The following is a 63063-nucleotide window of genomic DNA, read 5'->3' on the forward strand; positions in this document are numbered from 1 at the left end:
TTTTAAAATTGTACTTATTTATTTGAGACAGAAAGAGAGAGAGAGAGATTACTAGATTACTAGATTACTAGATTACTTCCCAAATGCCTACAATGGCCCAGATTGGCCTGTAGCCAAGAATTCAGTTCATGTCTTCCATGTGGGAGGCATGTGTCCAATTACTTGAGACAGCACTTTCTGTTTTCTAGGGTGAACAGCTGCAGGAAGATAGCATCAGTAGGTGGAGCTAGGTATTGAACCCGAGTACTATGATATGGGATGTGTGCAATTTTCATTATTTATTTATTTATTTATTTGGTAGGCAGAGATAGGGACAGAGGGAAGGAAAGACAGAAAGAGAGTGGTCTTCTATCTGCTGGTTCATTCTTCCAAATGGCCACAATAGCCAGAGATAGGGGATGCTGAAACCAGGAGTCTGGAGCTTCATCCTGGTCTCCTACATGGCTGCAGTGGTGCAAGCACTTGGGTCATCTTCCTCTGCTTTCCCAGGTGCACTACCAAGGAGCTGGATCAGAAATGGATCAACCAGAACTTGAACTGGTGCCCATATGGGTTGCTGGTATCACAGGCAGTGGCATTAACCACCACACCACAATGCCTGCCCCCCTCCCCCCCGGCTAAAAACTGATATTTTAACCACTAGGTTAAATTCCCACCATAATATCTATTTTTGTCACTCCTATTCAATTGTATAATAAATGTCTTGCTGAGTACAATATGGCCAGAAAAATAGGGTAAATAGTAAAGGAAGAAATAAAATTCCCTGTATTCATGGATAAATTATTGTCAACATAGAAAATAGCAAAGAATTTACTAAAATAAGTACTAGAAGCAATAAGTGAATTTAGTTAGGTTGCTGGACAACAGGTCAACATACAAAAATCAATTGTACTTCCAAGTACTAACAATGAAAACAAATGGAGACAGAATATTAAATGGCGCTTATAATATTTCTAAAATATGAAATATTTAGATATTTATGTATGATCTAATATTGATAAAAGAAATTTTTATACTCCTTTTTTTATTTAGTAAATATAAATTTCCAAAGTACAGTTTATGGATTACAATGGCTTCCCCTCCTCATAATTTCCCTCCCACTTGCACCCCTCCCATCTCCTGCTCCCTCTCCCATTCCATTCACATCAAGATTCATTTTCAATTATCTTTATATACAGAAGATCGATTTAGTATATATTAAGTAAAGATTTCAACAGTTTGCACCCACACAGAAACACAAAGTGTAAAATACTGTTTCAGTACTAGTTATAGCATTAATTCATATTGGACAACACATTAAGGACAGATCCCACATGAGATGTAAGTACACAGTGACTCCTGTTGTTGACTTAACAATTTGACACTCTTGTTTATGGCATCAGGAATCTCCCTAGGCTCTAGTCATGAGTTGCCAAGGCTATGGAAGCCTTTAGAGTTTGCCGACTTCAATCTTATTCCGACAGGGTCATAGTCAAAGTGGAAGTTCTCTCCTCCCTTCAGAGAAAGGTATCTCCATCTTTGATGACCCCGTTCTTTCCACTGGGATCTCACTTGCAGAGATCTTTCATTTAGGTCTTCTTTTTCTTTTCTTTTTTTTTTTTTTTTCCCGGAGTGTCTTGGCTTTCCATGTCTAAAATACTCTCATGGGCTCTTCAGCCAGATCCGAATGACTTAAGGGCTGATTTTGAGGCCAGAGTGTTGTTTAGGACATCTGCCATTCTATGAGTCTGCTGTGTATCCCGCTTCCCGTGTTGGATCGTTCTCTCCCTTTTTGATTCTATCAGTTAGTATTAGCAGACACTAGTCTTCTTTATGTGATCCCTTTGACTCTTAGACCTATCAGAGTCATCAATTGTCAACTGAAATTGATCACTTGGACTAGTGAGATGGCATTGGTACATGCCACCTTGATAGGATTGTATTGGAATCCCCTGGTATGTTTCTAACTCCACCATTTGGGGCAAGTCCGATTGAGCATGTCCCAAATTGTACATCTCCTCCCTCTCTTATTCCCACTCTTATATTTAACAGGGATCACTTTTCAGATAAATTTAAACACCTAAGAATAATTGTGTGTTAATTACAGAGTTCAACCAATAGTATTAAGTAGAACAAAAAAAAATACTAAAAGGGATAAAGTATTAAATTGTACATCAACAGTCAGGACAAGAGCTGATCAAGTCACTGTTTCTCATAGTGTCCATTTCACTTCAACAGGTTTCCCCTTTGGTGCTCAGTTAGTTGTCACTGATCAGGGAGAACATATGATATTTGTCCCTTTGGGACTGGCTTAATTCACTCAGCATAATGTTTTCCAGATTCCTCCATTTTGTTGCAAATGACCGGGTTTCGTTGTTTGTTACTGCTGTATAGTATTCTATGGAGTACATGTCCCATAATTTCTTTATCTAGTCTACTGTTGATGGGCATTTGGGTTGGTTCCAGGTCTTAGCTATTGTGAATTGAGCTGCAATAAACATTTTTAAAAAACTAACTAAATGGTCAAATATGCCTTATTCATGAATTGGAATGATTTTTTTTAAGATTTTTTAAAATTTCTTTGAGAGGTAGAGTTACAGACAGTGAGAGGGAAAGACAGAGAGAAAGGTATTCTACCCATTTGTTCAGTCCCCAGATGGCTGCAACTGCCAGAGCTGAGCTGATCCAAAGCCAGGAACCAGGAGCTTCTTCTTGGTCTCTCAAGTGGGTGCAGGGGCCCAAGTGCTTGGGCCATCAATTCTACTGCTTTTGCAGATCATAGCAGAGAGCCAGATCAGAAGAGCAGAAGCTGGGACTAGAACCAGCACCCATATAGGATACCTGCACCACCAGCAGAGGATTAACCTACTGTGCTTGGGGCCGACACTGTGGCATAGCAGGTAATACCACCGCCTGCAGTGCCAGCACCCCATATGGGTACAGGTTCGAAACCCAGCTGCTCCACTTCCGATCCAGTTCTCCGCTATGGCCTGAGAAAGGAGTAGAGGATGGCCCAAGCCCTTGGGCCCCTGCACCTGCTTGGGAGACCTGGAAGAATCTCCTGGCTCCTGGTTTTGGATCAGTGCAGCTCTGGTTGTTGTGGCCATTTGAAGAGTGAACCATCAGATGGAAGACCTCTCTCTCTCTCCCTCCCTCTCTCTCTCTCTCTCTCTCTCTCTGCCTCTCCTCTCTCTGTGTAACTCTGACTTTCAAGTAAAATAAATAAATCTTTAAAAAAAAATAACCTACTGCGTAACAGCAATGGCCCCTGGAATGTTTAATATTGTTATCAGTTCTTCCCAAACTGAATTTTGTGAATGTCAATCAGAAGCCCAACAAGATTTTTTAGAAATAAAAATTATAATTCTAAAAAGGTATATTAAAAAAAAAGCAGAGGAACTGGAATAGTCAAAACAATTTGTACAAAGTAGAACCATTTTGGAGGTCCTTCACACCTAATTGTATATTTCATATAAAAATGCATTAGTGAAGACAGTAGAATATTGGGAAAAGGATGGACAAATGGATCAATTGAACAAAATGAAGAATCCAGAATTAGACACCATATGTTATCAGTTGATTTTTACAATGATATAATGACATTTTCTTGAAAGATTTAGAGTCTTTTTTACAAATAGTGTTAGAACAAATACTTAACATCCAGTAAAATATATATATATATATATATATATATATAAATCTTTTCTTCCAATCACAAAAATGTTTATCAATTAGATTTCACTTGCACTTTGTACAATAAAATGACAATTCATTGACTGAGAGAAAATATTTTCAAATCATATAGCTAATAAAGGTCTTCTGTAGGAACAGGCCATCAAGAAGAGAGGTGCCTTTCTCTGAAGGGAGGAAGGAACCTCCACTGTGACATGGCCTTGACTAAACAAGTTCAGAGTCGGTGAACTCAAGGGACTTCTATAGCCTAGACAGCTCATAGCAAGAGTCTCGGGTGATTGCTGACGTCATAAATAAGAGTGACAATTATTAAATCAACAATGGGAGTCACTGGGTACATGCTCCCCACATAGGATCTCTGTCCTTAATGTGTTTTACTATGAAACTTAAAAACACTACTAGTCGAATAATACCCTATACCTTGTGCAGTTGTGTGAGTGCAGCCTGTTGAAATCCTTGCTTAGTATATACTAAGTTGATCTTCAGTATATGAAGGTAATTAAAAATGAAACTCGGTAAAGGGTGGGATGGGAGAGGGAGAGGGGAAGGCCATGGAAGGGAGGGAGGTTGGGGGGGAAGCCACAACAATACAAAAGTTGCACTTTGTAAATTCACATTTATGAAATAAAAAAAAAGGTCATCTGTACAGTGTACATAAAGAACTTTCAGGGGGGCTGCACTGTGGCGCAGTAGGTTAACGCCCTGGCCTGAAGCGCCTGAAGCACCTGAAGCGCCAGCATCCCACATGGGCGCCAGTTCAAGACCAGGCTGCTCCACTTCCTGTCCAGCTCTCTGCGATGGCCTGGGAAACCAGTAGAAGATGGCCCAAGTCCTTGGGTCCCTGCACCCACGTGGGAGACCAGGAAGAAGCTCCTGGCTCCTGGCTTTGGATTGGCACAGTTCCGGCCGTTGCGGCCATCTGGGGAGTGAACCATCGGATGGAAGACCTCCCTCTCTCTCTCTCTGCCTATCCTCTCTCTGTGTAACTCTGACTTTCAAATAAATAAAAATAAATCTTAAAAAAAAAGAACTTTCTGAACTCAAAAATATGAAAACAAATAAGCCAGGTTTTCAAATAACCAAATATGCACTTCACCATAGAAAACATGAATGATAAAGTAGCTTAGAGAGAAGTTGTTCACCATTGTTAGTTTATCAGAAAACAAAATTAAAACCTACAACAAGATTCCATTAGGCATCCATTAGAATGCTTTTTTTTCTTAGATTCTGAAAATGTCATGTTCTATTGATGAGGCAGTATCACTATAACATGTATATTTTGTTGATGGAATGCAAGATGCTAGATATCTTGGACAATGGGTGTGCATATTATAAAGTTAAACACAAATTTATCATAAAGCACAATTCTGCTCCTCTTTGTGACACATAGACTTGTTTTTGTGTGACACCTGTGCATTCTTGTTTAGACTGACTGTACTCACAACGCCCCTTAAGACTTAATGAACAAATAGAGGTGGTATCTCAGCAGAGAAATGGAATCTACACAACAAAACCACATGAGAATTCTAGAATTGAAATGAACAATATCTGAATTGAACAATTCTCGTTGGGTTTACCAGCAGTTTTTATTTTTTTCTTCATACAATTTGTTGAACTCTTTACTTAGTATAGGGTTAATCTTACGAGGAAAAAGTTAACTGAAATTTGGTCTTTGAAGAAAAAAAACAAAAAAGAATGGGAATAGGAGAGGGAGGAAGAAGAAGGGTAGGTGGAAGGGTAGGGTGGGAAGAATCACGATCTTCCTAAATTTGAATATATGAAATGCATGAAGTTTGTATTCCTTAAATAAAATGGAAACAAAAATAGAATATTGGAAGTAAAAGAAGGAAATAATGAATTCAAATTGGTAGAAGCTCCCTAGTATTTTTTAAAGAGGGAAGCAAAGGCTGAACAAAAATGAAAAAAACCTTAAGGACAGTGAAACAGCATCAAGTAGCCAAATATACATAACAAGAATTTGTAATGGAGGGAAGACTAGAACAGAAAAGTCAGTGATGAAGTAATGACTTTTTTAAGTTCCAACTCAACTTATAAAACCAGTAAATGCAGTGAATGCCAAGAATGTAAACAAATCCATATATGGCAGAAAGTTAAAGAGAAAATGTTCAGTCCAAGAAAAAAAGATGCACATGGAGACAGTGACAGATATCAAGACTGACTTTAGCTCAGAAGTAAATGGACACCACAGATAACGGCATGAGCACTTTAGAGCTGGGCCATATACAGTCATGCAAATACCCAAAGGTCATGTAAAGTCATGTAAATGTCCAAAGATCAAAACCTTATGGAATAAGTTCCCTAACCATAAAACACAATATTACACATGAAAAAAGATTGAACACTTAGAAAATAAGCAAAAATACAAATACTTCATAAATCAAAGAAAAATAGAAAAAATATCTCAAAATTGTTGTTTAAAACACAATCAGGTGCCGGCGCTGTGGCATAGTGGGTAAGGCCACCACCTGCAGTGCTGGCATCCCATATGGGCAATGATTTGAGTCCCAGCTGGATCAGAAGTGAGGCAGCTGGGACTCAAACCGGCACCCATATGGGATGGCGACACTGCTGGCGGCAGCTTTAACCACTAAGCCACAGTGTTGGCCTCTAAAAAAGAAAAATTTAATGTCCATCATCTAGATTCCTTCATATAAGCTAGTGGGGAAAAAAAAATCAAAGTGACCTCAGATTAAGTAAATGGAAGGAAATAATAAAAAAAATCAGAAAACACTGAAATAGAAAATAAGGAAGCATTAGGAAAAATTAACATAATCAAAAGAAGATTCATTGGCCAGTGCTGCGACTCACTAGGCTAATCCTCCACCTTGTGGCGCCAGCACACCAGGTTCTAGTCCCAGTTGGGGCGCCGGATTCTGTCCCAGTTGCTCCTCTTCCAATCTAGTTCTCTGCTGTGGCCCGGGAAGGCAGTGGAGGATGGCCCAAGTGCTTGGGCCCTGCACCCACATGGGAGACCAGGAGGAAGCATCTGGCTCCTGGCTTCAGATCGGTGCAGTGCACAGGCTGCAGTGCACCGGCCGTAGTGGCCATTTGGGGCAGGTGACCCAATGGAATGAAGACCTTTCTCTCTGTCTCTCTCTCTCTCACTGTCTAACTCTGCCTGTCAAAAAAACAAAAAAAAGAAGATGCATTAAAATAGTTAATAAAATTCATAAACTCCTTATGAGAATTTTTCAGAAAAAACATGAAGAAATAAAGTATAAGTTAAAAATTTCATCAATAAAAGAAGGGAGTCACTAAATATCCTAAATATTTCATAAACATGATAAAGGAATACTGTACTCAATTCTATTTCAGTAATTCTGACACTTTTTGAAAAGCACAGCTTACCTTGAAAAAGAAGATACAACACATCTGGGCATAGAAGAATCAGCAAAAACTAAAATCGGTGCATTTAGAAAAGGCACAAGGTTAAGGATCAGTGTAAAGATCTACACTGTGCTTCTGCCTGCACTCACTAAACAAGATGTGGTGGCTTCCCACTGTGTGAAATTACTCAGCTGATCAGGATGGACACAAGAGCATTCTGCATTTTGAAGATGGAAGTGAGAACATGCCACCTTAACACCCCGAAACAGCTGGGCTGTCAGAGCTTGCACTATCCCCTACCGTGCATCTGCTGGTCCATCTGTCCGAGGAACAAACAGCTGGGCCTGGAGCTTCTCCAGCTGTCCAGGGTCTGCATCCAGCCTCTGCAAGTGCTGAGCAGGTAGCTCAGGTAGGACATCAGCCATCCTGCAAATCACTTCGATCATGAAGGTTACAGGTTGCCTTCTCCTGCTCAGACTATCATATCAAAATATCATAGAATAGGGGAATTAAACAACAGACTCTTATTTCTCACAGCTCTGGAAACTGGAGATCAGGATTCCAGCATGATCAGGCTCTAGCAAGGAGGCTCTGTGCTTGCGCGCGCGTGTGTGTGTGTGCATGCACACACACATGGGGCGGGGGGTGTCAAGTCTCTTCCTGGTTTGCAGATGGCTGCCTTCTTGCCATGTCTTCATATAGCAGAGAAAAAGTTCTCTCTTTCCCTTTCTCTCTCTCTCTCTCTCTCTCTCTCTCGCTCTCTCTCTCTCTCTCTCCCTTTCACTCTCTCTCTCTCTGTCTCTCCTCTCTCCCCCACCCACCCCACAGGGCCATCAATCCTGAAACCCCTCCCTTATGACCTCATTTAGCTATAATCGCTTCCTAAAAGCCGTGTGTGCAAATGCAGTTACATTGGGAGTTAGGTCTACAATGTGAACTCTGCAGGGACATATTTCAGTGATTAGCAATGATGATGAGAGACAGACACCCATTCCATTTGGTCATTACCGGCTCTGGTTTGTCCTTGGATTCTCCCACTCCCTGTCCATTCTCCTTCCCCAGCCACCAGCACTCCTCACCTGGGGCCCTGCACCAGGCACAGAGACAGCAGTCCAACAGACTGCTCGGTGACCTCCCATAACTGCATAAAATCTAATAACTGAAATTAATCTCTCATTATACATTACCTTCTACATAGCAGCTCTGTTGCCCTGATTGAACCCTGACTGTTACATATTGGAAAATGAAATTTTAACATCTATTATTTACAATTGCATCAAAATCATAAAATTCTCAGGAATGAGTTTCATAGAAGAAGTATAGAAGCTCTGCACTGGAACATGCACAATGTTGGTAAGGAATATTAAAGACCTAAACAAATGAAGAAACATGCATGGCCATGGATTAGGAGATTGGATATTGCTAAAATGTCAATCCCCCACAAACTGATATAGACTCGAGGCAATTCCAGCCGAAATCTTTATAGGTTGTTAAGTAGAAATTGATAACTTGACTCTAAAATTTATATAAAAGTAAAATACTTAGAGAGAAAACAATTTTGAAAAAGGACAAAGTTGTAAAACACATTTATTGAATTCAAAACTTCCTATAAAGTCACAGCAATATAACAATGTGCTATGAATGTAAGGAGAAACAATCTCATCAATGGAATGAAGGAGAGTCCAAGATAAAATCACACAGATGTGACCAATCAATATTCAACAGAAGTGCCAAGGTACTCAAATAGCTCTATATTCATATCAAAACAAATATGAAGCCCTACCTCACAATGCACACATTTATTCAAGAAGCATCATAGACCATAATGTGTATGTTGAAAATCTGGAACATTTGAAAGGAAATAGCAGAAGGTATCTTCACAACCTTGGAGTAAACAAGGATTGCTTAGATAAGGCACAAAGTCACTAACCATAAAAAAATAACAAATGCCTTGGACTTCATCAAAGTCAACACTTTTGCTCTTCCAAAGACTGCTAGGAAAATGAAAAGGAAGTCAGTCTGGGAGAAAGTATTCAGAATAGACATAATGGACAAAGAGTTTGTATGTGGAATATGAGATGAGAAACAGCACTATAAAAATAAGCAATGAGTTCAACAGATGCTTCATAAAATAAGGTATCTTAGGAGCAATATATCATTAGTCGTCAGGGAAATGCATAATAAAACCACAAAGAGATAGCAAGCAAAATAGTAAACATGAAACTTGGCAATGTTACATGTTTGTAAAGCTGTGAAGAAACTAACACATATTCTTGGTATAATTTTTATTTTCTAATTAACTTTTTAATATAAGAAGCAAAGGTGGATGGACAGAGAGAGAAAACTCCCATCCACTGGTTCACTCTTCAAATGCCCGAAACCAGGAGTTTGGAGCGTAATCTGGGTCCCTCACATGGGTGGCAGAAACTCAGCTACTGGGACCATGCCTGCTGCCTCCCAGGGTCTGCATTAACAGGAAACTGGAGGCAGGATCCAGAGCCAGGACTCAACCCCAATTACCCTGATGTCGGAGGTAGCTGTCTTAACTGCCAGGCCACGTTACCACCTCCCCAGGGCAATATTTTAAGCTGCACAACAAAGTTGAAGGCAATTCAGCCATGAGTTACAAAGATGAATTTAGGCATGCACAGAGTAACAACCAGGCTACATCCTTCAAGTTACAGGGGCTGGCACTGTGATGTAGTAAGATAAGTCTCCACCTGCAGTGCTGGCATCCCATACAGGCGCTGGTTCACTTTGTGTCTTGGCTACCCCTCTTCTGATCCAGCATTCCACTAATGGCCTGGGAAAGCAATGGAAGATGGTCCAAGTACTTGGGACCCTGTGATTATGTAGGAGACCTGGAAGAAGCCCCTGGCTCTTGACTATGGATTGGCCCAGCTCCGGCTGTTGCAGGTTTTTGAGGAGTGAACCAGTGGATGGAAAATTCTCTCTCTCTCTCTCTCTCTCTCTCTCTCTCTCCTCTCTCTAACTATGCCTCTTAAACAAATAAACAAAAGTCTTTAAAAACGCATTGCTGGGGCCGGCGCCGTGGCTCAATAGGCTAATCCTCCACCTTGTGGCACCGGCACACAGGGTTCTAGTCCCAGTAAGGGCACCGGATTCTGTCCCGGTTGCCCCTCTTCCAGGCCAGCTCTCTGCTGTGGCCCGGGAGTGCAGTGGAGGATGGTCCAAGTGCTTGGGCCCTGCACCCCATGGGAGACCAGGAGAAGCACCCGGCTCCTGGCTTCGGATCAGCGCGGTATGCCGGCCGCGGCGGCCATTGGAGGGTGAACCAACGGCAAAGGGAGACCTTTCTCTCTGTCTCTCTCTCTCACTATCCACTCTGCCTATCAAAAAAAAAAAATGCATTGCTGGGCTATTTCATCATTGGGCTAATACCATAGAGTACTCACACATAAACCAAGATAGAGTTGCCTTCTGGACAGGTGTCCTGTGTGGTATAGACTATTATGCCCCACTTACAAACCTGCACAGCATATTACTGAATTGAATATTACAGACAATCTTAATACAGTGATAAGTATTTATGTATCTAAACAATGAAAGTGCACAATAAAAATATGGTACAAAAGATTAAAAATGTTGCATCTCTATGAGACACTTACCATAGATCTAGCTTGCAGGACAGAAATTGCTCTAAGCGAGTCACTGAGGGATTGGGAGGTGAATATGAATCTCTAAGACATTACTGTATACCACTGTACACTTAGGCTGCACTAACTTCTCCTTCTTCAATGATAAATTGACTTCAGGTCATTGTGACATTTTTTTACTTTATGCATGTTGCTTTTGCTTTTACTTTTTGACTATTCACTAATAACTCTTAGCCTACGACTCAAGCATAAGTGTAAAACTATTGTTAGGAGCCGGTGCTGTGGTATAGTAGGCTAAACCTCTGCCTACAGCACTGGCATCGCATATGGGTGCTGGTTCATGTCCCGGCTGCTCCTCTTCCTATCCTGTTTGCTGCTAATGTCCTGGAAAGCAGTGGAAGATGGCCTATGTTTGGGCCCCTGCCCCTACATGGGCGAACCAGAAGAAGCTCCTAAATCTTGGCTTCGGATCAGCCTGGCTCCAGTCAATGTGGGAGTGAACCAGATGGTGGAAGACCTCTCTCTATGTCTCTTGCTCTGTCTATAACTCTGCCTCTCAAATAAATAAATTAATCTTTAAATATATATTTCTGTATATATATAGTCACTGTTCTACACACTTTTCTCTATTTCTAAAATTTTTAATTTTTTTAACTCTTTAAACTTTTCTATTAAAAAAATGACAGAAATAGGAGTCAGCATTTGGCACAGTAGTTAGGATGCCACTTGGGATGCCCACATCTCATTTTATAGTGCCGACATTCCAGTCTCAGCTGTGCTCCTTATTCTAGTCTTGCAAATGCTCACCCAAGGAGGCAGCAGGTGATGGCTCAAGTACTTGTGTCTTACACCCACATGGGAGACCTAGATAGTGTTACAGACTCTTGACTCCTGACTTTGGCCTGACCCAGCTCTGGCTGTTAAGGGTATTTGGGAAGAATATCTTTCTTGCTCTTCTGTCTGTCTTTCTCTCAAATAAAAATACATTTTTCTTTTTTGGAAAATGACACAAGTACACACATTTACCTAGGCTTACACAAGGTCCAGTTCATCAACTTCACCATCTTCCAACTCCAGATCTTGTTCCACTGGAAGGTCTTCTGGGTCATGACATATACAGAGCTGTTGTCTCCTGTGATAACAATGACTTCTTTTGGACATGTCCTGAAGGACCTGCCTGAGGCTGTTTTACAGTTACCTTGCTTTTTTGTAACTAGAAGAAGTACATTCATCTACAGTAAAAAACAGAGCATAGGAAACACACAACCAGTAACTTAGTCACTTACTGGCATTAATAGCTTTTATGTATGCACTATACATAAACACAAGTTAGACTTTTATATGACTAGCAACACAGTGGGTTTTTTGCTACATGAGTATCACCACAGTAAATTATGCATTACACAACGATATTACAACATCACTGGGCAATAGGAATTTTTCATCTCCCTTATAATCCTATGGGACCACTGCTGTGTACAAGTTTGTTATCATTCATGAACTTAAATGTCATCTGTGGTGCATCACTGTATATAGTTACTATGCCTGAGTATCTAATCAAAGAGAAATGAAAGCATGTGTCCATGCAAAGACTTATGTAAAAAATAGTCAAAAATAGTGCCCAAGCAGAAATACCCCTCACTAAGTGAATCAATAAGCTATTTCTGTTATTTATACAATGTATATTGTATATATTATATAAATATATATTATACATATTATATTATATGTTGAAAGGCTGTTGACCAATGCCATACGCTGCCTTTTTATAGCCACACCCACACTGTCCACCATTCCTCACCTCCTCCTGGCAGCCTGCAGACTAAACCCTGCTTGTTGGATAAGGACTATCATCATCTGAAGGGTACTATCAATAGAATCACAAAGTGTGGAAACTTCCAGGTTGGCTTTTCTTTACTTAGTCTAATTCCCCGTATGGAATGCACTGCTGGCAATTGTGAATTTTTCGACTTTACTCAAGCTCTATGTTCTTCCCCAGCTCTATTTTTTGATTCCTACTGAGTCAGAAATAATGTTATTCTCATACTATCATAGAATCAAAAAATTTACATGGGACATTGAAATTATTGATTTACCCTTGGATGCAAATTGACTTTTTCAAGCCACAATCAAGATTCCTTTTAAAGAAACAGTTTAGAAAATGCCTAAATAGTTGAGTAAAATGGCATACTAGGAAGCTAAGCCCTTGCTTTTCTACAGAAATCTCAAAATAAAAAATAAAAACTGACTGAACAACCTTTATAGGAGCTCTAAAAAAAAACAACCAAAGGTCTACAGTGATCAATTAAATATGCAATCAAGAAAAAGCCTCCTTCACAAGGGTAGGAGTTTCATGGTGTTTCTACTCACCCTTGCCCCACTCCCTAATTGGCAGGATGTTCCTGTACTGGGTGAAGAAGCAGACTAATTGCCAGCCCCATCCCTCAAATCAAAGGATGCAGAGAAGATCTTTATTTGCAATGAGCTAACCTGTCTGGGTGCTACCTGAGGGATTTACCTCTGCCATACCTAATCAACCTCAGGCAGGGAAAAGCAAGCGCAGCTCATAACAGCAGTGCACCCTGACAGACCCTCAGCACACAGATGTCTAGAGCAGCAGATTCAACGTAAGCCCTCTAGGGCCCTACAGAGAGGCCGGAGTGAGAACCCTTTGGGAGATTAAAACATTCAAAAGTAGCTGTGGATAAATAGCAATTGAGAGACACACGTGAGGGCAGAAGCATGGTGCAGGCTCCAAAGCCTGAGAAGACTCTGTGCTTTCGTCTTGGACTGATCCTCTGGGTTGGAGCAAGCCCAGATGATCAGGGAAGGACTGCAGCAGTACAGAGCCAGCTGGCAGAGGCTGGCTTTGCAAATGCCCAATTTTCAAGTGAAAAACAAGAAGAGAGAAAAACATGGCCCCTTACACAAAACAAAACTAGCTGGCAGACACCATCCCTGAGGACAGATTGCAACTACTAGACAAAGACCCAATAACAACTGTCTTAAATAAGCTCAAAAGCAAAGGGAAAACACAAACAAATGACTAAACAAAATCAGGAAAATGGTAAATGAAGAAAATGAGAAGACCAGCAGAGATATTGAAATTATCAAAGGGAAACAACCAGAAATCTGGGGGTTGAAAAAATATAATAACTGAATTGAAAAATTCACTAAATGGATTAAGTCAACCCTGAACTATGAGAAAAAAATTACAGAACTTATGCTATTAGCTTTCAACACTTATTCTGAAGCTGCAGTAATTAAGATAATGTGTAAGTATATAATCCTGATTTATGAAGCAAAATAAAAGTCCAAAAATAGACTTACACATAAGATAATACACTGTTAATGACAAAGCCCACGCTACAATTGAGGGTATAGAAAGAAATGATCTCTATAAATTGTTTCTATAAATATCCACATGGGAAAAAATTAATCTGGCTTCATAGGATATATAAACATTAATCAAAGATACAATGTAGACCTAAATATAAAAGATTTCTTAAAGGTACTAGAAGAAAACATAATATTTTAATTAAGTCAGATGAGGCAAAAACTTCTCAAACATAAGCCAAAAAGCACTACATATCAAGGTAAAATAGTAAATTGTTAATATACCGAAAACGGACTTCATCAGTTAAGAATTTTTATTCATCAAAAGCCAGCATAAAAAGAGTGAAAAGGAGAAGGTACAAATTAGAAGATATTTAAAATGCATGTATTCTGCCAAAGTTTGTAGTGAATATAATTTTACCCTTTTCTGTATTTATTTATTTTATTTACTTGAAAAGCAGAGTGACAGAGAGAAAGAGATCTTCCATCTGCTGATTCACTTCCCAAAGGCTACAATGGCTGGGGCTGGACCAGGCTGAAACCAGGAGCTAGGAAATCCACCAAGGTTTGTCACAAGAGTGGCAGGGGCCTACGTACTTGGGCTATCATCCCCTGCTCTTCCAAGTGCAATACTGGGTAGCTGGATAGGAAATGGAGCAGCCGGGACTTGAATGCACACATTGACGTGGGATGCCAGTGTCTCAAGCAGCAGCTTAACCCACTGCAGCACAACATTGGCCCCAGTTTATAGTCCTTTAGTTACCTTTTGCCTCTGACTCCATGTTCAGCCCTGTAATTTGCTTTGACGGATAGGTATTAGCAAAAGCAATCCAAGGGGCTCACGTTGTGGTGCAGTAGGTTAATCCTCCGCCTGCGGCACCGGTGTCCCATATGGGCGCCGGTTCTAGTCCTGGCCGCTCCTCTTCCAATCCAGCTCTCTGCTATGGCCTGGGAGAGCATTAGAATTGATGGCCCAAGCACTTGGGCCTCTGCACCCACATGGGAGATCCAGAGATCTCCTGACTTTGGATCAGCTCAGCTCCAGCCTTTGCAGCCATTTGGGGAGTGAACCAGTGGATGAACGACCTTTCTCTCTGTCTCTCCCTCTCACTGTCTGTAACTTTACCTCTCAAATAAATAAATAAAATCTTAAAAAAAAAAAAGTGATGTAAACAGGGACACAATTGGACTCCCTCATCCGTATCTACTCATGTACTATTGCAGCTCAGAGACCAACTTTCTGCAGCGCTCTGGAAAATAAGTTGCTTTAGTAAGTGTCCTAGTATTCCTTACCAGCTAAGGCTGAAAGAGTGCCTGGAGAATGCCCCCCAGTTGGCCCTGGAGAACAACCCCCCATCTGTTTCCTGGTGGCTTCCAGTTCTCGTGTGAAAACTGAATAATATTGAAGGTAAACAAACAAAGAGGAGCCAGTGTAGTTTCTCTTGTCTTCTCAGCCTCTGGAAAGAGCAATCTTTCTTTGGGATTCACATCCTCATTTTCCACAAATAAATACATGAGCAAATGAGGAGGTGGGCTCTCACTTGCTGGGGTTGCGGGAGACAGTGTGGCTGCTGGAAGGACTTCATGGCAAACCCCTCACCTTGGCACCACTTCGAAAGACATGAGCTCCGGTGAAAGCCGTCTCATGTTTGCAGGGACCCATCAGGAGGCTGTTCCTGCACTTCTGAGGAACACATTCATCAATCAGGACAGCCTCAAATAAAAAGGGCCAATGAAAGTGATTAGTTCTCTATTTAATAGAGTCGATTTTCAGTCGTGCCTCTCACCCTCCCTACCTCTTGCCCTCCAAGGACGATGTTCTAAAAGGTAAACAACCATATTTCAATCGGTGCCCACACAGTGCCAAGAAAAACTGCATTTCGAAAGCAGAGGAAAGAGCAATTCTTTAGCAGTTCTGGGCAGTTCTTCTACATTAAAAGGGGGAAAATAACTCAATAATACCTCCTCACAAGCAAGGCAGACCGACGAGTCTTCCAGTGCTAAGTTTGGTCTGCATGTCCTTTGGCAGGCAGGCAAGGCAGTCATGTGTGCAAAGGTAAGGGCTTGGGCCCAGGGAGATCCCACCCTAGTCAGCTGTGCACAGGGAACCACCTCTCTTTGTCACCTTCTCAAATCCTCTATCTGCCCAGTGGGGACAGTAGTGACAACACCTCCCAGGGATGCAGCACAGATCAAGTGGAACACACAGCTGACAAGAATCAAGTGCTCCCTGCCACTCCTTCCCCTTAGGGAGGAGGGAATGTGGCCTGCATGGTATATGTGGTCCTTTCTGTCATTTTCTAGTGGGACAAATGGAATTCACTCCCTGAATGTCCACTCTCAGAATGATCTTACAGAAAGTTTGCCAGTTGCAGGGCATACTTCACTCCAACTCCACTTCCTTGATTCAGTCCCATCTCTACTCTCTTACCCAGTTCCAGAGACAAACGACTTGAATTGTGCATCCTGTTACCATCTGAGAGAACAGTCCACATAGCAGGTCCCAGAACCAACATCCCTCCCCGGCAGGTTTCCCAACATCTCCTGCCATCAGATCCTGAGAATACAGAGGAAGAGTCAGAGGGGTTCACGGCTCTTGCACACCTGAGCTGCACACCTGAATGTGTGCACTCACTGTGAATGGGCTCTATCAGATGGAGACATACCAGGGACAAGATTCTTCCCTATCCTGTTGTCTTTTTGGGCTGCTTTAACATCAAGGGCATCTTAACCCACAGTAATTTTTTCTCACAGTTCTAGAGGCAGGAAGTCCGAGATCAAAGCAGACTTGGTGTCTGGTGAGGGCTTCCTGGTTCACAGCAATGCCTCCTCGCTGTGTCCGCAGATGGTTGATGGGGCAGTCAGCTCCCTGAGATTGCTTTTAGAAGGGCACTGACCAAGATCTTTAAGGCTCCACCTCTACGATCACCATCATTTGAACAGGATTTGGCTCTCCAAACTCATGCAGATGCATAATCCCCAAAGCCTTATGTTAACTCTGCTGAGCGTAGAAACTTAATCTAATTTCAGAGCCTGAAGGTAGACCCTTTGGGAAGTGACTGGATTGGAGTGGGTTGCTAGGGTGAAGCCCACGATGGACTCATGATGGCTTTATAAGGACAGACCACACGAGTGGATGTGTTTTCTGTCTCTCTGCTGCCTGCTTTCCCCTCAATCAACATGCATTCCACGTTTCACCTCTCCCATCAGATGCCACACCAATGGATCCATCAGATCTTGGACTGTGAACCTCCTAAACCATGGAACACAATATGCCTTCTTCCTTGCTAAGTTACAGTGATGAAACTCTGACAACACAATTACCTGGTCACCTCTGAAAGGCTTTAGGTCCTCACATTGGGGGTTAGAATTTCAAGACACAGGCCACAGATTTTGGGGACATACAGATATTCAGTCTACAGCATCCCCTTCTGCTGGGGAGCTACCACATGAATTCACCAGCCACTGTCCCTTCTGTGTTGCCTTCAAGGACAGACGTAATTCTTGCATGGGTCTGAGCAGCCACATCTAAGAGATTGCACATGATCCTTCCACTGCATTGTTTCCAGTGTTTCATCTTCTGATTCTCATTTTTTGCAAATGAGTGAAGGCAACTGTGTCACACAGATTTATCCTAGAAGGTCTTTCAAGATATGATCTTTAGATCCAGATACTTTTGTGGTACATTAAACAAATAGCAGTGTTAGCCTTGGTGAGGAAATTGTAGTTCTGTCCCACTTTCCCTGAAGTACTCAACCCTCTGAGCCTGCCTTTCATCTTCACATTTTATTAGAGATATGCAAATAAGAAATATTTTATAATTCCATGTTCAATATAAGAACAAGAGCCGTGGAAATACCATGGAACTAATATTTGCCTGATAATAAGGAGAGTGTAGTCCAGGAAGGCTAAGACAGCACTTGATTCATTTCAAGGGGCCAGTCTTCCTCTATCCATCCAGGCACTGCCCACAAGAATGCAAACCCTGGTCCAATTACACAAGAGGAAGTGGTATCTGGAATTTAAAATAAAAGATTTATTTATTTATTTGAAAGGCATATATATATATATATATATATATATATAGAGAGAGAGAGAGAGAGAGAGAGAGAATCTGTCTGCTGGAAAGATCTCCCAAATGACTACAACATCCAGGTCCAGGCCAGGCCATAAGCCAGGAGCCTGGAACTCCATTTGCATCTTCCATACAGATGACAGGGGCCCAAGCACTTGGGTCATCTTCAGTTGTTTCTCACATGCATTAGCATGGGGCTGATCAGCAATAGAGCAGCAGGGAGTTGAACCAGCACTCACGTGGGATGTCAGAGTCTCAGGTAGTAGCTTAGCCTGCCGCACCAAGCCAGCCCTGGCATCTGGATTTTCATCAAGAAATCTGCTGATGGTTAAATATATGTTATCCAGTTTTCAGATCCCTGCTTGGACCAGTATATGGACCAACAGATACAAGACAACTGCTGGCTCAGTGTGCCCAGTAAACCACGGGAGTGTGCTCTGGGTTCTATCCTTGGTTTTCTATTCCAAATCTCCTACCAGGAGGCATCAAGACTTTTCAATCCTGACACCAACTGTATTTACAACCCTGCTCTGGCCTCATAAGTTACATCCAAGATTTACCTCTGGCTGTTATCTCCAGCAGTTACTACTGAACCAGTCGTTACTATAGCCAGGCTCTCATCAGTTTTGTCTCCAAATGCTTCCCGTATGGCCACTGCCTCTCCTCTTGCCATTCTGTCTATGCAGATCCCCATCCTGCTTCAAACTCACTTCCTCCAGGTTGTTCTCTGGAGAAGACTCTGGCCTTTCCCCAAAACCTCTGAAGCCACTTGCACAGATCTCAGAAATCAATTTCAGCCTTGCTAATTTTGTTCTCTATCTGCATTCAGTGTATTTTGTATTGCTTATCAGCCACACTGAGAGCTTACTGAAGTCAGGTATCAGATCTTTGGTTTCACTCATGATTTTCATAGTGCCTTGTATATAATAAGGGTTTGCTTAATCCTATGTTAAGACTTGTATTCAGTTGCTGTGATAGAATGGAAGCACTAACTATCCCTTCTGAAAATGCTAGGAGATTTGAAAGTTGATTTCTGGCATAAACGTAAGAACATTGCAAACCCAGATGAAACCTGGAACCTGGGGAGTGAAGCCAAACCAAACATTCTCCTAAGGGACATCATGCATCCATTTGTGGTGGTGTGGGAGGCTGCGATCAAGACGCACATCCTAGGGCCTGCCAAGAGGAGAGGTCTTAAATTATTGAAGCTGGATTCACAGTCTGCGGCACCTTCCGGGTGAGACTGAGCTAGAAATAAACTTGCATTCCACAGTAAGCCCCTGGCACACACCAACATCCGTATACTGAATTATGAAATATTTGTGCCTTGCATATCACTCGAGAGAAGGCAACTGAAGTGAAATGTGCCTGTGTGGATTGTGGTCCTGAGGGCAGGGGAAGACAACCTATCCTGAGAATTGTTAGGAAAAACCTGCCCTGCATCGAACTGCAACATGGATTCACACCGCCTGGGAGTGTATAAAACAACTCAAGGTGAACCTCAGTGTCAACCCCAGATAACCAGGAGGAGTAAATGTTCAACAAAGACTTCAAAGAACCCAGCAGCTTCACTTCTAGGCACTCTGATTTCAAGTCAGAAATCAAAGATACGCACGCAGGCATCTTGACTGAGAACCTGCAGTAAGAACAGAAGGTAATGAATTATCGCATATTTTATGCTCATAATTATTCAGAATCTTAAACTACATGTTGAGTTTAAAGAAACAGGGCAACGAGAAGATAAAAAATAAAGAACTATGAAAAGGTCCAAATCACTTTCCAAAAAAAATATAGGGACCCCAGCGTCAAAATTGTGAGGAGCTAGTTAAGGCACCACTTGCAATGCCAGCATCCCATATCAGAGCACCAAGTGGTTGGTCCACTTCCAAGCCAGCTCCCTACTAATGCACCTGGGAAGGCAATAGAAGATGGCCCAGGTACCTGGACTCCTTCCACCCATGTAGGAGACCCCCATTGTGGCTGTTTGGGGAGTAAACCAGTAGATGCATCTCTTACCTTCTCTCTCTATTGCTCTGCCTTTCAGAATAAATAAATAAACATTTTAAAATAGAGTGCCACTGTTTTACACCTATAACAAGTAAAATAAAGAACCCAATGGGTAGCTTTAAGAGAAAACATTTCTAAAGATAATGAGATATTTTACTAAAATGAAAGCTACTTTTAGCTACATAGCCTGTCATGCTGAACAGAAACAGACCCAAGCAACAACAGAGGAGGTTAGAAGACAGGGAGGGTTGACTGAGAATGTCTCATCACTGTCTAATTGGAGGCCCAGAGAGTGAAGCAAGACATGAAGAGAGGTGAGATTTGGAGAAACAATGACTAAGACATTTTAGACTGGTAAATGATATGAACACTTATATTACAAAAGCAGGTGCACCTCAAGCAGAATAAAAATATAAAAATATAAAGTCAACATTGAGAAACATCATTACAAAATTGCATAACACTGCTATGGGCATAAATGTCTTAATTTTTTTCTAAGTTCTTGCCCCTACCTTCCCAGTGCCACCCAAAGATAAAGATTCAAAGCAAAAGCATAACTACAGAGCACAGTGAGAGCAGGATCTAATCTCCCTGCCTAGTTCTCCCACATCAATACCAGCTAGTTTTCATGGCATTCTCATGGTGCCAACTGTGCAGAATCTCAGAGTGCTAGAGCTGTGGGAGCCATGGCTCCCTCACTTGGATTTCGAAGACTGCTGCCACGAGCCTAGGGTGGTTCCCAGAAAAACCGTGGGGTCAGAGCCATCACAGAGTCCCCTCCAGAGCAATGCCTAATAGAAAAGAACTATCACTTGGAAGCAGGACCAGCACCAAGTCCCCAGAAATGTAGAGCCATCAGCATGCAGTACCAGTGTGGGAAAACTGCAGGTGTACAATTACATTGCATGGGAGTTGAAGCATGCAACTGAAGGCTACAACCATCCAAGTCATGGGTGTAGGGCTGCCTTAAGACTTCTGACAGGTGTAGATTGAGCAAGATCCACACTGGATGATGATACCTTGATCTTGGACTTCCCAGATCCAGAACTGTGAGAAATAAATTTCTGTTCTTTATAAATTAAATGGTCTGTGATATTCTGTTCTAACAGCACAAAACAGGCTGACACTATGCATATCTAAGATAAGAACAGTGTAGCTAGCAAACTGAATTAAACACACAAAGCTAGTGCATTAATCCAGCCAGTGGAGCCTCTGCCTTTTTAGGTATATGTATAAATTTATAGATATAAGGATCCTTCCAAAAGGACTAGAACCCAGTGTGCCGGTGCCACTAGGCAGAGGATTAGCCTATTGAGCCGCGGCGCTGGCACTAAGCATGAATTTCAAAGCTTACCAAAATCAGCTTATATTTAATTCAGTTTTCCATGAACTTTTTGAAGTACTTTATATTGAGCAACTGGGTCATAATACAAATATTAAATGTCTTGATTAATAAATTAGATATCCCTACCTAAAAGATAGAATTCTTGATATTTCTGGAAATTAGAATTTCTCATATAGTCTAATGTTCTTATAAATTAGAAATCAGTAACAAAAGATAAACAGATATTATTTCTTTTAAAATAATTTTTAAATAATTTAAATAATTTGTGGCTCAAATAAGTCATAATTACATTAAACTGCTAAAAGATGAGCAATAATGAAGGTATAGTATTAAAAAAGTGTGGGATTCAGCAAAAGCAGCATTTTGAGGAAAATGCATAACCTCATAATAATATCAGAATAGAAAAAAGATGAACTTGAATGAGCAAAGAATCTAACTTGAGAGGTCACAGAATAAAGGTAGGAAGAAAATATAAAGCAGAGAGTAATTCAATGAAAGTTGACACATTTTGTATACGACTAAGCAATATTAAAATTAATAATAAATGATATACTGCACAAAGCAAATATGTAACAGAATTTAAGCGATGACTTTAGATTAGTACATTTTAAAACTTAGAGGAAATGAACAAGTTAAATTGTAGCATTAAAACCAATACCAAAATACATGGAAAATATAAATAATCCTATAAATTCTTCAACCAATTATATCAGCAATTTAGAATCATTCAATAAAGGAGAAAGTCTCAGATGATTTTTCTCTGCTAGTTACATAATTCCAAGTACTCCAGATGATAAAACTGTAGCACTACACCACAGCTCCTGGGAGAAAACCAATGCAGAAGCCCATCTCATCATGGTTTTAAATAAGCATATTTTTAAATTATGCTAACAAACTGAACTCAGAATATGAGGGAAAGATAATATGCTATATCAAACATGAATGCAGTGTTAATTTAACATTAGCAATCAGGTCATAGAAGTTCTATGCTAAGCTTAAGGTAGAATAATCCTAGGAAATTTTCATTTTAAAAAATCAATTCCTGAGGCAGCAGGTAAACTTGCTGCCTGTAATGCACCATATGGGTGCCAGTTCATGTCCTGGCCACTCCACTTCTGATCCAGTTGCCTGCAAATGGCGTGGGATAGCAGCGGAGATTGGTCCAAGTGATTGGGCCCTTGCCATCCATGTGGGAGGCCTGGATGAAACTGCTGGCTTTGGCCTGGCACAGTCCTGGCCCTTGCAGCCACCTGGGGGAACGAGCCAGCAGATGGAAGGTACCCCACTCTATCTATCCCTCTCTCTATATAACTATTCCAAATAGATAAATAAATTTGTTAAAAATATATAAATAAATAAGCCGGCGCCGCAGCTCAATAGGCTAATCCTCTGCCTAGTGGCGCCGGCACACCGGGTTCTAGTCCCGGTTGGGGCGCCGGATTCTGTCCCGGTTGCCCCCTCTTCCAGGCCAGCTCTCTGCTATGGCCCGGGAGTGCAGTGGAGGATGGCCCAAGTGCTTGGGCCCTGCACCCCAGGATAAGTACGTGGCTCCTGGCTTTGGATCAGCACGGTGCTCTGGCCACAGCACGCCAGCCGTGGTGGCCTTTGGAGGGTGAACCAAAGGCAAAGGAAGACCTTTCTCTCTGTCTCTCTCTCACTGTCCACTCTGCATGTCAAATATGTGTGTGTGTGTGTTTGTGTATAAATAAAACCTTAGCAAACTAAAAGTAGAGGTGAATGCCCTTAAACTGTCAAATTTATTATGTACAGCTTCATACCAAATGGGTAAAAGTACCAAAAACACTTCCTTCATGAACAGGAAAAGTCAAGAGCCAGCATCTATCCACATTTCTAGTCAACCGTTACAACCAGTTTACCATGCAGTTAGTAAAAAGATAGGAAAAATGAAAACAATAAGACAAGAAAAAATGGGGAGGGGAAGAGAAGGTGATAGCTAAAGGGCAATAATTAAGTAGCAAGGGTTTTTAACAAAGTTGACTGATGTAAAAATCATCTACATACAACAGCAACAAACATTTTAAAACTGCAGTTACATGAATGATGCCACTTACATACCCTGAAATTACAAAATACCTAGCAATAAATCTAGCAGAACTTCAAACTGAAAAAAAAAAAAACCCTAATAATAATAAAAAATATAAGTAAGGAAGAGCTAGGGACTGGCCTTATAACATAGCAAGTTAAGCTGCCGCTTGCGACCTTCACGCCCTGGTTGCTCCACTTCTGATCCAGTTCACCGCTAATGTGCCTGGGAAAGCAGTGGAAGGGCAGAAAACGGCTCAAGTGTTTGGGCCTCTGCACCCACTTGCGAGAGCAAGATGAAGCTCCTGGCATCGGGCTTCTGCCTGGCCCAGCTCTGGCCATTGTGGCCATTTGGAGAATGAACCACACTCTTTCTCTTTCTCTCTCTTTTTCCCTCTCTCTCTTCCCCTCTGTCTCTCCTTCTCTCTGTGCAACTCTGCCTTTCAAATAAATAAATCTTTAAAAAATAAGAAAGATCCAAATAAATAAAGAAATAGACAATTGACATGGGTCAAAAGACTCCACAGCTAAAAGACATCAGTTACTTCCAGATATATAATATAATGCAGATCCTCAAAGCTGCTGTGTGGTACTTGATAAGTAGATTCTAAAATACCTGTGGTAGATCTTAAGAGGAAGAATCACTGAGGTACTCCTGAGAAAGAAGAAAAACAAGATGAGGGAGGGGGCCTGTTTCGTCAGACTTATTAAAAAGCCATAAGAATATGAAAATGTGGCATTTGGGCAGGGATGTACCAGTAGACTGACTAAGCGGAGAAGAGAATCTATGCGTTTCTGTGCATGTCAGAAACGTGATATAACAACATGAAGGAAAGCATGAGTTTCTCAGCGATCTGACTTGAGAAAATCAGTCATTCACATCAGGAGAAACAAAGAAATCGGGGCTTTCCTCAACACAACAGTAACACACAAAAATTAATTCCAAGTGCTTTAAAGATCTAAACGTGTAAGCTAAGACCATAAATGTTTACGAATACCTTATGGAAGAATGTATTTATGACTTCAGTATAAAAATTAATTTCTTGAGATTCAAAAAAGGCACATCCTAAAGGAAAAACCAGTCAATATGTTAAAACCAAGAACTTCTCTTTTTCATAAGAAACTGTTTTAAAGTGAACAAAACCCACAAATTGAAGGAATATATTGCAACAAGGATAGCTGACAAAGAAATAGAGTACCAAATACCCAAAGCATTAACACAAACTAATAGAAAGAAGATAACTTGGAGCCAGCACGGTGGCATAGCGGCAAAGCTGCCACCTGCAGTGCTGCCATCCCATATGGACACCGGTTCGAGACCCAGTTGCTCACTTCTGATCCAGCTCTCTGCTGTGGCCTGGGAAAGCAGTAGAAGATAACCCAAGTCCTTAGGCCCCTGCACCCACATGGGAGACCCAGAAGAAGCTCCTGGCTCCTGGCTTCGGATCAGCACAGCTCCGGCCATTGCAGTCATTTGGGAAGTGAACCAGTAGATGGAAGACCTCTCTCTCCCTCTGCCTCTCTTTCTCTCTCTGTATTACTCTGTTTTCAAATAAATAAATAAATATTTTTTAAAATATATATATATAAAAGATAACTCAACAGAGAAATATGTAAAAGACTTGAGAGAATACTTCACACACACACCCAACCACTAATAAAAAATATGAAAAGGTGTTCATTGTTAATCAGAAAAATGCAAATTAAAGCAGCCACAATTAGATACCATCGCATGTCCACCGGACTGGAAAATTTTTCAAAGTCCAACAATATCATGTTGTGCAAGGATATTAGGGAAAACCCATCTATTGCTACAGGGCAACAATCTGGCTTTCTATAGGCATATTGAAGGTGAGCATGCCAGAGATACAGAAATTCCTCTCCAAGGAACACATGCAACATTTGTGCACATGAGGGGCCCCAGGGAATATCCACAAAATGTTCATAGCAGCACCATTTATAATAGCAAAACCTCAGCCAGGAGCCAAAAGCCCAATGACAGGAGAAGGCATAACAATATTGGTTCATTCATACCATGTGGTACTGTACAGCCGTGAAAATAAATGAGCCACAGCCATGAGCATATGGTAGCTCCCTCTCAGGAGAGGATGTTGAGCCGCAGAAAGCGAGATGCAGATGCATACATATGGTGTGATTCCATCAAAATAAAGCCTGAAATTTGCAACGCTAAGCCCTCTTTGCTTTTTTGGAGCTGCGAGTAGAAGTTGTGCTGGTTCTGTACAACAGAGAACCCCTTGAATCGTACAATGCAGATTCTCAAATACATTTGTACAATGACCATGTGACGGTCTCAGCTACAATTGTTAAAACCAGAGAAACACAAGAAAAGGATTGCAAACCTGTAGTGTGTTGGTGACTTCTGAGGAAGGGAGAAAGAGGGAACCAGTGAGAAGTGCTCAAAGGTTATGATAATGTCTGTTTCTTTGTCTATGTGGGATAAATAGATCACCACCTATTGTATTGGTACTTTAGGTTGATTATGTGTGTTTTATAAATGCTGTTTTATAGCTAAACAATATTTAGTAAAAGTAATTTTGAAAATGATTTGAATGGTTGTGGTCCTAGTTGTATGACCTGTCCCATGATCTTAGTCAAATCCTAAGGATTTGTCTGGACCTAAGAGCCCTGTTGTCTTCTCCCTCCTATGAAGGAATCTTTACCTCCAAGGACCATGCAAGCCAGTGGAGACGTATAGAAGCCACCATGGCACAGGCAGTGACACAAAAACAGCTGACTGCAGGGGAAATCTCTACTGGATTACAGGATACCTGTGTGATGTTGAGAAGCTTAATCTGTCTCCAGCTCCTCATCTTCAAACCAGAGATGATATCTACCTTGCCATGTTAAGGGTTAGGGGGAGGGGTGGAAGTACACAGATGAGGAGAAATGTAAATCAGATATAGCATTTCCAGTGGACAAATTGTAGAAACAATCAACATGTTCAATGTTCTTGTGATCTAATCAGTGGTTCATTTACTTCAGAGCTATTCCAGAAAAATAGTTTCTAAATTTTACAATTTATGGGCAAGAGAGTTGATTGCAGTGTTGTCTTGGAAAGAAGAGATACAATCTTTGACACAATAATTATAAATAAATTATGATACATCAGTATTTAGAAATATATTGCATAGTCTTTAAAATGAATACAGTAGACAATGTACTGACATAGGAAAAACCGTAAGTTATACAGCTAAGAGAAAAATACCCTCTGTCACATACATGGAGTCTGAAGTAGAGATCTGGTTTGTTCCAACTAGTAGAGGACAGAGCAGGGACTGTAACCCACATGATGTCATTCTCAAATACTAGTTATTCCTGCTCCAACACACAACCAGCTGTAGAATCTAAAAATATATATCTCAAAGAAACCCAGTAGAAGGTGGGCTACCAGAGGCTGGAGGGATGGTGAGAGGGAAGATGTTGTTGGAAGGACCTAGCACTGTAGGTCAACTGGAGGAGGAAGTTTTACTGGTCCATGACATGATGGAGCCTATAGTTAATAATAAAGTATTATATGTTTTAAAACTGCCAAAATTTTTTTTGATGTTTTCTTCCCGCAAAATGATAAATTAATGAGGTGATAGATCCATTAAGTAGCTTGATTAAATCATTCAGTAATGAAACAATAAATGTAAGCATCACATTGTACCCCATAAACATACACAATTTTAAACATCAATTAAAAATAAATTTTCCAGAAGAAGACTACTAATAGCTCTAATTCTTTCTTTTTCTTTCTCTCCTGCTCTCTCCGCTAAAAGCTTGCTTTTTAGAGTTATTCAAAGTCACAACAGCAATAATGAAAACCTATGACCACTACTTGCGAACGACGCTTTCTTTGCCAGCAGACGCCTGTGTCAGGTGTGAATCAGAGGAGAAGGAGCCGCTGTATGTGGGTCACACGGTTTATCTTCCTTCACATGGTCACCACCTGTCCCGGGCTCTATTTTTTTATGTATGAAAAAATAGATGCCTGGGTTGGAATGTCACATAAGGGCATCTCTGAGGTGCTCCGATGAATAATTTAGTCCTTCTCTAGCCGTTTCAATGGTGCTCAGCCTGTCTTCCCCGTGTGATCATAGAAGCGAACTTGGAGGCTGCTCTGACCCTGTGCCTTTATCTGTCCCCGCCAGTGTCACACTTGTCTGTCTTCCTTTGAGGCAGGTTCAAAGAATGATTAGAAAACTCCCTGGAGAGGTGAAAAAAAAAACATCAAACCATGAAAGTTTTTTTTGTTTTTTTTGTTTTGTTTTGTTTTGTTTTTTTTTAAGACAGAGATAGACAGAGAGCTCCCATTCACTGGTTCCCTCTCCAAGTGCCTGCAACCTGGCCAGTTAGGAGCCAGGAACACAGTCTGGGTCTCCCAAGTGAATGGCAGGTACCAAACTACTTGAGCTCTCCCCTACTGCCTCTTGTGGTCTGCATTAGCAGGAAGCTGGATTGGGAACAGAGCCAGGACTTGAACCCCGATGCTCTGCTATGGGAGCAATCTCTTCACAGCTATACCAAATGCCAGCCACAAGGAGGCATTGAACACAGAGGAGAAACAAGTGAGGTTGTGAGAACCATGCCCCCCTGGGCCCCAAAGACAAAGGTGCCCTCAGAATTAGTAAGGTGATTGGTATTCCCACTTTGCTTTTGGGTTTTGGTCTTGCTTCTTGGAATGAACCACTTTCCAGAAAAACTGGGAGGTTGCCTAAAGTTTTCCTTCCCACTAACCAGTGCCTTTTCCCCAGAAAGGAATGGGGGTGTTGATGTGGGTTTGCATGTGCCTGGGCAGCCAGGAGCAGCTGATGAGTCCAGCTCCAGCATGCACATAAAAAGGAGACTGAAGGGGTATCCCAAAGCCCCTGACCAGTGTATACCTACTCCCAATAAGCCACACAGTGAGTTCATGTTCACATTCTAACCTTGAGATGATGGGTCTGACACTCCAACATTAAGGTCCTACCTGAGGTTTCTCTATTCCTACACAGCAAGGTTAGGGTATGAACTCAGCCTTCCATGATTCCAAAACCCATGGTTTCCCCAAGATGGCTCCTACAGTCATTGGTGGGTCAGAGCTGTTTGGTGCTAGCCTGAATGAAAATCTCTTGGGCAGCATTTCCTGCAAATTCCAGCTGAGTTTGAGAGTTCCCTGAAGTCCAACCTGAGGTTTCCCCAAACACAAAAAGCCCAAAGGGGATTTTAGGGGCACCCAGTCTCACAAGCAGCAATGCATGAGCTACGTGCCAACAGGGGCATCATGGATGGACAGTCCCCTACTGTGCTTTTCCTACAAATGTAGGACAGCTTTGCAAGGAAGGTAGGGAGCCTCGCTACTTCATTGAAGCCCTGTCAGGAGTACAGCAACTAACAGAATGACTGCAACCACTGAATGCAGTAATTCCTACAACAGTGCCAGGAGCAAAACAAACCCTCCAAAGAGTCTGTTTCTAACATGCCAAGAACTACTCTAGGGCCTTGTATAATTTAAGGACCCAAGACCCTGCAAGGTGTGATTGCCTCTGTTCACTTGTGATGAGTCTGAGGCTCCAAACCCATGACCACACACACTTGATCCACTCATCCTGTCCATCTAATGGGTGTGTGGTCTGAGTGATACCCAAAAATGTACAAGGAAAGGCCTTATTTCACCCATCAAGGAGCTGCCAATCAGAAGAGAGGAGCAATAAACTGTGACAGAAAAACAGCCATGGAGAATCTCATCACACAAGCTAGAAGTTGTTTTCAGCCTTGTAAAGCCTACCCCAGGGCATCCTCCCCCTCCCCTCTGCTCCAGCAGCTTCAACCACTCTCTCCTCGGAGCCTTTCTGTCCTCCCCAAAATTCTAGGCACACTCCTACCACACACATAACTTGTGTTTGGAAAAAAATTTGCTCACTTACCTAGAATGATTTTGGCAGCAAAGAATGTGACACCATGTACATGGCCCAAATCTCATCTAGTTGGAGCCCTCATCTCTACTAGTCTCTCTCTCCTGCCCCTTCCCCTCACCTGCTTAAAGGCCAATTCATGGTGGTATATCAATCATATTATTTTTCAACCTGAAAAAGTGTTCCAAAGTAATAGAATAGATAATGGAGCACAGGGTTGAGCCCAGGAACCTGAGTTTGAATATTGATGCTGGCATTAACCCCTTCTGCCAACACCTCTGAGCCCTGGCTTGCCCTTCCAGAAAATGTGAGGATTCAACTACCTGGACCCCAAGACTCTCTCCTCCAGCGCCCAAAGTCTATGAAGCTAAGAAGAACCACACGGTGAGGCTGGCACTACGGCACCCCCCCACACACACTGGCAAAGGATGATATTCAGCCCAGGCATCAGGTGCAAAGGGAGCCCTTGAGTAATGACTTTACAGATAGGCACCGGGGTGTCATAAACTTCCCTTGCCATTCTCCAAGTTATAATTCCACCTCATTGTCACTAACTCCCTAGTTCCCGCAGTAATTTCATTTAATTTTATGGCCCGGCTCCTCCAAGCCTTCCCAGTCAGATAAGCAGGTCTGACAGCACTGAGGACGATGCCAGGCCATGATTTGTGAGGCTGGGAGCAGTGTACAAACCAGAGAGATCAACAGCACAGGGCGGGTTGACTGACCTCTAGAGACGAGAGCCAAGGCTCCTACCAAGAAAAAACCATCAGATCGGGGAGGCCGAGGCTGGCTGGGGTCGGGGCAGAGGTTGTGCTCACCAAAGGCACGCGGACTGGCTCAGAGATCATGAGCTGGGCACCAACATGAATGGGCAGGATCTGGTCATGAGTCCAAGAAAGGAGCCATGGACCAGGTCATCCCCTGTAGGATGCCTGCAATGTACAAGCACAAGAGCAGAAAGGGATGGAAGAAAGGGAGTTGTCACTCATAACTGTTGTGAATGAAAGGGGCAGGCACTGCTTGATTCAACTGTGTGGGAACAGGTTACTTAACCTACCTGAGCCTTAGCAACTCCCCAGGGCTGCAGTGGGGACAGTAGCAACTATTTTTGGAAGTGTTGTGAGTATATTTACATCAAGCATCAGCCGTGACCCCAATGTAGCAGTCATAACAGTGAACAAGAGAGGGCATCCTCAGGTCCAGGCAGCCTCTAGCTGCAGAATTTCGGGCCAGGTTCCAGACAAGTGGACAGCTGAGAGGGCCTCCTGATGTATACACATTTAGCTTGTCCAGTGCATCTATGAGTTTAAGGCAGATCTTGGGTGTGCCTTATTCTGCCTTCTAGCTCCAAGGAAGAACAAAGAACCTGAGTAGGAAGGCCTCAGGAAAGACTTGAAGGGTGGAGGGGGCACCCAGAGCACTCAGAGGTTTGTGGATAAACTGCCTCCAATCAGGCCTCTGAGTGGGGAGGAGGGGCCCAGAGGGGAAAGGCCCATTTTCTCCTATCTTGTCCCATTGTGAAGGGACACAAGCCTGTTCACAAATACCTCTTGCCAGGCATTCTAAGGTTGGAATTTGTGCATTGGAAGCACGATGACATAGTTGTCATCCCAGATTTCTGCTGGCTGAATCCAGCACCTTAGGAACTGATCTATACAAAACCTTCCAAGTTAACGACACTTCTGAGATGCAGGTGTAGATTAGTACAAAAATCACCTGTGGGAATCATTAAGCAACCTTATTAAAAATACATGTCTGCTTTAGAAGCAGATCTGAGGGCTGCAGCCACGGCTTACAGTAGCAGCATCCCATATTAGAGTGCCAGTTCAATTCCTGGTAGCTCTCCTTCCCAACAAAGCCCTTGCTAATGTGCCTTGGAAGGCTATGGATGATAGTCCAACTATATGAGCCCCTGACACTCATGTGTGAGACTGGTAAGGAGCTCCTGGCTCCTGGCTTGACTGTCTCTGACTTGGCTGTTGAGGTCATTTTGGGAGTGAACTAGCAAATGGGAGGTAGTTGGCTCACTCTCTCTCTCTCTTCGAATAAATACTTCTTTGAGAAAGAAATCAAAAAGAACCAGATCTCCCCATGCTTAAGGGGAATGTTATGAGTGAGCCAACCATACCTCTGCTTTAAGGACAGGGCCAGGTGTTCAGCCCAGAACCTGAATCTACCTCCAGAAAAACTGTGCTGATTTCCCAAGGCCTAAGACCCTACTTCTGAATCACAGCAGCTCTGGCCCACAAAGAACACTCATGTCTCAGAGGCCCTAATTCAATCACTCCCCAATGGCATCCTGAGTACGGATCTTCATTATACCAAGGCCTAAGCCTCAAAGGACGATACCTCTCACTCTCTCCACTTTGTGGGAAGTGCACTGCAATTAACATCACTAGACCCTCTCACACCAGGCTATGTGCTCCACACTCAACAACTAGTGACCTTGTACTGCCCAGATTTTTTCTGCCATATCCACCAAATCTATTGGTTTTACCTAAAACCCACATCTTGGCATATACTCACATATTGGTTTAAAACAAACAACAAACCAAAAAATGCCTTCTCTCACAAATAAAATCACAGCTATCAAGGGGTGAGTGCTGTGGCATAGATGGAAATGTGGCATAGTGGGTAAAGCCTCCACCTGCAGAGACTGCATCCCATATGATGCCAGATCATGTCTCAGCTGCTCCTCTTCCAATCCAGCTCTCTGCCATGACCTGGGAAGCAGTAGAAGGTGGCCCAAGTGCTTCAGCCCCTGCTTCAGTCCCCTTGTGGGAGACTGGAAGAGGCTCTGGGCTCCTGGTTTTGGATCAGCCCAGCTCCAGCCATTGTGACCATCTGCAGAGTCAACTGGCAGATGGAAGACCTTCTCTCTGTCTCCCTCTCTCTGTCTGTAACTCTACCTCTCAAATAAACAAATAAAAATCTTAAAGAAAAAAAATCACAGCTACCAAGCATAACACATTTTTTATCTTTTAGCTGAACCTGCCATTTGCAAATATGTCCTGTTAAAATGTAAAGGAAAATGCAGTATCTGATACAACCTTGAAAATGATACTCTCAGGATTGCTTTCCAATCTGAACGAATTTGCGTGATTAAGAAGTAAAATCAAGGAGCTGATCCATTTCTTGTTCCAAATGCAGCAAATCCTCTTCCTATAGTCATGATTACAAAGTTTTTTCTCAACAAAGAGGAATGATATAGTTGGAGTTGATTCCTGGAGAGTAAGGGCTGTGGAATCAGGGAAGAAATAACAGTACGAACCCTAGGAAATGGGTTTGGTGTGCCAGGCACAATGTGAAAACTTTGAGCCCATCTTGGTTAATAGCTCTCAACCTGAGTGATTTTTTGCCTACCAGGGGCAATGTGTTGCCTAGAGACATTTTTGGTTGTCGTAATTGGGAAAGGAGGAATATTACTGGCATCTAGAGAGTAGAGACCAGAAATGTTGCTAAACATTCTAGCTCCCCACAGCAGAGAATTAGTCCAAAATCTCAGTAGTGTCATGACTGCAAAACTATGGCTTCCAAAGTCAAGTCATGGCTGCCCTTATTTTCCAGATTGAGAAACTGAGGCTCAAAGAGACCTAATCACTTCCCAAAGATCAATAAGTGAAGGAGACAGAATTCGAGCTGAGAGCTATCTGGTCTCATGCTCCATAGTCAACTCTAGGAAGTCACCATCGTAGCCATCAGGAATATGTTGCAGCTAACAGAAAGATGTTTGCATGACCCATCTTTAGCATCAATTCAAGATATGTAATTAACCAGACACCTTTAGGGAAGCTGATAGGAACATACACACACACACACAATAAAGCTAAGCAGCACTGATTTCACAGCTCTCTTATCAAATTGCCATTTGGCATTAATCAGATCACTGAACTTCTCTAAAATTTTCATCATTTCAAGAAAGCAATTCACACTGAGGTTACAAGTACTAAGACAGACCTATTGTTATCATACTTGTCTGGAATCCTTCTAACTAATTAATCAGTATATGGATTTATTGGGCCAATCTAAATTTGTATGTGCATGTTGGGAGAGACCATGCCTTAACTCAAAGGAATAAAAGTTGTGACACTGCTGAGTTTAGGGTATTCTATCTGTCCTAGAACTGCTATATCCATCTTGGCAACAAGTGGACAGACTGGATGGATCCCAACACACTGCGAACTCAGGAACGCTACCTTGATCCATAGCCAGGCTCACTACTGCCTAGTGAGGGCTCTGCACCTGCTGTGGAATAGCATAATGCCATGGCATACTTTATAGATTCTTTGCCTTCTGCTACAAAGAACATTGCTACTAGGCCAAAGAGTTTGGACTAACTTATAGGCAATATAGGACTCTTGAGGTTTTTGTGGTTTTATAATGAAATGAGTTGGAGCATATTTGATGTAAATAGGTTTTCAGATAACATTTGAAACAGCATGATTGTTTACATAGAAAAACCTAGGCAAACCAAAAATAAAAACAATGATGAATTTCTACACCTAGTAAATGAGTTAGCAAGGCTACAAAATAAAAAATCATACACAGGCCGGCACCGCGGCTCAATAGGCTAATCCTCCACCTGCAGCGCCGGCACACCGGATTATAGTCCTGGTCAGGGCCCTGGATTCTGTCCCGGTCGCTCCTCTTCCAGTCCAGCTCTCTGCTGTGGCCCAGGAGTGCCGTGGAGGATGGCCCAAGTGCTTGGACCCTGCACCCGCATGGAGAAGCACCTAGCTCCTGGCTTCGGATCAGTGCGATGTGCCGGCCACAGTGGCCAATGGAGGGTGAACCAATGGCAAAAGGAAGACCTTTCTCTCTGTCTCTGTCTCTCTCTCACTGTCCACTCTGCTGGTCAAAAAATAAAAAAATTTTAAAAATTAAAAAAATAAAAAAGGTCATACACAAAAATAATTTCATTTTCAATAAATGGCAACAAATAATTTAAATAGGAGTTTTTCAAACTCTACAAAAATAGCATTGAAGAGTAAATACTTAGGAATAAAGTGAAAGATGATTTAGATCTCCTTGAAAAAATAGCAAAAAGTCCTGAGAGACATAAACGATCAACTAAATACATTTTTATCATGTTCAGGGATTAGAGGAATCAAAACGTGTAGATTGATTGCCCTCAAGTTAATCATTTTAAGGATTTATTTATTTATTTATTTCAAAGGCAGAGTGACAGAGAAGAGACATAGAGAGATCTTCCATCCTCTGGTTCACTCTGTAGATGGCCATAACAGCCAGGGCTGGGCCAGTCTGAAGCCAGGTGCCAGGAGTTTTTCCCAGGTCTCCTATATCGGTGGTAGGGGCCCAAGTACTTGGGCTATCTTCTGCTGCTTTTCCCAGGCCATTAGCAGAGAGCTGGGTCAGAAGTGGAGCAAGCAGCATAGAAACCGGCACCCATATGGGATGCAGGAATTTCAGGCGTCAGCTTTACTTGCTACTCCACAATGCTGGCCCCTCAAAGTAATCATTCTTTTTTTCTTTTAAGGATGTATTTATTTTATTTGAAAGGCAGAGTTACAGAGAGGCAGAGGCAGAGAGGGAAAGAGAAAGGTCTTCCAACCACCAGTTCACTCCCCAGATGGCCACAATGGCCGGAGCTGAGTTTATTCGAAGCCAGGAGCCAGGGGCTTGCCCCAGATCTCCCAAGTGAGTGCAGGGGCCCAAGGACTTGGGCCATCCTCCATTCTTTCCCAGGTCACAGCAGAAATCGGATCAGAAGTGGAGCAGCTGAGACTTGAACCGATGCCACATGGGATGCTGGCACGGCAGGCAGCAGCCTCACCTGCCATGCCACAGCACCAGCCCCATGTAATCATTGTTAAATACGCACAGAGCACCCTTTTCTCCATAGCCAAGACCTGTCCTCAAGAGAAACTACTTTACCAGAGTCTGATCTGTCCTAGAGGAAGGACCATTAGACACCTCCAAACCCAACTAGCCTTCCTTTATCACATACAGAAAAATATGCAAAAGCCTAGGAAATGTTTCTGAAGGTCACAGGCCAAGGATTCAGGCCCCTAGAACAAAAACTGACATTTAATCTTAAAGATTATATAATGCTTTCCAGCCCCAGTGTCAGCAAGATTCAAGTACACTTACAGTGCATTATGTTCAAAAGATCTAAAAGACACAGAGCCCTTAAAGAGGAATTATTAGGGAAGCAAAAATCCACAAGGGAGAAAAAGCAAACAAGGAACTTGGAAGGAACTAAAGCTTCTGACATCTGTAGCTGCAGCAATTGCTAAACACAGCCCATATCTGAATCAGATTAATATTAATTATTATTGAGTCATAATCTGGTTAATATAGAAACTCATACTAAAAATCTGCTTACTTCCATTTACGTGCAGATACATCCTGCATGGCTTTCAACAAAAAAATGACAACTCATGCTAAAAGGCAAGAAAACCCATCTGAAAAAACAACATAAGCGTGAGGATGATACTGAACTAGGACATAAATTCTGGGTCTAACAGGGAGAGAATTTAAAATAACTATAATGTGTGAAGTAGTTTATGGATAAATCAAGCAATCGATAAGCACAGAGGGGTAGAGTGAAAAGAGAGATGTCAACTCTAAGTATCAAAACTGCTGGTAATCAAAACACTGTAAAAGAAATCAACAGTGTCTTTGATGGACCTATCAGTCGACTGGACAAGGCTGAACAAAGAAGTAGTGACCTTGAAGATATGTCAATAAAAACTCCCCAAAATGATAAGTCAAGAGAAAAAGAGTTTTTAAAAAGTAAAGAATAATCAAGAACTGTGGGACAGTTACAAAATGTGCCAGTAATGTATAAATGCTATGCCATAGGAGGAGAAATAGAGAAAGATGAAGAAGAAATTTGTGACATAACAATGGCTGAGAATTTTCCAAAGTTTCAACAAATACCAAACCACAAGCCCAGAAATCTCAGAGGACACGTGGGATAAACTTTTTTGAGATACCTAAGTCTGTAACTGCAGACAAATCAGGATAAACTTAAAAATTGAAAGAAGCCAGAGAGGAAAATCACCCTACATATCCAAGAACAAGAATAAGAAGTTCACTGAAGTGCTATTTAGAGACTGTGATGGCAAGAAGGAAGTGAAACCAAACATTTAAAGCGGAAAAACAAATAAAACCTAGAATTCTGAATCCAATGGCATCTTTCACATGTGAAGGAGCGAGAACACAACATGTTTCTCACAAAAAAAAAAAAAAAAAAAACAGAGGGACCATGTCACCAGTATTCCTTCCTTTGGAAGGTCTTCAGAGAGAAGCAAAGGATAAAGGTAAAAAATTTAGAGCTATACATAGAAAGGAAGAGTGTCAGAGATAGAACAAAAGAGGGTGTGTTATGGGAATATGTTTCCCAGGTTTTATCCCAAGTTGTTGCCCCACGTGAAACAAGAATTCAAAGCAGAGGTATAAATAACATTCAGCTCAGTTTATTTAAAGTGTGAATGCAGATAACCCCAGGAGGAGAAAAGCTCCCCGGGAGAGGGCCAGGGAGCTGCCCAGGAAGGCAGAGCATTGGAGAAGGCAAGAGAAGGGCCAAAAAGGAGGGAGCCAGGAAGGGTTGCTCTGAAATCCAATCGACCCTTTTGTGGGGTCAGAGATGGGGCCCTAATTGAATACACAAACAGGGTGGAGTTTGGGTGGAGTTCAGTACACGTGAAGCTCTCTGGGAGCTTCATGGCATCTCCATGTGGAGTTTAGCTCCTATGTGTTCATCAACACATGCAATCCTGCCCAGGCCTAGAGGGAATGCAGGTGCACCGAGGGAAAGTGAGTGTGCTAGATTGACATGCAAGGGAGTGGAGCTACAGCGTAGGGCTGGGACACAGAAACCGTTAGAACATCTTTCAGCTCCTTTTCCCCCCACTTCCTGCCGATTGCCCCTATCAAGTTAAATAGCGAATAAGGCAAACTGTCTTTCTCTATCCTCATACTTATTGCTTTTATGTGTGGGTTTATCTCACCAAGAATGCTCCTATGTGTGGATTCATCTCACACCAAGAAATTCTACAGTCTGCATCTGGATGTCCAATAACTCAATGCTGACAGTGGAGTTAGCACGACTGCGTAATCTGCAGGCTCAGTTCCACAAGCCTGCCCCCAACTTCAGATGTCAATCACATGTAGTGGATCCCCAGGTTAGGTTCACATAACCTCTGTCCACCTTGGCTCCAAATCAGAGGATCTTGTCACCCCTTTCTTGGGTTCAACCGATTTCTACAGAAGCTCACTTATGTTACTTATGTCTCAAATGACAGCAGTGTTCAAGGAAAAGCATGGAGGAAAGGGCACGATGCTTCTGCACCCCCTGGGGGTGTGCCACCCTTCTAGCACCGCCATTTGTTCAGTAACCAGGAAGCCCTCTGAATCCCACCTCTGCGTGTGTAGTGTTGGGGTGGGTGGGGGAAGCTTTACTATGTAGGCACAACTGATTAGACAATTGACCACTGGAGGTCCAACAGGGAGGGGATAGTAGGACTGAGAGTTTCAACCCTCTAACCACAAGACAACCTCCTACCAGCCCAATGATACAGCTCTCCCGAGCTATCTGGCATCTTATTAGCCCACAAAGTTCATTTATCACTTTAGCAATTCTAAACATTCTAAGAACTGTGTTTCAGACTATGGGAATAAAGACCAGTGTATACATTTCTTATTATATGACGAGATCACAAAATTGAAATAAAAATAGTTTTCTTATTCTAAACCCTATAATAGTTACATTAACTATTTATTCAAACTAATTATGGCAGCCATGCATGGGGGGGATTGTAGCTTAAGGCTAAGGAAGATGACTATGTCATGTTATAAGGGAAAGGAGGGAGGAAATGGGAGCATCCTCTTTTTTTTTTTTTTTTTTTTTTTTTTGGACAGGCAGAGTTAGACAGAGAGAGAGACAGAGAGAAAGGTCTTCCTTTTCCGTTGGCTCATCCCCCAAATTGCTGCCACAGCCGGCGGGAGCATCCTCTTACAAGGTAATTTCATTACCAATGAAGTATAGTGTCATTTGAAATTGAACTTAAATTAGTTGTGAATGTCTATTGCAAACCTTGAGGCGTTAACTTAAAAAATTAAAGAACTATGGTTGATATACTAAGAGGACAGAGAAATGGAATCCTATAAAATGCTCAATTAAAGTCAGAGAAACCAGAAAATGAGAAAAAGACCTTCAAAAGGAAAAGGGAAATAAAATGGTTACAAATATCATAGATAGTGGCCGGCGCCATGGCTCAATAGGCTAATCCTCCGCCTAGCGGCGCCGGCACACCGGGTTCTAGTCCCGGTCGGGGCACCGATCCTGTCCCAGTTGCCCCTCTTCCAGGCCAGCTCTCTGCTGTGGCCAGGGAGTGCAGTGGAGGATGGCCCAAGCCCTTGGGCCCTGCACCCCATGGGAGACCAGGATAAACACCTGGCTCCTGCCATCGGATCAGCGCGGTGCGCCGGCCGCAGCGCGCTACCACGGCGGCCATTGGAGGGTGAACCAACGGCAAAAGGAAGACCTTTCTCTCTGTCTCTGTCTCTCACTGTCCACTCTGCCTGTCAAAAATAAAAAAAAAAAAAACAAATATCATAGATATTAATCCCAATAAATCAGTCACAATTTCAAAGATGAATGGTCTAAACATATATTTTTAAAAAAGAAACTGAAAGTGTATTTTTAAAGTGACCAAACTACCTATTATCCACAAGAAATTTGCTTTAAATATGAAGACACAGATAGAATAAAAGGAAAGGAAATGGTGAGAAATTTATCAAGATAGTACTACCAGAAAGAAAACCAGATGATTCATATTAATTTATTAACAGAAAACAATGTGTAGTGTTTAAGGCACTAACTCTCCAAAACTATTTAACAATCCTTAACATTTGTGCCTAACAACAAAGCATCAATATAGTGAGGAGAAATCTGATAGAACTACAAAAGAAAAATAAATAGAAAATCATATTATATTTGGAGATTTAAATATTCCCCATCCCAAACTGAGCGATCCAGCAGGGAGGAAAATGGAAGGATACAGACGAACAGAGCAGTCCATTCGTTTACTGGATCTCATTGGTATCAATAAAATGGTCTACTTAACCACAGCAGAATATAACAACTCTTCTCAAGCTCCAGTTGAACATTAACTAAGACGCATAATTTTACGGCTCATAAAAAACACTTTCACAAATTTAGAAGAATAGAAATCATAACATGTCTGCTTTTCAGATTACAGGACTAGAAATCAATTCAGGAAGAAATCTGGAAAATTCCAAAATACTTGAAGATTAAGCAACGGTCCCAAATAACACATGGATCAATGAAGAAGTCTCAAGAGAAATCTAAAAATACTTTAAGCAAAATGAACATCTAAAGAAAACATTAACATTTATTGGATACAGCAAAAGTAGTACTTGTAGGAAATTTTATAGAATTAAATGTATACATTATAAAAGAAGAAAGATCTGAAGTTAATAATATAAATTCCCACCATAGGAACTATAGGAAAAATATAAACCCTTAATAAGGAAAAATAATTGAAATTATGGCAGAAATCAATAAAACTGAAAATAAGATATCAACAGAGAAAATCTATGGCATCAAGAGCTGTTGTTTTAAAAAGATTAATAAAGTTGATTAACCATGTCTGATCAAGAAAGAAAAAAGACACAAATTACTAATATCAGAAATGAGGAGGCCATGATTATTGATTGTATGAATATTAAATGAATAAAATGGATCCCTATGTGCACCTATATGCTCTCAAGCCTGCTAACTTAGATGAAATGGAACCATTCCTTGAAAGTTGCTATCTTTCCAGGAGAAACAGAGCTGACACTGGGCCCAGCTCTGAGGGCTCCAGCTCAGTCCCTGTGATAAAGGAGTGAGCTTCATATACAGAAACTGCCTTCATCCATTTGTTTCTGCAAAGGAAAAGGAGATCGATGATTATTTCGCCCAAGAAAAGGAAACAGGCTATGAGACCGTGGCACATTTTGGACTGCAGGGCTTAACCTTAGCAGCTTCTGCTGCTGCCACTGCAGCAGTGCAGAGCCAAGGCGCTGTAACAACGTTTAAGAAGCTTCAGCATGCATGACTTAGCACCATCCAAGGTGATGAGCCTGCGGGACAAAGGCCGTATGAGCCTCTACCAGAAGGGAAAAAGAGGAGCGAAGCAGGCCCCAGCGGAGCAGCAGGTTACGGAATTCCGCTGAATGACACAGAAGAGAAAAACCAAGGAAGAGGCGCATGGGCCAATTCACGTGATGAGATGTTAACGCATAAAGAGCTTCAATGATCACAGAGCGTGAAACCAGGGAAAGCCGTGAAAGGCCGTGAGGAGATGCTTGAACGTGTCACTAAAATACAAAGTGAAGAGCCCACAGGCGTATTTTCAGCCATCTACACATTGGATATCCCAAGATGAACCATATTAATAAATCAACTTCATTTTCTAACAGATATTCAGGATTTACATGTTGAAATCATTGTTTTGTTTTGTTTTTTTTAATTATGGCAGTGATAGTATTTACTTTCATGAATGGAAAGAATTTTTATTTCTTTTTTTTTCTTTTTTTAACTTTTATTTAATAAATATAAATTTCCAAAGTACAGCTTTTGGATTACAGTGGCTTCCCCACCCCCAATAACTTCTCTCCCACCTGCACCCCTCCCATCTCCCACTCTCTCTCCCATTCCATTCACATCAATTCATTTTCAATTCTCTTTATATACAGAAGATCAATTTAGTATATACTAAGTAAAGATTTCAACAGTTTGCACCCACACAGAAACACAAAGTGTAAAGTACTGTTTGAGTAATGTGTTTTACAATATGAATTTTTATTTCTTAAACAATGCTTCCAAATACTGACTACTGAAGGGAGTTAGGCAAGGTTAACTCACATACGTTCAGAAGTAATAGAAAGTCATGTTCTGTTTGCAAGTTCATCAACAACCTTGAGTGCCCGGGATAGGAGATGAAACACACCCAGCATACACTTGAAGAGTCTTTTTTAAGGATCAAGACGCATCAGCCTTTGTGGTATTGTACTGTTTCCCTCCATTTATGTTCTATCACATGAGGATAATATGTAAGTGGCCCCCTGATCTGACAGTGATGTAATAAAAACATAATGTAAAATAATAAGGTTTTATAAGCAGTCTTTAAATTTTTCTTTTTATAGTACTTTCTAGTTTTTCTACCATCTGAAAGTTTTTTAAACAAATATTTGAAAACCAGTTATCTATTGGTGCTTGGTTAGTTGTCACCAATCAGGGAGAACATATGATATTTGTCCCTTTGGGACTGGCTTATTTCACTCAGCATGATGTTCTCCAGATTCCTGAATTTTGTTGCAAATGACCAGATTTCATTGTTTTTTACTGCTGTATAGTGTTGAGGTTGATTTCTTTTCTGAGAGGATTCGTTCTGAGAGGAGGCGCGTGGTGGGGGCAAGAGGTGTAGCATCACCACACAGCCCCAGGGAGTCAGGTGAAAGCAGGCCTGAGGCAAGCAGCCTGCAGACTCGTTTATTTCAGTTGCTACAGCTGCCTATATAGCCAAGGCAGCCAATCTAGTCAAGGGGCAGTCTGTTCCCTAACCAATCACAGCCTGTTGCAAGGCAGTTTCCAAAGCCATCCAATCACAGCCTGTCGCCAGTCAGGCTCTTGTTGCCAGGCAGTTTCTGAAACCATCCAATCACGGCCTGCTGTCAGTCAGGCTCTGTTGTCATGTGGTTTCCGAAGCCAGCCAATTACGGCCTGGTGCCAGGCAGTTTCTGTTGTCAGCAGCCATCACCTCAGCGGCCATCTTGGCATGACCTTTTCACCTTCTCATTCCACCACAGTATAGTATTCTATGGAGTACATGTCCCATAACTTCTTTATCCAGTCTACTGTTGATGGGCATTTAGGTTGATTCCAGGTCTTAGCTATTGTGAATTGAGCTGCAATAAACATTAAGGTACAGACAGCTTTTTTGTTTGCCAATTTAAAAAACTTATTGAAGTGAAATGGACACTATGAGAAACAGGGACTTGATCAGCCCTTGTCGTGACTGTTGATGTACAACTCAATACTTTATCCCTTTTAGTATTGTTTTTTTGTTCTACTTAATACTATTGGTTGAACTCTATAATTAACACACAATTATTCTTAGGTGTTTAAATTTAACTGAAAAGTGATCCCTGTTAAATATAAGAGTGGGAATAAGAGAGGGAGGAGATGTACAATTTGGGACATCCTCAATCAGACTTGCCCCAAATGGTAGAGTTAGAAACGTGCCAGGGGATTCCAGTTCAATCCCATCAAGGTGGCATGTACCAATGCCATCTCACTAGTCCAAGTGATTAATTTCACTTCACAATTGATCATAATGATAGGACTAAGAGTCAAAGAAATCACATAAACAAGACTAGTATCTGCTAATACTAACTGATAGAATTAAAAAGGGAGAGAACGATCCATCATGGGAAGTGGGATACACAGCAGACTCATAGAATGGTAGATGTCCTAAACAGCACTCTGGCCTCAGAATCAGCCCTTAACGCATTCGGATCTGGCTGAAAAGCCCATGAGAGTATTTTAGGCATGGAAAACCAAAACACTCTGGCAAAAAAAAAAAAAAAACTAAATGAAAGATCTCTGCAAGTGAGATCTCTGCGAGTGAGATCCCAGTAGAAAGAACAGGTCATCAAAGAAGGAGGTACCTTTCTCTGAAGGGAGGAGAGAACTTCCATTTGACTATGACCTTGTCTAAATAAGATCAGAGTTGGCAAACTCAAAAGGCCTCCATAGCCTTGGCAACTCATGACAAGAGCCTAGGGTGATTACTGATGCCATAAACAAGAGTGGCAATTTGTTAAGTCAACAACAGGAGTTACTATGCACTTACTCCTCATGTAGGAATCTGTCCTTAATGTGTTGTACAATGTGAATTAATTAATGCTATAACTAGTACTCAAACAGTACTTTACACTTTGTTTTCTGTGTAGGTGTAAACTGTTGAAATCTTTACTTAATATATGCTAAATTGATCTTCTGTGTATAAAGATAATTGAAAATGAATCTTGATGAGAATGGAATGGGAGAGGGAGCAGGAGGTGGGAAGGTTGAAGGTGGGAGAGAAGTTTTTTGGGGGAAAAAGCCACTGTAATCCATAAGTTGTGCTTTGGACATTTATATTTGTTAAATAAAAATTTTAAAAAAGAGAAGTAATGACCTGAACAGCCCTGCTTTGACTATTGAGGAACAGTTTTGTTTTTTCTTTTCTCTTCTTCATACTATTTGTTGAGCTATTTACTTAATATAGAGTTAATCATATGTGTATAAAGTTAATTGAGGATGCATCTCATGAAAAAATAAGAGTGGGAATAAGAGAGTGAGGAGGAAGTTTGTTACTGCAAAGCTGTATAGTTCTGCATACATTCCTATGGACTTACTTCTAAGGGTACAGTTTTTTTAAAAAAATTCCCATGGGACCCCCAAATCAAGTTGGTGGTAAAAATGCCATCTTAAGGTGTTAAAGTGAGCATATTAAATGTTAAAGTGATCATATAGATAGGATTAAGTGTTAAAGGGATCATATAATTAAGATCAAACATCTGGTAATAATAATAGATAGAATTAAAACAGAGAGAATGTTCCAACATGAGAAACAGTCCACAGAGCAGACTCATAGAATGACAACTGCTTTAAATAGTATTCTGACCACAGAATCCACAGAATCGACCCTTAAAGCATTTTGGTCTGGCTGAAAAGCCCATGAGAGCATTTCAGGCATAGAAAGCCAAGACACTGTAGCAAAAAATGTCCTACATGAAGGATCTCTGTGAGTGAGACCCCAGTGGCAAGAAGTGGGCATCAAAGAATGATGTACTTTTCTCTGAAGGGAGGAGAGAACTTTCACTTTGCTTATGGCCTTGTCTAAATACTGACAGAGATTCTGGATTCAGAAGGTTTCCATAGCCTTGGCAGCTCATGATAAGAGCCCCGAGTGATCACTGACATCATGTATAAGAGTGTTAGTTGTTAAATTAACAACAGGAGTCACTGTGCACTTACTTCCCATGCAAGACTTCCGTCCTCAATGAGTTGTATTATGAGAATTAACTGTAAAACTTGTTCACAAATCGTTTTGTGTGTGTGTGTGTGCAAATTCTTGAAATCTTTACTTAGTACAGAGTTGTTCTTCTGGGTAAAAAGTTAATTGAAAATGAATCTTAATGGAGAATGGAACTGGGAATGGGAGTAGGGGTGGGAGGTTGGGTATGGCAGGAAGAATCACTATATTTCTGAACTTTCACTTCTGAAATTGTACTCATTAAATAAAACATTTCTTTGGGAAAAAAAAAGAAAATTATATACCATAACTAAGTGATAGTTATTCCAAACATGCAAGATTGTTCAATCATTTGAAAAAAAATTCATTACATTAGTAGACCAAAAAAGGAAAATCATAGGATAATATCAGCAGCTGCAGAAAATCAGTTGACAAGGCTTAGCATTCATTCCTGTTTAGAGAGAACTTTTTAAGCCTGATAAAAATGCTTACCAAACACCTTACAGCTCACAGACCTTGAATGGTGATAAAATAGATGGCTTTCCTTGAAGAGCAGGAACAAGGCAAGGATGCCTCTCTCTTCTCCTACCCACTCTCATATTTGAAGTTCTACTAATGCAATAACATTACAAATGTAGGAAAAAAATACATACTTTTTAGAAAGAAATAAAATTCTATTTGTTTCCCTGGAACCAATAAATACAGTATGCTTGCAAAATACACTATTAATATTAAAAAGTCCATTGCTTTCCTATATGTCAGCTTGTACAATTAAAATTTGCAATTAGAAACACAATACAAATTTGCACCAGCACCAAAAAATGAAATGCTTATGTATAAATATAACAAAATATGCAGGAGCTCAATATGAAGAAAAGTAGAAAACTTTGATAAAAGAAAAGTACAAAGAAGTCAAAGAACTAAATAAATAGAGAGGTATTCCATGTTATTGGATAGAAAAATCTAACATGCTAACATGTCAATTCTTCCTAACTTGATCTGTACATTAATCCAAATGCAATAAAATTCTTTGTAAAGTTTATATCAAAAGGCCTACAATAGCACACATAATACTGAAGAAGTTATACAACTAAGAATAATTGACTTCAAGAGATACAACAATGTTATACTAATAAAACAGTGTGATGATGGCAAAAAACAATTGGAAAATAGATCAATGGAACAGAGAACCCCAAAGTAGACATAAATATTATCAACTGATCTTTGACAAAGTAGCATAGACAATGTAATTGAAGGGGAAAAGTATTTACCACAAATGTTGCTAAAACAACTGGACATCTTTCACAAAAATTTTACATCTTTCAAAAAAATTTTACATATTTCACAAAAATTTATCCAAAATAGACAATATGCCTAATGAAAAACGCAAAATTTAAAAACTTCTAGAGGTGGTACCAGCATGGCGAGTCAGTGGGTTAAGCCACCATTTGGAATGCTGGTGTCCCACATCTGAGTGCCAGTTCAAGTCCCAGCTGCTCTACTTCCAATCCAGCTCCCTGCTAATGTGTCTGGGATGACAGCAAAAGATGGCCCAAGTCCTTGGGCACCTGCCAGCTGTGTGGGGGACCAGGATGGAGTTCCTGGCTCCTTGTTTCATCCTGGTCCAGACTGTTCACAGCCCACTGGGGAGTGAACCAGCAGATGGAAAATCTGGGTCTCTCTCCCTCTCCATCACACTGCCTTTTAAACAAATACATCTTTCTTAAAAATATTTCTAGAAGGTAAAATAGAAAAAATTTCTAGTGATCTTGGGTTTTGTGATGTCTTTACAATGCTAACATCATCATCCATGAGTGAAAAAACTGGTAAGTTACACTTTTTTTAAATTAAATCTTCTGCTCTGAAAAAGGCAGTGTTAAGGCTGGTGCCGCGGCTCACTAAGCTAATCCTCCACCTGCAGCGCTGGCACCCCGGGTTCTGGTCCCGGTCGGGGCGCCAGATTCTGTCCCAGTTGCTCCTCTTCCAGTCCAGCTCTCTGCTGTGGCCTGGGAAGGCAGTGGAGGATGGCCCAAGTGTTTGGACCCTGCACCCGCATGGGAGACCAGGAGGAAGCAGCTGGCTCCTGGCTTCAGATCGGCGCAGCCCGTCGGCTGTGGCGGCCATTTGGGGGGTGAACCAATGGAAGGAAGGCCTTTCTCTCTGTCTCTCTCTCTCACTGTCTAACTCTGCCTGTTCAAAGAAAGAAAGAAAGAAAGAAAGAAAGAAAGAAAGAAACTGAAAAGGTAAACCACAGACTGTGGGGAAAAAAACCTTTGTAAAACACTTATGAGTATGTTTTACATTTTGCATTTTTCATTTTCAATAGATTCATGAAAATGAATTAAAAGATACATTTATTTTGGTTCAAAAATGCTGGGAGTCCAGGTATCTTTTGTTTCATAATGCGCTTTTTGCATCAACTTCTTAAAACCCCCCACCCATATCTGATAAAGTACTGGTATCCAAAATCTACAAAGAACTCATAACAATAAGACAGTCAAAAAAGAACCTCACCCAAGAACATATACAGATGTCAAATAATCATAGGAACAGATGTTCAACATCTTATGTCATTAGGGAATTGCAAATTATAGTAATGACATAATACTACCACATGCCTATTAGAATTACTAAAATACAAAAAAAAAAAAAATGGCACCAGCAAGTCCTGATAAGGATGAAGAGCACTTTGATTGGAATGCAAAATAGTACAGCTGTACTGAAAAGAGTTTCACATTTTCTTACAAACTTAAAGTCTTGCCATACAATGTAACAATCAGAATCATAGTATTTACCCATTGAACTGAAAACTGTGCCCACATGAATGCTTGTAACACTGCACACAAATGTTTGTAGTAGCTTTTCTCATAATTGCCAAAAACTGAAAGCACCCAAGATATACCAACCAAGAAAATCCATACAGTTGAATATTGTTGAGTGATTTTTAAACTTGAGCTGACAAGCCACATGAATATGTAAAAGAACATCAAGGGTATGCCTATTACTAAGCATAAGAAGCTAGTTTAAAATGGCTGTACTAGCTCATGACAAGAGCCTCGGGTGATCACTGACATCATAAATAAGAGTGTCAATTGTTAAACCAACAACAGGAGTCACTGTGCACTTCCTCCCCATGTAGGACCTCTGTCCTTAATGTGTTGTACTATGAGAACTAACAGTAAAACTAGTCTTCAAACAGTACTTTATACTTGGTGTCTCTGTGTGGGTGCAAACTGTTGAAATCTTTACTTAGTATAAAGTTGATATTCTGTATATAAAGATAATTAAAAATGAATCTTAATGAAGAATGGGATGGGAGAGGAAGTAGGAGGTGGAGCAAGAGTGGGGGTGGGAGGACAGGTATGGGGGGAAGAACCGCTATAATCCAAAAGCTGCACCTATGAAATTTATATTTATTAAATAAAATATTTCTAAAAAATAAAATAATAAAATAAAATGGCTACACTCTGTGTCATTCCAACTGAATGACATCCTGGAAAGGGCAAAACTATGGAAACAAGTGAAGGGATCGAGGGTGACCCACGCTCGGGCAGAGGGCTGATGAATAGTGGAACATGAGGGGTTAGTAGGGCAATGAGATTGATCTTTACAACACCATAACGATGGCTTCTGACATTATACATCTGTCAAAACCTGCAGAGCACTACAATACAAAGGGTGAACTTTTATGTCAACTATGTTTTCTAGTTAATAGTAAAGTATCCACATTCATCATTGGTTACAACAAGTGCATCATACTCACGCAAGGGAGTAATGTCAGAGACTTGATGTTTACCCCAGCCTGTCCTTCTCTGTGAGCCCTGAACTCTGCTTCCTCCCCAGCCTCAAAAGGCTGCTGTTGAGTCTGAATTCTCCACCACAACTTCATATGAGCAAATACTTCTGGAGAAAACGTGGTACCAGATGTTGCATCTCCTTCCCTGTGCTCCTCCTTTCTCTGGATGCTAAGCCCCCCAAGTCCTCCAGCCTCAGTAAAGTAGCTCACATATCACCTATTAATGTTACATCCAAGTTTTATACTTGCTCTTGGCTCGAGAGTTGGTAACCCATTCTATCCTAATTTTGGAAGTGGTGAGATGAGATTGGTGGGACATAATTAAAAGACCATGAAAGGAAGGGAATATTTTCATATGTGACAGCTAAATAGGTGTTCCCAATAGAGTAGAAACCTCTAATACATCAATAAGAATAGAGGAAGTCAAAATGAACAAAGGATTTAAACAGGCAATTCACAGAAACAGCATAAATAAGTAAGCTATACAGAAGTTATTTATAGATCTAATGGGGGGCAGGACCACTTGTTATCAAGAGGATGAGCATTAAGATAACTACAAGATGCTGCTTTTTATACATTGGATTTAAAATTTTAGGGGCAGGCATTAGTCTCAACAGTTAATTTGCAGCTTGTAACAACTGTATCCCATACAGAGTGCCTGGTTCAAATCCCAGCTACTATACTTCTGATTCCATATTCCTGTTAATGTACATCCTGTTAATGTGGAAAGTAATTGCATTTGGGGTCTCTGCCACCCATGTGGAAGAGCTGGAATGAATTCTAGGCTTCTGTCTTCTTTCTAGCCCAGCCCTGCTGTTGTAGGCATTTGGGGAGTGAATAAGCAGTTGGAAGATTCTCTCTCTCTCTCTCCCCTTCTCTCTCCCCCTCTTCTCCCTCCCTCTCACCCCTCTCCCTCTCCTCCTCCTCCTTCTCTCTCTCTGTCTCTCCACCTCTCCCACTCTCTCTCCCTTCTCTCCCTCCCTCTCCTCCTCCTCCTTCTCTCTCTCTTTCTCTCTGTCTCTCCCCCTCCCTCTCTCTCTCCCACTCTCTCCCCCTCTTCTCCCTCCCTCTCACCCTCCTCCCTCTCCTCCTCCTCCTTCTTCTTCTTCTCTCTCTCTGTCTTCCCCCACCACTCTCCCTCCCTCTCTCTCCTTCCTCCTCCTCCTCTTCCTTCTTCTTCTTCTTCTCTCTCTCTTTCTCTCTTTCTCTCTTTCACCCCTTCCCTCCCTGCCTGTGTATTCCTCACTGTATGGCTCTGAAAATACAGAGCCAGCACTATGGTGTAGTAGGTTGAGCCTCTGCCTGTGGCACCTGCATCCCAAGTCCATTTGTGTCCTGGCTGCTCCACTCCTGATCCAGCTTGCTGCTGATGGCCTGGGAGGGCAGTGGAGGATGCTCCAAATGCATGGGCCCCTGCACCCATGTGGGAGACCCAGAAGAGGCTCCTGGCTTTGGATTGCCCCAGCTCTGGCTGTCTGACTGTTGTGCCCATTTGGAGAGTGAACCAGCACATGGAAGACTTCTCTCTCTCTCTCTCTCTCTCTCTCTCTCTCTCTCTCTAACTCTGACTTTCAAATACATATTTAAAAAAAGAAAATTAAAATACATAAAAATTAAAAATTTTACAAATGAATACATCACCGATCCATAGTGGTGAAATTGCCAAATAGCAGATACCTCTGTAGGTGTAAATATTTCACACTTATCTACCCTTTGCCTTAGCAATTCCATATTTAAGATTCAGCATTCAGAAATGATCCTAAAATGAAACAGTGATGTACTATATAATAAATCTTCTGTTGAAAGTCCACTGTTTTCCAGATAGTCCTTAGTGCCTTACATGAACTAACTCCTTCTCACAACACAGACACAATAGATGGATCCCAGTCAGAGCAGTAGTTGACACAGAAAACCAGTTGGGAGGCCAGCGTTGTAGCATAAAGCCTTCACCTGCAGTGTCGCTATCCCATATGGGTGCCGGTTGGAATCCCGGCTGCTCCACTTCTGATCAAGCTCTCTGCTACGGCCTGGGAAAGCAGTAGCAGATGGCCCAAGTCCTTGGGACCCTGCACCTGCATGGGAGACCTAGAAGAAGCTCCTAGCTCCTGGCTTCGGATAAGCACAGCTCTGGCCACTGCAGTCAATTGGGGAGTGAACCAGCTTGGAAGACCTCTCTTTCTGTGTCTCTCTTTCTCTCTGTATGTAACTCTGACTTTCAAATAAATAAATAAATCTTTAAAAAAAAAGAAAGAAAACAAGTCAGAATCAGCCTAGAACAAATTGCTATAAACTGTAAAATAATTGGCTGTTGTGTAGAAACCATTTTTTTAAAGAAAATGACTGAATGTTGACTACCAGGCATTCTTTTAGATAGTAGAAATGGATCAGCAATTGTTGTACAGGTGAATCCATGAACTATGATGTGGAACCCAGAAGATAGCTGGGCTGGGCTATCCATATCCTTAAAATTTGCCAACCCTGGGAAAAGACTTCACTAACTCCTCACCGAGAGCTAGCAATTATCTGCACCTGCTTCACTCCATGGTACCAATAGCTGTATGGTTTGGGTGGGAAGCACAAGGTCAGGTCTACTAAAATTTCTCACAACCCACAGGAACAGGCTATGCCTCAAGAAACAGTTATTAAAACAAAAAGGGGGAGTGACTACCCCCCATCTACAGTTCCATAAGGCCTTGTTTACCATCAATATTTTAAATTTTTCAAAAGGGTCAAGAAAATCAAGGTTCCAAAAACATTGGGGACATTTAACCCCTAAGCCTCAGATGCTCGTTAGATGGAGAGACCCTCTCACCAAACTCTGGAGAGGGCCTGACCCACTGATTCAGTTGGGAAGAGGATTTGGCTGTGTGTTCCCCATAGGGGAGTTGACTCCAATTTGAATACTGGCCAAAAATATCAGGCCTATGCCCGATGCAAGTAACAACCTACCCAGGGAGCAGTTTGCCCCTGAGGGAGATCCCCTTGTCTTTCCTCTTCCAGAAAAGGACGGAGATCCAGAGGCAGATGATGACGCAAAATGCTGTGATCCTGACAAGAAGTGCCCGGCCCAGTGATGGGGGATTTGATGACCCAAACGTGATCATCAAAGCACTTCAGGAGGACCTAAAAAAAGACAAAGAAAACTCCAAAAAAGCCCCCTTTGGATGGGCCTTAATGGACTCTTGCCCTACCTCCTCTGTCTTCTTGGACTGCTTCTTACCCTGCTTTTAATCCTTGCTATTGGCCCATGCATAATGAATAGCCTTATACAGTTTATACAACAGCGCACAGAGGCAACAAGGGTAAGACAGGTTGAGGTTCATTACTAGAGGCTGCTAGCCACAGAGGGCTACGATCCCCTAAACTGGGGAAGCGCCCCCGGTGCTCTCCACATTGCCAATGACGGGTAAGATTCCGGATGGACCAGAACAACCTAAGACAGGCAGTGGAGAAAGCTCACCACGCTCCCATAATTACAAATCACACAACATCCCAAGACGGGTAAAGCACCCAGCGTCCTGTACCAACCTAAGAGAGGGCTCATGGCCAAGCTACCTGGGTTACCAATGACGGGTAAGAGCAAGGACGGCTGGGGGAAACCTAAAACAGGGACCGCGTGCTAAAACAAAAAGGGGAATCTGCGGGGCATGAGTGCAGCCATGGCGCAGCCAGGCCAGGCCCCGGGGGCTCCGCATGCGCAGCTGCCCCTGGGTGCCCCCGCCCGAACTGCAAGGAACGGAGCCGGAGCCAAGCCCTCGAACTAACCCTAGCCAGGGCCCGCGGATGGCCCAGGGATGGCAGCGCAGGGAGGGACCCGGTGCACGCACGTGGCCCCAGCCACCGCCATGGCAGACAGCAACCCGACAGGGTGCATGGTGGTGGTGGCTCCGGCCCCCGGGCAGGGCGGTGCCAAGGAGGGGGTCAACATGGAGCACACCTAGCTCCAGGAGGCGCAGGACCGGCTGCAGGAGGACTTCGTCTACAGCCTGCAGGCACTGGAGGAGTGGGACTGTGAGCTGGAGCATGTGCACAGCTGGCACCATGATGCCGCTGTGCCCAGGGCCGGCCATGAACAAGCTGCTGTCGCATGAGGAGGGGGAGTGGATCCTGGAGCAGCTCGTGTGGCCGCCACAGCCCCCTCCCCCCAGCAAGAGGACTGTTGGGAACCTGACGGAGAGGGACCAGGCTGCCGATGATGATGCTGGCGGCCTCCTCTCCAGCGGGCCCTGCGAGAGGGGCAAAGAAGATGGCGCCCAGGGGAAGTAAGATGGGCAGAACTCAAAAGCTAATTGGCTACGCAACATCAGGGGAGGTAACAAAACTAGGGTGGCTAGTGCTATAGAAATCCCCCCGTAAAGTGATCTTTTAAGTGATTGGTTGGTCCTTAGCCCTGCCCCAATGACTCTGCAGTTTTGTGCTATAAAAGGTTCTGTTACGCACGAAGTAAATGAGTTCTTGCTTGCTTGACTTGACTCCCCGCTGCATCTGACTGTCTCCGGGATTGGGAGGCTGGGGAACAGGTGAGCGGTGCACTCACCTTTCCTCGGACCCAGTCCATCCTGTACGGGTGGACTAAGACCCTGCAAATAGCTGTATGGTTTGGGTAGGAAGCACAAGGTCATGTCTCTATCTCAACAGGTCCATACCCCATTGTAGAAAAACTGTGTCCACTGCTCCAGCATCCCAAGGAAGGACCATGTCCACACATCTAGGCAGCTCCTACAGCACTGTGTGGGATTTTCTGAGATTATCTTGACTGCTTCGCTCTTTTCTTTTTAAGATTCATTTAGTTATTTGAGAGGTAGAATTACAGATGGAGAGAGAGAGATGTCTTCCATCTGCAGCTGACTTCTCTGAATGGCCACAATGGCTGGAATGGGGCTGATCTGAAGCCAGGACCCAGGAGGTTTTTCCAGGTCTCCCATGTGGGTGCAAGGGTCCAAGCACTTGGGTCATCTACTGCTTTCCCAGGCCATAGCAGAGAGCTGGATCAGAAGAGGAGCAGGTGGGACACCACCTAGTACCCACACAGGTTGTCAGTGACACAGGCCGAGGCTTAGCCTACTATACCACAGCACTGGTCCCCATTGCTTGACTGTTCTTGAGAGCAACTCTATAGGTGCTTCCTCTCTGCTTCATCCACATTTGGCATTGGAGCAATCAGTGAAGGTCTGTTGAATGACTGACTGGTGATGTGGATTTATAGGTGAGTGAGTAGGTGGATTGGAAGATGAACAAACACTGCATATTTAATGTTAGCCCTCTCATTATATGCAGGTGAGACAGTTGCACTAAATGATGTATAATCCTTGGTCTGTGGCCGGGACAGCCTGAGACCCCTAGCAATACGGGCACGGGCACACCTTCCAAGCTTGGGGTGGGCAATGTAGGCAAGTCGATCAAGCTTCCGGCTGACACCCTTCGGGATCGTGGGCTTTACTTCCTTAGGCTTGACCAGGGCCTTGATAGCTTCAGCACGTGCAGCCATAGCTTTGGCGTTGTTGGCCTGCATCTTTCTTCAGGCCCTTCTTGTTGTGCTTCTTGGCAAAATGCATGTTCCTCAGGAACTTGGGGTCTGGAGCCCCAAATCAAGGGCAAGGTCAAGGCTCAAATCAAGGCCCAAGTTCAAGCTCAAATCAAGATCAAGGGCAAGGGCAAGGCCCAGGCTGAAACCAAGCCCAAGGCCCAGGCCCAAGCCAAACCCAAGGCCCAAGCCACACCTGCAGCCCCAGTTCCGGCTCAGGCTCCTCCCAAAGGTGCCCAGCCCCCCGCAAAGGTTCCCTAGTAACACCCTGTGCCTGCCAATGCAAGGGCAGAAGGACTGGTGTGACCCCTGGGCTGCTGTCTGTGGGGGCTAGTGTCCTCCTGTGCTGTTTGTAAACCAGAGACAGGGGAAAAAAAAATGATGTAGAATCCTACTGTTCTGCAAATACTTCTGTATTCCGATCTAGCTTACCACAATCTTCAAGGTTCCAGTTTTCAGGAGTTTATTTCCATCCTTCAAGCTGCGCCTCTCCAGAGAAAATGTGACTTAAAATGGCCCAGTTTCCTTTACCTGCATTTTCTCTCTTCAAAGCAGAAAAGACCTTTTGTACCTATCGCTTCGAATTTCTGAAAAGACGAATACTCCCAGCTTCAGGGATGAATATCAAAATATCTGGCCACTGTCATATTTATTCCTATCTGAAAAGAAAATCTATTTCATGCTTATTATTTTTTATTGTTGCCATGCACAATAAAACTCTGATATGCTTCAGACTGTGATTATTTCCAGCAATTCTCACCATAGTCAGACACAGCTGAGTCCAGACTTCAAGATGGCTTAATAAGGGCCATCCACCTTTACAGGAGCGTGACTGAGGTGGAAGAAGCAGACACTTCCCAGAGCATGCTCTTCCCAAGGGGGAGTTCTGGAGGACAAGGCCAGGTTAAACTGTGCAAGTACACCTGAAGCTTCTGCTGGGATACAGTTCAGATCGTTTCCATTCACATCCCTTTAGCTAAAGTGAATCCCAGGGTTTCCAGGAAAGGTATGACACTGGGTTCAAGCTGGAGAAAGGAAAGTAAGTATCTATTGGATACTAATACAATGTCATGGGGGAAGTATGCAGCAGATGACCCCTAAGCTCCCGCATCCTCAGAGTCCCCTGGAACTCTGCCCGATTCTTTTGCTTTCATGGTTTTACTGCTCAACAATTGAAGAATCACCATTCATTGAGCACTTACTATGTCCCAGACACATTATGTATATTATTGTTAACCCTTCCACAAATCTGTAAGGCAGGAGTTGTCCTGCCCATATGGCATAAGAAGGAGGTAAAGATCAAAGGGAGAAACTAACTATCCCAATGTCCCTAAGTTATCCATTCCAGAAATAGACCTGAGCCCAGTGCTTTCACTCCATCTAATTTCTCATGAGTTAATTCTTGTTCCTCTGGGTGTTCAACATCGTTGGTCATCTCCTCTGATGTATTTATCTAAGTCAATTAAGACAATAAAAGACTCTGCCACACCAAACAGACTAACAAAATTTAAGGACCCAAAATATCAAATATTTGGTAGATGTACAGTATAAGTATGCACTGCTGGTGGCAAGGGAAATTGACACTTTGGAAAACAATTTGGTATTATCTAATGACATCAAATTGATACTCTATAACCCAAAAAGCCTAATCTTCCTGTTTGTAATGTAATAGGTATATCAATATGAACATGACATATAGTCTATATTATACATAGAGTGGAAACATTACATAGAGTATGCATATACATAATATAATGGTATTGTATATAATATTTATGGTATTATACATGTTATACATTGTGCATATATTATGCATAGTATGTACACATATATTATGTACAGATAGTGTAAATATTTTATGTATAATTTGTATACATATGCATGTTTATGTAAATGTGTGTGTGTACTTCCAGCAGAAATATATGCACCCGGACACACATGCACAAGAATTTTCATAGCAATAGCACTTACATTTGCCACAAACTAGAAATAATCCAAATGTCCATCGAGGATAGAATGAATCAAATTAACTCATATATTGAAGTCTTTCAGTACTATACAACAATGAGAATGAATGAACTACAACTACAGACAACAACAAAATGTATTAATGTCATAGACACAGGTGACTTAACAAAAAGTCAGCCTCCAATGAGTATGTCCTATATCATTCCATTTCTGCAATGCTCCAAAGGCAAACCAAACCAAGTTCCAGTGTAGATGGAAGAACAAAAAGACACAATAAAGTTAGCCTGGCACTCGCCTTTGCATGGGAAAGGGAAGTACAGATCAAAGGGGAAAAGTAACTATCTCAACTCACGAAGAGGCTTCTGGTTCACACTCTGGGTGGGAATTTGTGGGTGTTCACACTCTGCCAGTTCAATGAGTTGTACATATGGCTTTGTGCATGTTTTGTATGCATACAATGCCACATCATTTTAAAAAATATAGTCAAAAGAGAAGATAGAATGGGTGACAATGAGGTGAAGACAGAGCCCTGCCCCTAAAGAGCTTTATAAGGAGTTTTTTCTGTAACAGAAAACAAATGGAATGGTAGCTGGGAGAGAGAGGGGGCAATATGGAAGGGGGTTAAGCTCAAGTTGATGGATATTTGAGTACTTTTTTCAGATGACTCAGGATGGAGGGGTATCAAAATTCTTAAGAAAATAAGAAGCAATGGCATGCATACAGCTGTAAAAAGCCAGCAATAGAGAGAAGCAAGACTGTCCTTCCAGGCCTGCAGAATTCTGGATTTCGTGATGGGAAGAGGAAGTAGGTCTGCTCAAGTTGATTCTATCTTGAGAATAATAAGATTATCATACATGATTGCCAGCCAACAATGAGGGGGGAAAGGGTCTCAGAGTTCTGAAAAACCAGAAATGCAGTATTGTCCTCTGAGAGGGAGATTGAATTGACTGGCAAATATAATAGGCCACCTGGCAGAGCTGGGAGTATAATCAAGTTTTGTGCTTATAAATTGCAGGTGAGAACAGCAAGCACACATGGAGTTTCCAGGGTGAAAGTGCAGAGTAGGAGGCAAATTGGGCTAAATTAGGTTCAGCTTTATCAAGACAATGAATCTCAAGGACAAAGAGGCACAATTGCCACAGAGGGAGGAGGAGGTGTATACCACGCTGGACTCTAGAAGCTTCCTTCAGGTTAAGCAAACAGTTGTGAGATGAGCAGAGAGACAGTTAAACAGTGGGGGGTCAATGGGCTGCAGATTCCAACCAGAATGGAGGGTGGCTGGCATCAGATCTAGAGAGAGAATGATGAGAAGGTGTGTAGTGCAGCCACTGGAGTGGGGCCTAAGGGGAGTGGGGGAAGGGAGAGGAAAGGTGATGGTGGTGAACAGGCCAAGGAGGAAACCAGACCAGCATTTTGCAGATACTGAAATCACTAAGGATTATTAAAGAAGTAGTGCTGGAGAGAAAAGTGTTAGCATATACTATTTCAGAAAGCAAAAGAGAATGACAGCAGGGTAGAGAAGCAGGGATCAAAATCTAGTGAGGGCTGGGGCTGTAGTGCAGTGAGTTAAGGTGCCACTTGCAATGCCAGCATCCCATAAAGGAACAGTGCTTCAAGGTCCAGTGGCTCTGCTTCCAATCCAGCTCCCTGATAATGTGCCTGGGAAAGCAGTGGAAGATGGCCCAAGTGCTTGGGCCCCTGCCACCCATGTGGGAAACCCAGATGGGATTCCAGAATCCTGTGGGGAGGGGGTTGCCTGGAAAATATATATTTTTATATACATTTATATATATATATACATATATATATATATATTTCCCTCTCTATCACTCTGCCTTTCAAATAAAGATAGAAATCACTAAAGAAATCTAGTGAAGGGCATTGCAACTACCTGGGCTTTTGCAAGAACAATGAGAAGTGATCTCAACAGAAGAAAGAGGAAGCGAGGGACACCTGCTCCTCTGCTGGTGTCAGTGGTATTTGGGGTGAGCAAAACAAAACAAAACCAAAAAAAAAAAAAAAAAAAAAAAACAAGAAAAAACAGTCCCCACTGAAGAGGAAGCCATGTCCTTGGGGAAAGCCATGGTCCTAAAAGAGCAAGAATACTAAGGCCACATTTAATAAAATGTTACAGATTCCAGGAGAAAGAGGCTGGAAGGACTGTGTAATCCAGTGTGCCCAGGGGAAGAACTTGGAGAGGCTGAAGTAATGGGGATATAAGAAGAATCTGGGAGGCTTGGAACTTTGGGTGGCGACTCAAGTAACCAGAGACGTGGGATGATCTTGTGAAAGAATTAAGCAAGGATGGAGGAGACTTTCCAACGGTGGGGAAGTTGCGAGAGGATTGCACTCACATCTGCTGAAGGCTACAGCCACAGAATGTTCCAGTAGGTTTGGTTGAACAACTGAAGTCAGCACGGACCGGCCTGTAACATCTCAGTTGGGAGTATCCTAAATGAACTAACCAGATTGCAATTTAGGATTTCTGCCCAGCCAATGAATCGCCTCCAGATACAGCTACCGTGGAAAGCCCCAATGAAAACCTTCCCTGTGTTTGCCACAGGGGACACTCTTCAGGGCTACCCTGATTCTGTGTGCCTGAATTCCAAGTCTTTGTTTCCCAAATGAATCAATCATGTTGGTCGTTGATTAGTTGGATTAGTTAATTGGTCAGTTGATTGGGTGGTTTGATGTTGTAGTTAACAGTATTAATCTGAATGGTGCATGGGGGGAAAGTATGATTTCATTTCTACTTGTAGCCTCAGCTGGAATGGATATTGGCCATGTGCATTAAAAAGAAAAACAATTAAAAAAATAAAGGGACTGGCACTGTGGCTGTGCAACTTAAACCGTTGTATCAGACCACCAGTTCAAGTCCTGGCCACTCTGCTTCTGGTCCAGGTTCCTGCTAACGTGCCTGGGAAGGGAGCAGATGGCGGCCCAGGTACTTGGACCATTGCTACCCATGTAGGAGATTCAGATGGAGTTCCTGGTTCCTGGTTTCCTGCTGGCTAAGCCCTGGCTGCTGCAGAGCCAGCAGATAAATGATTCTCTCTCTCTCTCTCTCTCTCTCTCTGCCTCTTTGTCACATTTATTTCAAATAAAGAGATATTAAATCAAAGATTTAAATTAACTGTTGCTAAAATTCATCTTGATTTAAAGTCCATTTTCTCTGCCAGATGAGAACTTTGATACTGTATGCTTTCCCTGTGATTCACAAGGTTTCTTCAAAAATTAAGAAGAACAATAACTCAAATAGTACATGAGCTCCTGTTTTCCAGGCAACCCTCACCTCAACACCCACCCCCTCACACAGCCGCATCTGGAAGGGTCCCTCTCACTATGACTGTAGATCTCTAGTATGTTACTTCACAGTTCCTGGTACTTCTGTATGTGAGCTTAATTTTTGACTCAGCAACTGTACACAATGTCTAGTGACTTCTGGGGCTGGTTCTTCTTCTCAGATCCACCCCCAGCCTAGTCTGTGCCCAGGGCAAGGGAAACTAGCTGGCATGGCTTCATCAGCTAGACATCCAAGGAGGTGAGGCCAAAGTGGCCCTCAGTACTGGACAGGAGGAGATGGGAGTAGAGTGGTCCCTCCATCCACAGCCCGACCATATCTCTCCTGTCCTCTGTAGATGTAGGGCCATGCTCCTATATGAGAGGCCCCTCACATCAGCTCCTGGCCACCTCTGATAACACTGGTTCGCCTGTCCCTGGAAACCCAAGGGGGTGCTCCTCCCAGGATGTGCGACCCTTACTCTGGCCCATGCCTCTGACATGAGTCCCCTCAAGCTCCTTGCACACTGACCTCTTGCGTGTGTATCGTGCCAGTGTAGGAGCAGAGGTGGTTCAGCCTTTTGGCGTCAGTCCTACCTCCTTTCCTCCTCTTTCTTCAAATTATTCTATTTGGGACCTGTCTCTGTAAACAGTAGGGCAGAGCAAACCCTCTAGTGTTGCCTCAGGCCACCTGCACCTCAATAACTCTATGTAAAGTGAACCCAGCAACACCCTCAGCCTTCCTCCTGCCACCTCCGTCCCCTGGACTGTCACAGGTCAACACTGTCAGGACTCACCCGCTATTCACTGATACCAATTGTCTTCTGCATTTGTTGGTTTCCCCATGGACTAAACCAGAACCCCAACTAATGCTGACTGCCGGCAAAGCTATGGAGCAGGTGTCATGACAAGTGGTGTCTCCTGTTCATGCACTCCAATTACTTGGTTTCTGAGTTGCTCAACAAAGAATGGGCCCGGGCCTGAAGTCGTGACAGATGATCCTTTCTCATTCTCCACCCAGGGCCTGAAACGAAACCACTCTCAGTGAGCTTCCGATTTGGACCACGGCTTATTTGTACAGCTCTTTGTTTGTTTGCCCCTAGGATTGTAGCCAACATGTGTTTCCTTGCGGAAAAGCAATGTGTGAGTTCCCACCCCATTTTTAGGGGTAAGCAGCCACTCAGCCATCCTGTCTCGTCTTTCTGATATCCCACTGTGGGTCGCCACTCTTCTGGACTCAGTGGGAGCCCTGGGACCTCCCTGCGCTGTCCTTGCAGGGTGTCTGCCTTGCAGCCCTGGCTCTGGGGGCTCTTCTTCCTCTGCATTCTCCCTTGCAATGATGGATCTTATTCCCCAGTAGCTTTTTTCTGTGTGAAAAGGGGACTTTTTCAGCCTTCGATCTCCAAAAAGTGTCTTCATTCTTCTCTCGTGGTCCATTGATCTTTAAGGCAGGTGAAAGATTTAAGCTTCAAAGCCATCTTCACCCCTTGAACTTCGAAAGCCCTGTTCTGTTGTCTTCAGGATTACTGATGTGAGCCCTATGCCATCTCACTTCATTCTTCTGCAGAAAGTGCACTTTCTGCCCCTCACCTCCTCCCATTTGTCTATGAAAGTCTGCAAAAAACTTCGTTTCATTACTGCTCTGTGATTGCATAATATGTGGACACATGCATTTTTTTTAAATTTAGCTTTTTCAATTTGAAGACCTATGTCTTTCATTTCAGCCATTTTATTATCAATGTCCAAAAAAATTTTTACTGATCTATTTATTTATCTGAAAGGTGGATTTACAGAGAGGCAGTGGCAGAGAGAGAGAGAAAGAGAGGTCTTCCATCCATTGGTTCACTCCCCAAATGGCCGCAATGACTGGAGCTAGGTCAACTGAAAGCCAGGAGCCAGGAGCCTCCTCCAGGCCTCCCATGTGGGTGCAGGGACCCAAGGACTTGGACCATCTTCTACTGGTTTCCCAGGCCATAGCAGAGAGCTGGATCAGAAGTGAGCAGCTTGGACTTGAACTGGCGCCCATACAGGATGCCGGCATTGCAGGCAGGGCTTTACCCACTGTGCCACAGTGCCAGCCCGCAAAGATTCTTATTCCTTGTGTTTCCTTTTTCATGACACCTTCCTCCAACAGTTTTATTATTTTCTCAAATCTCTGAGCACGTTACAGCTCCTCTTTGTCCCTTCCTTTTCTTTATAGTCTCTTCCTCACATCTCAGTTTCTTTCCCTGAGGTTAGTTTTTCCTTTCGTTTAGCCTGACCTTTTCCTTCCACATCCCGGTTTCCCTCTATGACTTGGCTGTCATGTATAGCTGTCCATCAAAGTTTAAAAATGAAAAGGCCAGGTGGATTATTCTGAGGGGTTGTCAAGGCTTTTTCCTCCCCTGTGATGTGAATCTACTTGTGTCCTGTCAGGTTCTCTGCTGAGATCTGTCTGTGAGTTCTGGCTTTCTGGACAATGCAGTGTGTGCTATGGGGGAGGGCAGGGGGCAGCATGGCAGGAAGAACAGGGCATTACTTTCCATGATGGAAGTCACGGCTCCTTTATGCAGATGCTTCATTTTCTTGGGAGTATCCCCACTCTCATCCTGAGACAATCCTACTTTCCTTTGACAATCCTACTTTCCCTGACATTTTGTACCCAAAGAAGGGGGAATGAGAAGGGTCTGTCCCATCCTGGACAGGTCTCCAGTCAGTCTCCTTGTGCTTAGCCATATGCTCCTCCACCCACTCCAGAGGTCCCCTGTCTCCAGGTCACAGCTGCTGCCCTCTGCATGCCCCATGTCCCACCCACCCTTGAAATCTTGGAACTTCACCCCAACACCCTCTTCACTGTGCACGATTCCTTTACTCAACAGTAAGCAGCTCTGCTATGGGAGAGCATGCAAAACAAGCTAAGTCTACCATCTTGAGCCAAATGCAGGAAGGAACTTATACATGAGAGTACTAGAGAAGCGATCAGTGACCATGTCCCCATGGCTTCATGTGACCATTCCCATCTGTGACAGTTACAGCTGCTGTGATCATGACACACTTATGTCCTTACATGCTTAGTTCGTTTGCATGACTTTTAATCATTTTTTAAAATTTTTATTTATTTATTTTCTTCTACTTCTTATTTCTTCCCTGAATCTGCTGTCTGTATCATGGTTACTAAATGCACAGAACTTCTAGGAGATTACACCCACCGTTCAGAGCACCGTAGACTTGAGTATCATTCTCCTGTTTGGAAGTGAAGTCACTGAGCGAATTGGCAAGCAATCAATCAGGAATGAGAGGCAGAGAAGCCACACTGGCTGCCTGCCAGGTCCCACTCTGTCCTTGCTTGTGATCTAGTTCTAGAACTTGCCCCAAATGGTAGAAACGTGCCAGGGGATTCCAATTCAATCCCATCAAGGTGGCATGTACCAATGCCATCTCACTAGTCCAAGTGATTAATTTCAGTTCACAATTGATCATATTGATAGGACTAAGAGTCAAAGGGATCACACAAACAAGACTAATGTCTGCTAATACTAACTGACAGAATAAAAAAGGGAGAGAAGGATCCAATATTGGAAGCGGGATACACAGCAGACTCATAGAATGGCAGATGTCCTAAACAGCACTCTGGCCTCAGTATTAGCCCTTAATGCATTCGGATCCGGCTGAAAAGCCCATGAGAGTATTTCAGGCATGGAAAGCCAAGACACTGTGGGGAAAAAAAAACCAAACCTAAATGAAAGATCTCTGCAAGTGAGATTCCAGTGGAAAGAACAGGTCATCAAAGAATGAGGTATCTTTCTCTGAAGAGAGGAGAAAACTTCCACTTTGACTATGACCTTGTCCAACCAAATATGATCAGAGCTGGCAAACTCAAAAGGCTTCCATAGCCTTGGCAACTCATGACAAGAGCCTAGGGTGATTACTGATGCCATAAACAAGAGTGTCAATTTGTTAAGTCAACGACAGGAGTTACTGTGCACTTACTCCTCATGTAGGATCTCTGTCCTTAACGTGCTGTACATCGTGATTTAACACCATAACTAGTACTCAAATAGTATTTCTCACTTTGTGTTTCTGTGTGAGTGCAAACTGTTGAAATCTTTACCTAATATATG

The 63063-nt window shown here is 42.5% G+C and overlaps 1 pseudogene; it reads left to right on the forward strand.

Annotated features, from left to right (window-relative positions):
• The first annotated feature begins 19055 nt into the window (after positions 1-19055).
• On the forward strand, positions 19056-40770 carry LOC133762716 (receptor expression-enhancing protein 3-like; annotated as a pseudogene).
• Positions 40771-63063: the final 22293 nt, after the last annotated feature.

The sequence above is a fragment of the Lepus europaeus genome, chromosome 1 (genome assembly GCF_033115175.1).
Source record: "Lepus europaeus isolate LE1 chromosome 1, mLepTim1.pri, whole genome shotgun sequence".
Taxonomy (NCBI): domain Eukaryota; kingdom Metazoa; phylum Chordata; class Mammalia; order Lagomorpha; family Leporidae; genus Lepus; species Lepus europaeus.